Source organism: Pelobates fuscus, chromosome 9 (genome assembly GCF_036172605.1).
Source record: "Pelobates fuscus isolate aPelFus1 chromosome 9, aPelFus1.pri, whole genome shotgun sequence".
Lineage (NCBI taxonomy): Eukaryota > Metazoa > Chordata > Amphibia > Anura > Pelobatidae > Pelobates > Pelobates fuscus.
The window spans coordinates 149568979-149629926 of NC_086325.1; the positions used below are offsets into that span (position 1 = coordinate 149568979).

The following is a 60948-nucleotide window of genomic DNA, read 5'->3' on the forward strand; positions in this document are numbered from 1 at the left end:
ATTTATTTTTTATTTATTAATTGTTTATTTGATGTCTGAATCTACACCATGTTCTGATTGTGATGGGAATGCAGTGGAAGGAAAACCATTATGCATTGACGGTCTTCAGAAGGTAAGCTCTTCAGCATCACCTATACCTGCTCAGCCAAAGGACATGTTGGTAGAGCTTACAAAGGAAGCTGCATGGTATTGTCTGAATCTACACCATATTCTGGTTGTGATGGGAAAGCAGTGGAAAGAAAACCGTTATGCAATGGCTGTCTCCAGAAGGTAGCCGCTTCAGCATCACCTACACCTGCACAGCCACATGACATGCGGGCATGGCTTAGAAAGGAAGTAAGGTATTTTAGAGGCATAAGGGGTAAGAAAAAGAGGCCAAACTTTACCCAGTGGAGGAAGGTACTTCCACCCCCTGGACTACATCACCTTAGGAGGATGCACCGATTTCCAGGGTAGCCTGTGGGACGATGCTACCGCTTGACAACTCTGCTTTTTTTTTTAACGCAATTTATAAACCTGCCGATGCAGGATGTCATCCAGTTGTAGCTTTCACTGCTATTTCTAGAACCATGAAAAGTGTGATTAAAGATCTAAATGCTGTGGAGAGAGATATTAAGAGCCAAGATTGAATATGCAGTCTGAAGTCTTCAGGTTACAACTGACTTCTTCACAGAAGCCAGATGTAACTAGGATATTCTCCCGAACACATGGCTTTATCTATAGCAGCTAGGAAAGCATGGTCTGCCCTCTACATCATTCTATTTGAAGGGGAGTTTTGGATGAATCCATTAAAAAGGCGGTTAAGGGCTGCAATAAATCTACAACCAAGGTAAATACTTTATATTTATTGGTCCAACAAGTCCTTCCTAGCCGTCAGGGACCTCACTTGGGGAGTGCTATCCCAATCAAAATAGCTTTTACATACAAAAAAAGTCAAAATTTAATCTGTTACATTTATCACTTTGAGCGCTCCAACAGCTCATTGATCAGCGTTGACCTGCTAAGTGCGGCCCCAGCAAATAGAGGAGAGGCTCAGGCATTGATTATTTACCTGGGATTCCCTTAACCAAGCTCGCACCGCACTGTAGTTGACTCACTTTGAGTGTATCTGTCACATGGTTATTTAGCAAGTGAGAATTCATAATGAACTTCCAATTTAAGGCCAGAGTACTGAAACTGAACTGAAAGCATAACTTACTTGGATAATTTTTCCAGTTCGACTATTTTGTACTTAAATTTTTAATTCCCTTTGGATTGTCACTTTAGTGAATAATCCTCTCAGTCTAGGGCCACTAAAAATGGACTCCATGGAACATCCTAACGTCTTGAAGGGGTTAATATAAATGAATAAATGTAAAAAAAAAAAAAAAAAAAGCAGGTATGGTAGATAATAGATGGAATTTAAGAGTTGTGAACAGGCTCTATTGAATGCAGACATGGGAGCCCCCCACAGGCTAAGAGACCACCTTCCGGGCACCCAGGAAAACTGATGGAGTGCGCGTGAGACATGAGACACGTAAGCATCATTGTGCTGGTGCCTTCTCCCGCTGTACAGCTGCAACCACAAATTGTAAAGAAGAAATAAAGATACTTTAAAAAAAAAACCACATATTTGTACAGTTTTGGCATTACTTTCTCCCCGTTTATTTGGCTGCTTAAAGGATCACTATAGTGTCAGTAAAACAAACTTTTTTTCCTGACACTATATAACCCTTAGGTCCCCCCACCCTCAGGGCCCCCCTCCCGCTGGGCTCAAGGGGTTAAACCCCTTCAGCCACTTACCTTTATCCAGCGCCAGGCTCCCTCGGCACTGGTGACCTCTCCTCCCCCTCTGACGTTAGTTCCCGAGTGGAGCAGAATGCGCATGCGCAGCTAGAACCATGCGTGCATTAAAAACGCCTATAGGAAAGCATTTCCCAATGTTTCCTATGGACGTTCTGCGCGCTGAATGCGATTTTCACTTTGAGTGTCGCACAGCGGCGTACGTACGGACCCCTGCGACCGGGTACCAGGCCAGCTGCCACATTTTGCGGCCCCGGCCCGCGCTGCAAACCGCCAGGGCCGCATATGGAGGGGTCCATCAGGTGGCCCATGCTGTCAGGGCCACCCGTTGGATATGGATTGTGAGGGGGCCCGGTCTGCGCTGGGCGCTTTAAGAGCGCAACCGGGCCCCCTGTGATTACATCAGAGCTAGGAGGAAGTGGCTGCACGTCACTCCTCCCAGCTATCAGCCTGCGTGGGAGGAAGGAGGAGGAAGAGGAGGGAGTCAGAGTGGGAACTCTGAGTCCCATAAGGCTGAGCCCCCACTGGACCCCATGGAAAGTAACAAGGTAGGAAACATTTTCTATATGTCTGTATGTGTCTGTGTCTCTGTATGTGTATGTGTGTGTCTGTGTCTCTGTGTGTGTCTGTGTCTCTGTATGTGTATGTGTGTGTCTGTGTCTCTGTGTGTATGTGTCTGTGTCTCTGTATGTGTGTGTGTGTCTGTGTCTCTGTGTGTGTGTGTCTCTGTGTGTGTGTGTGTCACTGTGTGTGTCACTGTGTGTGTGTGTGTCACTGTGTGTGTGTGTGTGTCTGTGTCTGCATGTGTGTGTCTCTGTATGTGTGTCTGTGTCTCTCTGTATGTACGTGTGTGTCTCTGGATGGGTGTGTGTGTCTATGTATGCAGTGGCGTACACACAATCCACGGGGCCCCGTAAGTATGTGTGTGTCTATGTGTATGTGTCTGTGTCTCTGTATGTGTCTGTGTCTGTATGAATGTGTTTGGAGCGGGGGGGTCATGGATCAGTTTCGCACCAGGGCCCCATGGATTGTGTGTACGCCACTGGTGTCGCAAAAGAGCCTCTAGCGGCTGTCAGGAAGACAGGAACTAGAGGCTGGGTTAACCCTGCAATGTAAACATAGCAGTTTCTCTGATTTATGATTTACAATCTCTGTCTCTGAATTCAAAGCCTCTAAGTTTCTCTATAAAGATGCAGAATGTGATGGCCTTCGATTTTTAAAGGTCTTAACAAGGAAGTGCCTCTAGTGGCTGTCAGTACGGGACACTCTACGCACCATAAAATCCCATGTTCTTTTACAGGTAATGGTCTCTCTGCATCCATACTCAAAATTGATTATTACTGTAGCAAATTGCAAAAATTGTTTCATTGATACTACTGCCTTGTTTCTTTCAGGTGCCAAATAATTGAATCGCAATTCCTCCTTTACCATGCAAAATTGATTCTAGTTGTGCATTCAGTTTGAGCAAGCTGGGAGGGACACACTCTGTGAGTTCTTACCTCACTCCCAAGCTCAAAAACCTGCAAACCTGTAACTGTTGGAGGATGTATAGGGATAGGGGCATAAATTCTCGGGATGAAAATATAATTTTGCCTCTTTATAAATCGCTGGTAAAACCACACCTTGAATATGCAGTGCAATTTTGGGCACCTGTTCTAAAGAAGGATATCATGGCACTAGAAAAAGTGCAGAGACGAGTTACAAAATTGGTAAAAGGAATGGAGCATTTTAGTTACGAAGAAAGGTAAAAAATTTTAAATTTTTTTAGTTTGGAAAAACGGTGCCTCAGAGGGGATATGATAACATTATACAAATATATTGCAAATGTACAAACCATTATCTGGAAATCTGTTCATAAAGAGCGCTATAAATAGGACACGAGGTCACACATTTAGGCTGGAAGAAAGGAGATTTCATCTAAGGCAAAGAAAAGGTTGGTTTTTTTTTTACAGTAAGAGCAATAAGGATATGGAATTCTCTGCCTGAAGAGGTGGTTTTATAGTCCATACAGATGTTTAAACTGCAGTTGGATAAATACTTGCAAAAACATAACATACAGGGATATAATTTATATTTAATGATTGTAGCTGCTTGATCCAAGGAGACATGTGACTGCTATTTTGGGATCAAGAAGGAATTTTTTCCTAGTTTGTTGCAAAATTGGAAGCGCTTCAGACTGGGTTTTTTGCCTTCTTTTGGATCAACAGCAAAAACATATGTGAGAAAGGCTGAACTTGATGGACGCAAGTCTCTTTTCAGTTATGTTACTATGTAATACTATGTAATGTCTAGCTCCCCATTCCTAGGTCCCCTGTCCTGTATAGGTTGTGTTCATTGATGGATAAATGGATAAAATATATTATTTTGCATTATTACATTAAAGGGACACTCAAAGCACCAGAATAAAATGAATGTATTTGATAGATGCAAGTTGTTTTATAACTCAGATCATTCAGTACTGTCAGTGGCTGAGCTGTGTGCATACATTTGAAAAGGAAGTCTTTTTTTGGAGTGAGGGGGCGTGGCTAAAAAGGACGGCTTATGGTGCAGCATTCTACAAAACATTTACTTATTGTCACAGACTGACCCAACATGCAGAAAATAAACCCACCAGAATAGAGACAGATAAAGTACCTACACTGGTCCTTAGAACGGATAAAATAGGACTGAATAAAAATGAGAAATGAACGTCAGTGCAAGCCAAGGTCAAAGGGAACCAGAAAATAACGATAACCAAAGCCGGGTCAAAGCAGCCAGAAAATAGGATAGTCAGAGAATAAGCTGAGTCAAATACCAATAGGACAAAATACAGAACAATAACACTCTTGGGACACTAGGAACCACAGCAGGGCACTGTGTATGGGAGAAAGTGGATTTTTATATGATTGCACCGCGTCGGCGTCCAGAAGGCTGTCTGAGTGCACAGGAGGCACAGAAGGAGAAACAGCTAATCGGCTGACCGCCAAGATACGTCCAGTTTTTGTTTTACACTTATATCATGCAAAAACAATAAATGTTTGAGCATGCAAAAAAAAATACAACATTTTAATGAGGTCAAAATTATTAAAGTAGTATTGGTGCTCGGAGTCTCCCTTTAAAATTATAATTTATAATATATATTAACGGTAGGTATCTTGACAATGGACTAGATAGGAACCCTCCAGCTGCAGACTATAAAGTGTGGTGGAGATTTTAAAAGAGAGCCATGGGGTAAGGTATTCTTTGACATACCATCTATTGTGGAATATAACTAACAAGATCTTCATTGAGCTTGCAGTGGTCCACGGCATCTGAAGCATCATGGTTAAAGTACTCCACTACAGCAGGCTTTCTGAAGGATCTATAAGTATTGGTAGTATAGAGTAAGGTTATTGCCAGTATGTTGTAAAATAAAACTACAAAGGACATTTTCTAGAAGATAATATTCACAACTTATCATAAACATTTATGCAAATTATCAGGATTCTGTTTCGCTTTTCCTACAAGGATGACTCATTGTCATCCCTCCCTCCCACACCCATATACACACATTTACCCTCACAACAAACTCTGAACTCAATGCTAGACCAATACCTAAGGCTCTTCACTTATCAAAACTATGATTAACTAATTATTTTACAGTTGTCATGCACACCGAGGACACTGTCATCTCTTGAACTTTAGCACAACCTAGTAGCTATAAGTATTGGTAGTAGAGTATGGTTATTGCCAGTATGTTGTAAAATAAAACTACAAAGGGACATTTCCCAGAAAAGAATATTTACAACGTATCATAAAAATGAATGCAAATTATCAGGTTTCTGTTTCATTTTTCCTACAGGTCTGACTCATTCTCGTCCCTCCCTCCAACACCCATATACACACATTTACCCTCACAAGCACACTCGGAACTGTGCTAGACCGAAACCGAAGGATCTTTAAACAAAAAAAACAAATTTCTTGGGCTTTTTTTTTTTTGTTGTTATTTATTGAAGCTGTGATAAACTACCGGTAATTACTTTACAGCAGTGACTCACGGAAAGGAACTTTTTTCCATTTTTGCAAAAAAAAATCTAATATTGAATTTTAATTTACACGGTATGTAAATGAGTTAACTCTTTCAGAGCCGTTCACACGAGGCATGTCCTCGTACAGCATTTCTTTGTTCGATACCTGAGCCCCCAGTATGTGCCCAAAGCAATATGGAGCCGCAAAGACAAAAAATATCTGAGAACCCAGCGGAGGTAAGAAAGCTTGTACCTTACCTATCCTGAGTTATTCACTACAGTAAACACTGAAATAGAATTAACTAGGGTGAAGGAAGCAAGGACTGTCACTTCTCTGCAAGTGATTGTTCTGCTTTAACGCAATACCATAACAACCTATGCTCCTTGCACAGGTTAGAGTGCAATGAGGTCTCCTTTCACCGTATCTCAGCACACAGTGGGTTACCGCTGCAGCAATCTACAAAAATTATTACAGCTATAAGACGTCCCTTTTTCTATAAGATGTCAATTAAAGAAATGTAACTTATGGACTGTCACCAAAGCTTTATTTCTCGTATAAATAAAATACTGGACCCATTTAAAGCAGAACTGTCTCTAAAGAGAATTACGCACTCGCAAAAAGCGAACTAATATATCTAATAAATATTTAAATATTACATAATTCCCAGATTTTACTATTTACATGACGTAAAGTCATGATTTTATTAAAGACACGGAGGCTCATATTATGCATAACTCTTTCTTTATTTCCTCAGCAGCAAAGATAGAGGAATATAAATATTATCAAAATGAAAGAAAAAACTGTATAGGCACACAGGCAACCAATCACATAACAGAGGAAGTAACAATATAAGTCCTGTGTCTCCCACAATCCCCCTCTTTCTTGCGAAACCGAAGACCAGGTAAGATGAACGATATCCCACTTGACCAGAACAGGAAAACGGGAACAATGCGCTAACTTCAAGCTAAAAAAAGGCAGCGAAATATGGTAATTTCCAAACTCGAAACTGCAGACTTACCAAGTACAATCATCGGGAGTCATAGACAAAACTGAACTCTGAAAAATAGAAAAATATAATTAATAATCAATATAAAACTGCATAAAGCCATACTTAATGACACAAAGACAGACTAAATTGCAACACACCTGAAGAGCCCAATAGCATCTCACATCTAAGTCCCACACCGGTAGGTGAGGGAGGGAAATAGAAGTCACGAAAGGTCGATTCTCGAGACCAATCCGCCGCTCGCATAATGTCCTCCTGCCGACATCCGACTGTAGATGCTTTCGAGGCCATAGCACTGCGCATAGAATGAGGTGTAAATACAGAGGTGTCTATACCCGCTGAAGATAGCCAACGCACCCAACGTGCCAGGGTTGGTGTTGAAACAGGCCGGTGAGGCGATTTAAAGGAGATGAACAGGGCATGCAGATCGGATGAACGAACGGATCGTGTAGCGTCCAGGTAAGCTTTAAGGCAGTCCACCGGACAGAGCGCCGGACACCCTGAGAATCTTGGGTACGTAAACGACTTGGATGCAGACTTAGTCCTCCTGAAAATGTTAAAAGTAACACCTTCCGGAGTGAAGGCAATGTCGTCCCAATCCAGGGCCCTGACGTCGGAGACCATCTTACATGAAATCAAACAGAGTAACATCACTAGTTTGGATGACAATTGTTTGAGAGTCAGTTCCTGGTTAGGGTACCACGATGATAGGAACTGCAACATCACGTTGACGTCCCAAAAGGCAGAAAAGCGAGGCCGAGGAGGACGAGCGAGGCGAATACCCTTGAGAAGGCGACATACGAAAGGATGTCTGCCGACAGGTGCACCGTCCAAACCCTTATGACCATCCGAAATAGCCGAGCGGGAAAGGTTGATCGTGCGGTATGCCTTCCCCGAGTCAAACAGGAACGTGAGGAACTCTAGGATCAAATGGAGAGGGGCAGATACGGGATCCATTGCCCATTCCACGCACCAATCAGACCACGGCCTCCATGAAGTTCGATAAGCTGCTTGTGTACCCGGAGCCCAGGCATTATCGAGGAGCAGGAGAGTTGTCCGTGGAACGTCTGGGACAACCCAGGGTCCCCTGAAAGGAACCACGCTACCAGGGGCAACTGGTGCTGCAACACCAGCCCGTGCGAGTTCCCATCCGGTTTCAGAAGGAGGTCCTGGAAGACCGGTATCAATCGAGGGTAGTCTATCGACAACTCCATCAAGCGAGCGAACCGCAGTCGGGATCGCCATAGAGGGGTGACTAGCGCCAGACAGCAGTCGTGGCGAAACAATTTCGAGATTGTGCGTGCGATCATGTTGAATGGGGGAAAGGCATATAGGTGACCCTGCGGCCACTCTTGGAGAAAAGCATCCGTCTGCCAGGTCCGGCCTCCAACTGTAGAACTCCGGCAGTTCAAGATCCATCTTGAACCTCCCCCACAACTTGTCCAGGCTCTGGAACACCGAAGCATGTAAGTGCCAATCCCCAGAGTCTCTTAAGTGTCTGGAATTCCAATCCGCTCCCGAATTGTCCAGACCCGGGATGTGTTCCGCCGTCACCAAGACGTTGTTGTAGAGGCAGAACTGCCAGAAATCTTTTGCCAGAATCGCCAACATCTTGGATTTGGTTCCCCTAGGTGATTTATGTAGCGGACAGCCGACACGTTGTCCATGTTGAGAAGAACGCAGCAATTTGCCCGTCCTGGGGTAAGGCTGCGGATCGCGAAGGCCCCTGCCAGGAGTTCCAAACAGTTGATGTGTAACGACTTCTCCATGTCGGACCATCTGCCTCTGGTGGAAACGTCGCCAAAACGAGCACCCCAGCCGTGTAAGCTGGCATCGGACTCTATCACCATGTCCGGGATGGAACCGAAAATGGCTCTCCCGTTCCACGCCTCCATGTGCGCCAACCACCAACTCGTCCCTGGATTCCGCGTCCAAGCGTATCCGAGATTCGTAGGAGTGACCCGATCGGAGGTGTGAACCCATGAGCCGTTGGAGGGCTCGGTAATGTAGCGGGCCCGGGAATATCGCCTGAATAGAGGCCGCAAGAAGTCCAATAATTCTCGCCAATTGTCTGATGGACAAGTACGAAACTCGAAGAGCCCGCCGAATTTCCTTCTGGATGGCCTTTATCTTGGATCCCGGTAGGAATAGGAATTGCTGGACGGAATCCACTTGGAAGCCCAGAAACTCTATTGACTGGGCAGGGGTCAGGACCGACTTGAGAAACCCCCAGGGATCCCTGAGGCACACTAACGATACAGGTCAACAATAGAGAAGAAAAGCACAATAAGGTAATTGAAAGCAATAGCAAATCAAAGTATATACAATAAAAGTGCAAATAGAAATCAGAATCTAAGAATCAGGAACAAGAGTAAAACACGTATCTGTCTGAGGAAGCAGCAAAGAAAGAGGGGGATTGTGGGAGACACAGGACTTATATAGTTACTTCCTCTGTTATGTGATTGGTTGCCTGTGTGCCTATACAGTTTTTTCTTTCATTTTGATAATATTTATATTCCTCTATCTTTGCTGCTGAGGAAATAAAGAAATAGTTATGCATAATATGAGCCTCCCTGTCTTTAATAAAATTGTCAATTTTGTTCATGCTATTTTTTTTTTAAATCTCATATACGTTTTGTATTTTAATTTATATGCCCGTCTTGTTCCCCGATGCTATGTAAATTAACCCCTGCAGCCACTCCATGGAATTAATCCCTCTGTGTGCATGCGCACGTATAGCAAGTCTCTATAGATGTTAAAGGGAAACTCTAGTGCCAGGAAAACAATCCGTTTTCCTGGCACTGGAGGGTCCCTCTTCCTCCCACCCCCCAATCCCCAGTTGCTGAAGGGGTGAAAACCCCTTCAGTGACTAACCAGAGGCAGCGACATGTCCCACGTCGCTGCTTCCTCCTCCCCCGCCGCTCCTCCTTCTGCTTACGTCGGCCGGTGGGCGAGATTGATCTCGCCCGCCGGCCGAGGAGACCTAATGCGCATGCGCAGCAATGCCGCGCATGCGCATTAGCGCACCCCATAGGAAAGCATTGAAAATGAATTTCAATGCTTCCCTATGGGGAATAGAGCGACGCTGGAGGTCCTCACACAGCGTGAGGACGTCCAGCGACGCTCTAGCACAGAAAACCTGTGCTAGAAACCAGGAAGTTCCCTCTAGTGGCTGTCTAACAGAGAGCCACTAGGGGAGGACTTAACCCTGCAAGGTAATTATTGCAGTTTAAAAAAAACTGCAATAATTACACTTGCAGGGTTAACGGTAGTGGGAGTTGGCACCCAGACCACTCCAATGAGCAGAAGTGGTCTGGGTGCCTGGAGTGTCCCTTTAACGCACACATGAGTATTTCCCAGGCATCATGCGACAGCAGCATCTCCCTGAACACGTAAGTGCAGGACAGGTAAGTATGCATATTCAACTCAGCAAACACTTTAATAAAATGTATTACAGAGAAAATGTATTACAGTGAAAGAAACGGGTTAAATAAACACAAAACAAACAAAGGGAGGGTGGGTGGGACAAACTCGACCAGGTAGGAAGTTAGAATGACTCACCTAAAATGGCTGCTCATTTAAATAGCCAATCCCACTTACCCATAATTCCAACCCTCGCTTACTTCCTCCTAAGCCCGCCTCCTAACCCCTGTCAAGGCCTTTTTCCGCTTAGCTGCGCTCTAGCTACATGGGGCTACATGACAGGTCTATAGTCGCCATTTGGGCAGTCGGAATCCAGGACAAACCACCCCCATAACCTAACCCAATAATACACAGACACTAAGTAGTATGGGGAAATTTGTCCACAGCTTTATTAACCAATAATTATAATAATAATAATAATAATAATAATAATAATATCGATAATAAATTAACAGGTAAACATGGGTCATTGCCCCCCATACTCCGCCCCCTCGCATCCTGTTCCTTCGGCTACCATACAAAAGGCAATGACCCCCATATAATAACACATATATGCATAATTATAACATACACCAACTTTATATCAAAGTGCCAACCACCATTAACCACGGCAGGGGTATACCCGGATACCCCTGCCCCACCAGGTTCTGAGCCACCTCCAGGACTCGAAACCTCTCAACCACCGATGACCACAATCTGTTTATTCCACCTCACGTTCATCCAGGGGAGCCTATTTCCTCTCCTTCAGCTCCCCGTCCCGCCACAAGCTCAGACCTTGACCCCTTAAGCTGTCTGAGCTCCGCCACCCCGAAGAAACAGAGCCATCCTTATACCATCCTGCCAACCCAAGTTGAGCAGGTCCAAACCCACATCCGAGAGGTGAACACCATCCGAGCGGTAGTATCCTGGCAACCCTTCCTCCAACTCCAGGTGCCGTACCACTACACCCCCTACTTTCCGCACAAAGCTTGCCATCAAGCTATTCACCTTCTTCCTGCACCTCTCCATAGCCCCCGGATCCCGAGCGTGCCGCCACCGGCGCCGCGGGACAATCTCAGACCAGACCAACATTACCCCCGGAAGCAGGCCCCTCAACTTATTAATGTCCTGCTTCATCCACTTCACCAGCCGGCGCTGCGGCGTAAGGCCCAGGTCATTTCCCCCCACATGTAATACCAGCACGTCTGGCGAGTACCCTGCTGCCAGCATCCCAAACAGTTTCCCACAAACATCCCCCCAGCAAAAACCCCGATACCCAAACCAACGAACTGCCAACTGGCCTCTCGGAAAACCCAGCTGCTGGCCTTGCGCTCGAGCTGCGGCCCTCCTCTCGGCCCAGAAGACAAACGAATGGCCCACGATCCATGCCACACGCCCTGGGGGGAGAAAACAAATGATGAGGGAAGTCCAACAGAGACCCCTACCCCATCCCCAACCAACACAGCGAAACATCCCAACATAGCCATTAACCCCTCACATCATAACACAAAACCTTTTGAATTTGATGGTTCTACATTTTTTTTTTTTTTTTTTTTTTTGAATTACGAAACAGTCCCATGCCATTAATCCAATAGACCCAACCGGACATAGGAGCGGAATCTTACCGATTCCCACCTCCCAATCCTCTTCACCACCTCGTCCCCCAATCCCAACCGTGCGGCCTCCGTGGCCGCCCCAATACGGAACGAGTGCGTCCCAAATCGTGCAGCTTGAAGCCCCAACCTGCCCAAGCCCAACCGAAAAACTTTCGTGAACTGGAACCGAGAAAGGGACGATCCGTCAGCATGCACCAATAAGGAGCCCCCCACCGCTGGCCTCCGCGCCAGATACTCCACCGCAGCAGCCACCGGGCACAAAGCCGAGCCTGGCAAGGCCCCCAGTGTCACGTCCCGGCCCACGCCGCGGACGTCCGTTTTGGACCTGCCAAGGTGCACCACCACCTTCCTATCCAGGATACGGACCCCCGACAATTGCAGGCCCCCCTGCGCCAGTTTACTAGCACTCACCAATTCCCCTACTCGGAATGCCCCAAAAAAAGCCAAAACAAACGCTACTTTGAACAGTAAAGCCTCAAACCCATCAAAACAAACCTCATGCAATATACCCACCAAGTCCCCCAGCAGCCGCACCGACACCGGGCGCCTGGTATCCGGCGCCCTGCGCCCCTTGCGATAACCCTTCAGGGCTTGCCTGATGACGAAGGTCTTGGTAAAGTCCTCCTTCCCATGCCACCGAAACCAAAACGCCATAGCCGCCATGGATCTGTCCACCACGGCAGGGGACGGCCCTTTTGTCAGCAACTGACAGGTGTACCACAAGAAAGCGTCCCGCAGGGCCTCCCCGCTGTCCATGGCCAACCCCTCCAGTGACCGTTCCCACAAGCCCCAAACCTTACTGTACGAGGCCCAAGTGGCCGGTGCCAGAGAAGCCTTCACGAGTCCTCCAAGCAGGACGCCCCCAGCTGCCAAATCTCGTCCGGGCAAGCCAGCCCTTCCTTCGATGCCCCCGGCGCCGCCAGCCAGAAACGGGACCACTGAAAACGAGATAGAGCATCAGCCACCTCATTCAAATAGCCGGGAACATGGCGCGCGCGAAAAACAACATTTCGGGACATACACAGCAATACCAGTCGCCTAAGCAGCTGAACCACCGGCTTTGAGGCCGCCGACTGGCGATTCACCGCGTGAACCACCGCCATGTTATCCGAGAAAAATACCACTTTCCGATCACGCAGCCTGTCACCCCATAACGCTACTGCAACGACCAACGGGAACAACTCCAAGAAAGCCAAGTTGCGCATAAGAGGGCTCGAACCCCAAGAGTCCGGCCACCGCTCCGCACACCAGGAGCCCCCGAAATATGCCCCAAAGCCTATACTGCCCGAAGCATCCGTAAAAAGCTCCAGCTCGGCCGACGACTGGCCCTCCTGCCGGAACAACACCGTCCCATTAAAATCCCGCAAGAAGGCATCCCAGATGCCCAAGTCCGCTCGCATGGCCGCCGACACCCGTACGAAATGGTGCGGGGATCTAACCCCCGCGGTAGCGGCCGACAAGCTGCGACTAAACACCCTTCCCATCGGGATGACCCGACACGCAAAATTGAGCAACCCAATCAAAGACTGTAGCTGCACCAGAGTCACCTTGCGTGCCCCAGCAACGGCAGCCACCGCCCCCCGAAGCCTTGCCAGCTTATCCTGGGGCAGCCGACACTCTCCCCTCCCAGAGTCAATCTCCAGACCTAGAAAACTCAGACACGTGGTCGGGCCCTCGGTCTTATCCGCCGCCAGCGGAACCCCGAATTGGCCCGCCACCCACTCAACCGTCCGCAGCAGGCGCAGGCAATCCAGGGAACCGGCCGGTCCCACACACAGAAAATCATCTAGATAATGTACAATAAGACGACTCCCCGCTTCCACCCGTATCACCCATTCGAGAAAAGTGCTGAATTTCTCAAAATAGGAGCACGAAATGGAACAGCCCATGGGCAGACACAAGTCCACGAAGTAGGCCCCTTCAAAGAAACACCCCAGCAGGTGATGACAGTCCCGGTGGACCGGTAGCAGCCGGAACGCGGCCTCGATGTCCACCTTAGCCATCAGGGCCCCATGCCCGGCCCGCCGGACCAAATCGACCGCCCGGTCGAAAGATGCATATGACACCGAGCACAATTCCTTATGAATACCGTCATTCACCGACTCCCCTTTCGGGTATGAGAGATGGTGAATGAGTCTAAATTTACCCGGCTCCTTCTTGGGGACCACCCCAAGTGGGGAAACCCGCAGGCCCTCCAGCGGAGGCACTACAAACGGGCCTGCCATGCGGCCCAGTCCGACTTCTTTGCCCAGCTTTTCCCTAACCACATCCGGGAAGTCCGCCACAGACTTCAGGTTGCGCAGCCTCCCTTGACCCCTTCTTCGCTCCTGAAACGGAATAAAGAACCCCACCGCAAACCCCGCCAGGAGCACCGCAGCGTCCGCCCTGTTACCGTAGCGGCCTAGCCACGGCTCCATCGCGCTTAGCTTCACTGGGGTTAGGCCCAGGGGAAGCGGATGCACCCCCTCCCCCCGGCGCGACAGCCGCGCCGGCGCCTCCGGACTTACCCTTCTTAAAGCAGCGGTTGAGCCCATGAGTTCCCCCGCAGCCGGAGCACTCATGCTTGAAACGACAGGAGGCTCCCCATTTGCATTGGCCCTCGTTATAGAGCCAGCATAAGCCCTTTTGTAAGGTGGCCGACGAGGCGGACTGCCCCCTGGCGCCGGCCGAGCTCTGAAAGGGCTGCGCTTTTTGCGCCATCATTAGCTTCATCCAGAGCGGCAGGTCCATTTGGTCCCACCGCATACCCGGGTTAGCCGCCAGCCGCTGCCGAAACTGCTCGTCGTACCTCCACCAGGCCAACCCCCCGTAAGTCCGGTACGCCTCCCAAATGCCATCCAAATAGCAGAACAAAGACGAGCACAACCCCGGCGATTTCTCGCCGAGCACGCTAGCCAGCACACAAAAAGCCCGCAACCAATTACCGAAGGACTTCGGTATCTTGCGGTACCGCTTCCTCTTCTCCTCCTCCTCCTTTTTCTCATCCTTCTTATCCTCCTCCTTGAGGTCAATGAAGTCCTCTAACGGGAGGAGGGAGAAAATCTCACAGAACTCGCCCTTCCAAATCTTATCCTTCACGTCCTGTTTCAAATGGACCCCCAGTGGGCCCGCAAAAGATACGTACGCGTGCTGCCTAGCCGCGTCGGGGATACCCCCGGACAACTCAGCCCTTTCACTCCCAACCTCCCCTACGTCCTGCGGCACCACCAAATCCCCGCCCGAACTAGGCCCCGCGGAATCCCGGATCCGAGAACCTGAAGCCTCTGCACCCGGAGCCCACACCTGACCAACGCCGCTAGTGTCACCCCCCGCCCCCAATGAGTGGAGTAGTGCCTGAAGTGTGGTAACTAGTGCGCTAGAGTGTAGTGACCCACTGGACTCACCGGCCAAGCCCCCCGACACCGGAGCGGTGGGGGCTGCAGTACAGATCGCCTGACGTCCGGGAAGAGGAACTTCCGCCGCCATCTCGCCGACCGGGGAGCCCACCCGGTGCCCAGCCTGTGAGGAAGCAGAACGGCTCCGAAATCTAGGACAAGGAGAAGAAGTCCTGGGTAGGGGGTAACGAACATCCACTCCCCTCCCGTCCCGACCCCGGGAGCGCCTGCTCTGCACCGAAGCCTCCCGCTGACCTCTACCACCACGTGGCACCCGGGAACCCCTGGGGCTACGACTCCTCCCGTCTCTACCAGCAAGCCGCCCCTGCTGTCCATACCGAGGGGCTGCCGCACCTTCCCCTGCTGAGCTATCCGAGGGGGAGCAGTGCCGACCCGACCGCCCCCGAGCATCCCGGGACCCCAGAGATCTAACGGGCGAGGGACTGTCACTACTACTCCTGGAACCCGGGCCCCCCCTGCGCCCCTCCACTACGGAAAGACCCGACTCCCGGCCTACCCTACGCCCTTGCCTAGCTACCTCCGAAACCCCCTCCCCCACCCCCTTACCTCTGACCCCTTGCTTGCCAGACCCCGATGGCCCCGAACTACCCACCACCCCTACGGGAGACCCTCTGTCTGACCTGGCCCCCTCCCGGGAACCCCTACCACCCTTAGCACTTACTCCTTTAGAGCCACATTTTCTCTTCGGGGCCCCAGGGCCCTCCCCCTTTCCCACTAAGGCCTGTGTACCCCCAACCGGCTTACTCCCGCCCCCCCCAGTGGCAGAGCTCCCCCGAACAACCTTCCCGCCAAGAGGGCCCCGACCTGAGCCCTCTGCACTTGCCTGATGCCTGCCATGCGGTCTCCCGGATCCAGCCTCCTCATCGTCTCCGCTGTCCGAAGGGGGGGAAGCCCTCCTGGGCCTCCCCTCCGTGGGTCTCGAAGCACCAGGGGGCCGCCCGGCCGCCTCCGACCTGCTAGCAGCCGCGCCCCCGTCCACGATATCCCTTTGCCGCCTAGTGCACATCCGAGGCTCCGTCCGCACACGGGGAGGCAAGGCCTCGACCACGCGGCTCCCGGGCCTGCTGCCGGTCGTAGCTGGAACTCCACTGCTACCGGGTACCACTTCACCGGGCCCCGCGCCCGGGCTTAGCCTCCTCGGGGGCCTCCGGGCCCGGACCGGTCTCCCGCCATCGCCGTCCCGATCCGCCGCCTCCGCCAGGGCAGGGCCAAGCTGTGCCCGTAGCCAGTCCACACCTTGATGCCGTGCTGCCGACCTGATCCCTTCCAGCAAACGCTCCACGTCGTCCATTGTTCCTGCAGAGGAGACAAAAGAAATCCGACCAAGCAAAGTCCGCGCTCCCCGAGGCGAACACAAACTCGACCAGGTAGGAAGTTAGAATGACTCACCTAAAATGGCTGCTCATTTAAATAGCCAATCCCACTTACCCATAATTCCAACCCTCGCTTACTTCCTCCTAAGCCCGCCTCCTAACCCCTGTCAAGGCCTTTTTCCGCTTAGCTGCGCTCTAGCTACATGGGGCTACAGATTTCTGTTCTTTATGTATCAAGGGACAGCATCGCCTGCTACACAATAGGGATTATTTACTAAAGTGGCATTTATGGAGAACTGGCAAGAGGTTTTGAAACGTCATTCTAAAATAGCAGAGTTAGATCAGATAAAAAAAAAAGATCAACCTGCTGTATTCTCTAAGTATTTTAAAATACCATTTTTACAATGTTTGGCAGAATGTTTACACGTATCCAGGAAGTAGTGAATAACATAAGATTCTATTCTTCCTTTACATGTGATCTTTGTAAAACCGCCCCCTGTGGGTGGCTGATTTCTCGGTGTCATTTAAATACAGCCAGAACATGTTGTAACAGGAACAGATCAGCTGGCAGTAGCAAATCCACTTTGCAGTCTTACTATCAGGTAAGTGATTGCATTACTGTAAGTGATGCGAATTGACATTTGTATCATTTTTACATTCTATGCTAGTGAGAATGTTATTACTATATCTACCAAGAGACCTAGAAATTTAAGGGAAAGTCCCTATGTTTTCATTAACTAGACTTCCGATTGTAGTGAATTGAAATTGGAATGGCAAAATAAAATCTGATTCTCCAAATTAACTATAATTACTGATTAGCAATTATATACTTGAAAGTTTACTCAGAGCATCATAACCACTGCAGCCTGTGGATGCCAGGAGTACATCATGGCATTTAGTGAATGTGCTGTATGTTGTATTAAATGGCCCCAGCAGCACTCTCACAATGTATGCATGTTTACGTGAGTACAGCCTTCCTGGTTTCCTATGTAAATATATTTGGGAGTCTGACCAACTCCCTTGGCTTTACATCCCTCACTGTCACAGGTACCTCATTCAATGGCCCTATTTAATCTTGCAATGCAGAGAGGAGGAAGCATTTTCCAAGTAAATCAGTTTTTTTTTTTAGACTATTAAACTTGTTGAATAACCCTGCCCAAGTTTTGCACAACCTGAGATTATGTTTTAAAGGGAAATTTAAAAAATGTTTCATTTTCTATAAATTGTTCACTTGTTTTAGACTTTTTTTTATCTCCTGCTCTGTAAAGGAGGCTCCTGCTGGACCTAGAAGGCTCTTAACAGAGAAGGACGTGAGAAATTCTAAATAAAACAGAATGTGCAACAAAGGAAGTTTAAACATTAGATATCTTTTTGAAGGAAGTGTTTAGGAAAGCTGTGTAAGTCACATGCAAAATGCAAATTGGCCAGGTATCCACAGATGGCAACAAGGGGGTTCTGACAAATTTACACTAGCAGCTGTTTTTCTGATGTTTACTTGCTACCTACCAATTGTGCATCATCCCATTGTCCAACTGATCATGTTTTAACTTAATTTGATGCCTACCCCACATCCCAGACATCAACACATATTCTGTCCTAACGAACAATAACAATGGACAATACTGTATATTATTTATAACTTTTATTATTATTATTCATGAGGAATTCACTGTTAAGTAGGATGCCTACTCAGTGTCTTCAGGGCTCCTGACATAAGACAGTGCATAGTATTTACTCAGTAAACAATGAACCCTATTAATACTGATTTGCAAAACAACATGCAAATATATGTAACGGGTTAATTTATGAAAGTAGGGGGTTTGATAAACAAAGAGATTGATAAACAAAGGCAAAAAGAAAATCTGTTGATTTCTCCAAAGAAACAAAGACAAATGTTAAAACTTAGCGTTTATTACATTAAGATAAAAAAATGCAGTTTAATAAATCTATTTAGAGTGGAAAATTGATCCCAAAGAAAAAGAGATAGTATGAAAGTTATTACAAAAGACAAAGTGTTGTTATTACATTTGTTAAAGCGGGTGAATGTGAAATTATGTTATTTCCAACATCAATATATCCATATTAAAGACTATGTATTCCTGACCCTATAGTGTTAAAACCACCATCTAGCCCCCCTGACCCTGACTTGCCTACCTAAATATAGCTAAATCTTACCCTTATTCCAGTCTGCTGCTGGCTCTGTCCCAAATAGGCCTGCTTGGCCAGCATCAGCAGAAGTGATGATCTGAGCCAATCACAATGGTTTCCCATAGGAAAGCATTGGATTGGCTGAGACTGTTAAGGAGGCAGATCAGGGGCAGAGCCAGCACAAGCCAAACACAGCCCTGGCCAACCAGCATCTCCTCATAGAGATGTTTTGAATCAATGCATCTCTATGAGGAAAGTTCAGAACACCCCTTTAGGCATATGGTATCCCCACAAACAACATGTCCCCTGATAGCCCCGATCTTTTGTGACCGGCTAACCGTGAGGTGGCTGCCCAAAATAGTTCCATGAGTTTGGGTAGTTTTGCCGGTCTATTTCGTTAAGTGGCAAAAACCGAATAGTTTCCACGAATGGTTTCCCCTGGCTCTTAGCAGCGATTGTTCCTCTCATTCGAATGAACAAAAGTACCGAACAGCGCTCTTCTAGCTGTTCGGTAAATAAAGATCCAACGTTCGCTTGTTGAGACCGGTGTTCGGGAAGTCGAGTGTCCGATTTTAGTTCCAGACACTCGACGACCAAGTCCCGCTGCCTTTGTTCGCATAAAAAAAGATGGCCGCTGTTTTCTCAGCCACGTGGCGTTCGGTAGTACAGGTAGACGGTTCAATTGAGGCATTCTTTGAAGTTTAACGAGCCACAGGGGGTGGTCTCTGTTCGGTAGTTACATCTACTGAATGAATAGGGAAGAAAATATTAAACATAAACGAGGGATTTCTTCACAGATATCAGTTGTCAGCATGATGGAAAATAATTATAACACAACTTGTTTAGCCATTCCTGTCGCGTTTCGCCAGGACACGGTAAAGCTTTATTTAATGCTGACCACGTCAAGCTAGCAGCATCACAAAAGGAAAAAAAAATAAAAACCTCACTGTTACAGGAAAAGAGCACCAGTGCAAACGATCAAAACAGCAACATCCCTATGGCACTTGATAAATGGTGTCTAAACTCAAACATGCAATATTGTCTGTGTTTACCAACGTGAAACCTTTACTTTGAAAAGATAGGTTTTTTTTAAGTCCACCTCCGATTTTAGCAACCTAGTGTAGGATCTAAAATTAACCTGGGGTTGGGAGGGGCGGCATTTAAATATCCCTGCTGCCTATCCCTTCACCCAGTATGCAAGGCAAAGGCCAAAGTTGAGTATATATTCCTCCTCTGGCAATATGTGCCCTGGTGTGCCAGGACTGAACTGGATTGGGAATGCATTTGCTATGTCTTATAATAAACATTTGAAAGAAAATAGATGAACGTATGAAAAAAAGGTTATTATAACACGTTATAGGTGATTTTCAATGTTTTATTCAATAGTGTAATTTCAAGATATCTGATTGTTGCATTTTAATAAAACCCCATGAAATGACATTAATCTTAGAACAATGCTACCAGAACTTCGGATCTTTCACTAACAGTGTCGCTATGATACCACTATTTCTCATTTCAGATTGACAATATGGCCAATTCCGTAAAAACCTTTGTGTTTTTGGACTTGGAAGCAACAGGCCTTAATAATGAGAATCCAAAAATAACGGAGATCTGTTTAGTAGCTATCCATGTCTCCTCCTTGGAGAACTCGGTTACCAATAGTTCTGGACATCCACAGCTTCCTCGCATCCTGGACAAGCTGAGTCTTTGTGTTGACCCAGGGAAGCCCATCAATGGTATTGCTTCCCAAATAACAGGTCTCAGTAACACAAATCTTGGAAACAATGAGAAGCAACACTTCAACTCTTGCCTCTTTAACATCGTAAGTGAATTCTTAATTCGCCAAGCTCAACCTGTATGTCTTGTAGCTCACAATGGCTTTAACTACGACTATCCCCTCCTGAAGAGTGAACTGCAACAACAAAATATAGATCTTCCCAGTTCTTTGCTGTGCATGGACTCTCTCAAAGTGTTCCAAAACCTGGACAATCAAGGGAGTAACGTGGAAAGAAAAAGCTACGCTCTTCCAAAAATCTACGAACGTTTTTTCGGAGAGGAACCTGTAAATTCTCATTATGCAGAAGGAGATGTATTGACTCTCATTATGGTCTTCCTGTCAAAAACAAATCAAATACTGGAGACTGTCTCCACCCAATTTAAGAATTGGGGAGAAATAAAGTCGATGTATTGACAATTGGGATAAAATAGCATAAATAGTATAGTGACAGCAAACTCTATACACCGAATATAAAACAGATAAAATGTATAAAACATACCATATACCATATATCTTGAATGTCCTAAAAATATAAAATAAAGAACATAGTATAGCCTGTGTAAAATCAACAAAATAAAATAAATATAAAATTGCCCACTCACGTGGTGCTGAGCCGTAAACAGTGGCTCAGACTATAGGCGCCTTATGAAAATATTCCTGGAGACCACAATGCTGGAAAAGCAGGTTTAGTTGATCAATTTATTTTATTTTGTTTATTTTACACAGGCTATACTATGTTCTTTATTTTATATTTTTAGGACATTCAAGATATATGGTAACATTGCCTGTTTTATACATTTTATCTGTTTTATATTCGGTGTATAGAGTTTGCTCTCACTATACTATTTATGCTATTTTATTATATATTTTCTGTGTGATTTGGAGTGATTCACACTTGGTGATTTGAGCACTTTTATCAATATTCTTCCTTTCTATTATTGTGTTTTATATGGATTGACAATCCTGTTCTTCTGTCTTCACAGAAGGGCTGCTGTAATTTTAACAAATTGGCACACCGTAGGGGTGGGCTGCATATTCTGTATAATCTTTTTGATAGATCTATATATATATATATATATATATATATATATATATATATATATATATATATATATATATATATATATATATGTTTTAATTGTAGATTAGTGAGAACATCTGTTGTTTTTAGATTTTTTTGTTTGTTTGTTTGTTTTTGTTTTATTTATTTTTTTAACAATTCTCACTTTTTAATGAAGGGTCAGAAGGAGATTCTACAATCACGCATTGGTCAATGTGCTGTATTTTCTCTGGTGAAAATTCCTGCATTGTTTTTTTTTAATATATATATACAGTTTTGTATACATTTCATTTAGTATACTTTTTTTTTTGATATACAAATTAATTTATACCGGTTTAGTAAATAAATTATATAGTCGGTTTAGTAAATAAATTATCTCGGTGATGTTATTGTGGTGGTGCTATAAGGTTATAGTCAATGCCCACTGGTGTTCTGTCAAAACATTTGAAGGGGAATGACAATAAGTAAGGGCCCACTATCTCTACATGTACACACTTATAATGTGAATGTCACACAGCCACACCATGAAATACATTTTTAAAAGTTTGTCTAAACATGTGTTTAGTAAGCTACTCAGTCCAGTTCTTGGTAGTAGAATTTGAAACCTCACAAAGCTCGATGAGACAAGGATGAGGCTGTATGAGTGAAAAAATAAACATGACACAGGAAAAAAAAGAAAGTATATCAAAGGAGAATCGTTTTAAAATATGACAAGGTAATTCACTAAATTGAGAATTGCCAGGAATCCAAGATTGATTAATTTTTTTTAGGCTAAAGAAGGCAAACTGGAAGCATAACTGACTTTTGACCTTCAATGAACACTATAGGTTCAGAATTACAAATGTGTATTCCTGACCCTATAGTGTTAAAAATACTATTTAGGTGGCTGCCTTGCCCCCATTAAATAAGGAAAAAAGTACCTTTAGACCAGCGCTGCCCGAGCACAGAGGCGCTGCCTTCCACTCCCAACCTCTCCTTGGCTGACATCATCAGAATTGATTATTTCAGCCAATCCAGTGCTTTCTGATGCCACGCCGGCCAATCAGTATCTCCTCATAGAGATGCTTTGAATCTATGCATCTCTATGAGGAATTCTCAACGTTTCCATGCAGAGAGTGTCAACACTGAATGTCAGTGCTGAACATTGTGCAGCACTGACCCAGGAACCATCTATTATTGCCACTGGGGGTGTCCCCTGCAAGGTAATGATTGCAATTTTACTCAATGTCTGCAATAAGTACAACTGCAGGGTTCATCAATGAGATGAAGTGGTCTGGGTGACTGTAGTGTCCCTTTAAGATGAACCTGATATTCTAAATAACACACTAGCATTAGGAATCCATGTTTGTATACGTGGCACTAGATTGTCCTTTTAATTTGCTGCATATAATCTCATTTTATTGTGCTGTGGAATATGTTGATTCTGTATAAATAAAATGAAAATAATTGTTTTCAGCTAATACCATAATCCCTTTCTAAGATTGTTAATATTATGAAAACTTGTGCTTGTATTAAACAAATACATCTTTGTGGCATGTGAAAAATGGAATTTAGACGTAGTAATCCTAACCTTTTTATACTGTAACTGAGCTTGATATAATATTCCAGTTTATTCTAAGAATTTTATTTTTTTTATAAAATCTAGCATGATTTGTTATGTATTCTGTCAACTGTGATATAGTTACACTGTGATTCGTTTGTTTAACATTTTGAGATGATAATACAATCTTCCTAATCTATAGTTTATGTTGTCATATTTTTCATATTACATTTAAAAATCTTTATCCTAATTTCTGAATTTCAAATGTTTGTAGTTTTAGTACTCGTCTATTTAATTTGAATGCAATAAAATGTCCAGAATGAGTGTTGAACGTACATGTCGGTGAGACAATTGGTTTCTTAACTAAAACAGACGAAAATTTTATGCAAATTGCAGTCAATATTTCGCTCTTCTGAGGTTTTCACAATACCAGTCCGCGATGCTTGCAAATCCAGAAGCTCTCAGAGGACCACTGGCATTGGAGACCTGTTTCAGATACAAGAGTAAGAAACTTTGGAAACAAGCAAAAATATCTAAGGTGATGAGTACAGTCTGGACTGGCTGATTCAAGGAAGCCTGTAATACAGCGTCACCTAGTGGCCAGTTTGAAAAATACAGCAGAGCGCAAGTGAAAGAGCAGAAGGCTAGATTTTTACATAAGATAATGTGGTCTCTTGCAGGTTGAACGTCTGCTTTTCTCTTAACTTCTATGAGGAAAAAAGAAACATACTCATTATAGAGATAAACTTACCTCATCTAAAAGAATTTCGCTGAAAATCTGATTTTTATTTATTTACTTTTTTATTTATTTTTTGATAACAGGTTCAATGATCATAAATAAAGAAACAAAATTCAAGATATATTATATTAATAAAATATTATATTAGATACATTTGAAAGAGGAGAACTGAATTTTCCAAAGAGGCCTCTCAAGCAGTAAATACCTAAAACAAGATTTAAGAGCATACTTAAAAACAGAAATCCATTTATTAAAAAAATAAATATTTACTCCATAAATTATACAGATTTGGGTTTACAATTTTTATTCAGAGGAACAGGGACATGTAATATTGTATAATAAGTCTATGTGGGGGAGACATATATGCATATTGTGGCCCATATTTTAGGTGGCATGGACATTCCATTTTGGATTTATAAATATGGTTTGGAATATCTTTAAAAAAAAAAAAAAAAAGCAAAACATTTGCTTTGTTTTCAAATTTCAGCTTGGCTGAAAGGCTGAAATTCGCAAATTATTGATTCGAAACAAACTGAAATTCCCAAAAATGTGGGTCATTATTCCAAAGGATACCAAATAAGGGTGCTGTTTAGCAGATAGGGTTCTAATTTGGTACCCTAAAATGGTAATCCCCTATAAGGGTACCAAACAAGTTAGCTATATGCTAAATAGCCAAAAGCTCAAAATTAATAAAATGACTTTTTTTTCTTAATGATGAGCTTTCAGATGTTTAGCAGATAACTTCCTAATTTGCTATCCTTACTTGGGATTGCATATTTAAGGGTTCCAAATAAGGGTGCTATGTGCTAAACAGCGCCCTAATTTAATATCTTTAAATATGGCAATCCAACATTAGGATACCAATTAGGGAGCTACCTACTAACCAGCGGAACGACCAAACTTAAGAAAAGCCCTTTTCATTATTTTGCAATTTCAGTTGCGTAGTAGATAAGTCCCTAATTTGGTATACTTATTTATGACACTCCCACATAAGGATACCAAAATATGGACCTATCTATTAAACTAAAGTAGCTAAATTGTCTTAATTTTACTGTTTCAGCTGCTTAATAGATAAGTCTCTTATTTGCCACATTTGTGGAAATGAATGGATTCTAAATAATTCATTCTGAATTCAATAGTTTTTTGGTTTGTAAAGAATTCAGAAATTCAGATGATTCCAAATGGCCAAATTTGGCTGAATTTGATGAAAATTGATTTGGAACAAAGGGAATTGCACATGACTAAAAGAACACAATCTGTACGAAAGGAAAAAATAAAACAAATAAACTGGACAAGGCATAAAGGTATCCTACGCTGTCTTAAAAAAATCAGAGAATGAATTAAATAGACTCGAAAAGCAAGAGGAGACAAAACTACACTCACCCAATGATCGATGAGACGCCAGGCAAGGAGGATGCGATCCCAGGATCCACAAAGTACAGGACACAAAAAAAAAACAGAACGCCAAAGCAAGTGCTCATTCGAACAATGAGAAGTTTATGTAGCACTAAAAACAAAAACGATACCGGGGAGAGTCAAAAGAAAAATCGTAAATCGTAACACGTTTTGGACCTTCAGGTTCTGAAATATAGGAGTATTCCAAATACATGCATAATTCTTTAACATTATAATTTTAAAAATGACAGCTATGTGACAGCTATATCCACATCCTAGTGGCTGTTGTAAAATATGCTAGAAAATATATATTTTTTAAAAGATACATTGTATCTTTTGTTTGTAAAGTCATTTGTCGGTGTTGGCAGATGGCACAAAACTAGGTAAGAAAATACAGTCTTTAAGAGGGATTTGGATACATTGAGGGTCTGGACAGGCAAGTGGCAGATGAGATTCAACACAGATAAATGTAAAGTCATGCATTTTGGAATAAGGAAACCAGAAACCACTTATACATTAAATGGGAATGAGTTAGGGATAACATTAAATAAATAGGACTTGGGAACAATTAGGCAGCAGTTTTCAATGCCAGGCTGCCATTGCAAAGGCCAGTAAGGTTCTTTTGTGTACAAAAAGGAGTTTGTTTGGATTTACACAATCAAAATATAATTTTGCCTCTTTACAAATCAATGGTAAGACCCCACCTTGAATATGCAGTGCAATTTAAAGAAGGATATTGCAGAACTAGAAAAGGTGCAGAGGTGAGTTTCAAAATTAGTTCGTGGGTGGAAAACATTAATTACGAGGAAAGGCTTATAAATACAAAATAGTTTTCTTTAGAAAAAAGGCACTTAACCCCTTAAGGGCGGCGGGTGGACTATACCGTCCTCAGGACCTGACTCTAAACGCTGACGGGCGGCATTGCACATCCCCACTGTCCTATGTACTTACCCGCTCGCTTTTTTAGAAGCCACTTTTTTAGAAGCCACAAAATTGGTGTTCAAATTAGTTTTTTGCATTTTTCACACACAAACAAATATTAACACTAACTTTGGCCAGTGTTTGTGACCAAGTGGCTACTAAAAAAAGACTGGACATACCCCATTTGCAATACTTTGGGTTGTCTACTACTTCAAATGGTATGCCATCATGGGGGTAATTCTCATTCCTGGGCTACCATATGGTCTCAAAGGCAACGTAACCAATCTGACAAATTTCAATGTGAAAAAACTGAAAAATTTAACATACTATATTTGACCCTGTAACTTCCCAAACACCATAAAACCTGTACATGGGGGGTACTGTTTTACACGTTAGACATCGCTGAATACAACTATGTGTATTTTATTGCAGTAAAAGCAAACAGTATTTTGACATTCACAGTTAAAATGTCACGTAGAGCTAAAAAAAATAAAAACAATTCTTATTTTCTCCCATTTTTTTTATATATTATTCATATTAAATTATGTTTCATAGTTAAATATTTGATGTTAAATTAAAGCCCTGTTTCCCCTGAATAAAATGATATATAATAAGTATGGGTGCACTTAATATGAAAGAGGTGAATTACGGTTGAACAGACATATAGCGTAAATGCCAGGTTTTGTTTACGTTTTGTTTTGATCACAACGTGTACATTTGGCTCAGTCCTTAAGGGGTTAAAGAGGGAATATGATAGCACTATACAAATATACACAGGGTGTGTACAAACCGCTATGTGCTAACTCTTTCATTAGCAGGAATAGACAACAGACAAGAGGTCACCCTTGCGACTGGAAGAAAAGAGTTTTCACTTACAGCAGAGGAAAGGCGGTCTTTACAGTAAGAACAAAAAGTTGTGGAAATATTTGCCTAAAGAGGTTGTGTTACAAAATTCTATAGAAAATGTAGAAAAGGCTTAGATGCTTTTTTTGCATAGACAGAATATTAAAGAATATAATTGATATGTATGTAAACAGGTTGTTGATCCAAGGAGAAATCCGAGTGCCAATATCAAGAAGGATTTTTCCCTTTTTGTGGTCTAATTGTAAATGGTGACAGCTGGGTTTTTTGGCCTTCTTTTGGATCAACAGCAGCAATGAATGGGCTTCAGGGTTGAACTTGATGGGCTATACAGCCTTTTTTAATTCTAGACAATTATGTAACTATGTATCAAGATAAGGATACATAGGAGAGAACCAAAGGAAGGGATGAGAAAAAAGAAAAAAAAATGTATATATCCATCTGATCCGGATTAATTCCCAAATGTGAATACCCAAAAATATATGTTTATGATGGGAACTATAGGCCAAAAGCAGGGAATTCCCTGCCGTGGGTTTCCTATAATCAATGGCGTACACACAATCCATGGGGCTCCGGTGCAAAACTGATCCGTGGGACCCCCCCAGAGACATATATACAGACACACACAGGGATGTGTCATCCGCAAGGCAAACAAGGCATTTGCCTTGGGCGGCAATTTCCAGGGGGCGGCAAAAAACGCCATTAGGTGGAGCTGGTACCACCATCCTGACCACTATTTTGGCTTCCCAGGTTCTGATCCAATTGACTTTGGACAGAAAAAGGGAATCTATTCGCTGCTCTACCTGTAAATACCTTGTTTGCCTCATTTTATGGGAACCCAAGAGCTGGCCGGCTGGCCACCTTTGGGCTCCCCCGTGCGGGCAGGCGGCGAGGGAGCACTTTCCCCTGAACTCTCTCTGCTCAGCTCCCTCGCGCGACCCACAGTAATGCTGGGAACCTGACTATGATGTGATATTCCTGCTCCCGGCATCACTCTGCGGCACGTGAGGGAGCTGAGCAGAGAGAGTTCACGAGAAAGTGCTCCCTCGCACGTCCAGCCGCCTCCCTGCGCAGCAGCCCAACTGGACCCCCGGTGAACTATCCACCCAGCTATCCCAAAGGTAGGGAGGCTGGGTGGATTTCAATTTTAAAAAAATAATAATAATAATAATAATTGTGAGTGGGGGAAATGTGTGTGTGCGTCAGTGAATGTGAGTGTGTGTCAGTGAATGTGAGTGTGTGTCAGTGAATGTGGGTGAGTGTGTGTCAGTGAATGTGAGTGTGTGTCAGTGAATGTGAGTGTGTGTGTCAGTGAATGTGAGTGAGTGTGTGTGTCTGTTAGTTAATGTGAGTGTGTGTGTCAGTGAATGTGAGTGTGTGGGTCAGTGAATTTGAGTGAGTGTGTGTGTCTGTCAGTGAGTGTGTGTGTTTCAGTGAGTGTGTGTGTCAGTGAATTTGAGTGAGTGTGTGTGTATGTCAGTGAACGTGTGTGTGTGTCGGTCAGTGAATGTGTGTGTGTGTGTGTCGGTCAGTGAGTGCGTGCGTCTGTCAGTGAGTGCGTGTGTCTGTCAGTGAGAGTGTGCGTCTGTCAGTGAGTGTGTGTCCTAATAAGTGTATGTCTGTCTATCAGTGTGTCAAATCAGTGAGTGTGTGTATGTCATTGTTTGTCAGTGTATATGAGAGTGTGTGTCTGTCAATGAGTGTATGCAACAAGGCATGTGCCTTGGGTGGCAATTTCCAGGGAGCGGCAAAAAACGCCGCCCCCAAATACCCAGGCAAATAACTTGTTTGCCTCGTTTTATGGGAGCCCAGGAACTGGCCGGCTGGCCACCTTTGGACTCCCCCGTGTGGGCAGGCGGCAAGGGAGCACTTTCCCCTGAGCTCTCTCTGCTCAGCTCCCTCGTGTGACCCGCAGAAATGCTGGGAGCCTGAATATGACATCATATTCCGGCTCCCGGCATCACTCTGCGGCACGCGAGGGAGCTGAGCAGAGAGAGCTCAGGGGAAAGTGTTCCCTTGCCGCCCGGCCGCACATCCGGCAGCCTCCTTGCGCGGCAGCCCCACTGGACCTCAGGTGAAATATCCACCCACCTATCCCAAAAGTAGGGAGGCTGGGTGGATTTCAATAAAAAAAAAAAATAATAATAATAATAATTGTGAGTGGGGGAAATGTGTGTGTGCGTCAGTGAATGTGAGTGAGTGTGTGTCAGTGAATGTGAGTGTGTGTCAGTGAATGTGAGTGAGTGTGTGTCAGTGAATGTGAGTGTGTGTCAGTGAATGTGAGTGAGTGTGTGTCAGTGAATGTGAGTGTGTTGGGCGGCAATTTCCAGGGAGCGGCAAAAAACGCTGCCCCCACATGCCCAGGCAAATAACTTATTTGCCTCATTTTATGTGAGCCCAAGACCTGGCCGGCTGGCCACCTTTGGGCTCCCACAGGCGGGTGGCAAGGGAGCACTTTCTCCTGAGCTCTCTCTGCTCAGCTCCCTCGCGCGACCCACAGTAATGTCGGGAGCCAGAATATGACTTCATTTTCCTTCTCCCGGCATCACTCTGCGGCGCGCGAGGGAGCTGAGCAGAGAGAGCTCAGGGGAAAGGGCATGCATCTTTCAGTGAGAGTGTGCGTCTGTCAGTGAGCCTGTCAGTGAGTGTGTGTCTGAGTAAGTGTATGTCTGTCTATCAGTGTGTCAAATCAGTGAGTGTGTGTATGTCATTGTTTGTCAGTGTATATGAGAGTGTGTGTCTGTCAATGAGTGTATGCATCTATCAGTGAGAGTGTGCGTCTGTCAGTGAGTGTGCGTCTGTCAGTGAGTGAGTGTCTGTCAGTCGAAGTGTGGCCTTGACAGAAAGGGGTGGGGAAAATTTAAATTGGGCGGGGGTGGTGGTGCCCGAGCACTGTCCTGCCTAGGGCAGCACAAATCCTAATTACACCACTGGACATACATACAGACACACAGACACATACATACATACAGACACATACACACATACAGAGATACATACACACAGACAGACACGCACATACAGACACACACATACAGACACACACATACACACAGACACGCACATACACGCACACCCCCGACAGACATACACACAGACACATACATACACACACACACACATAAACACAGACACAAACATACAGACACACATACATACAGACACACATACACACAGACACATACAAACAAACACACACATATACAAATTGTTTAAGTCACCCTCCTGTTTCCTACCTTTTGCAGGAGGGTGACTTTCCCTGGGGTCCAGTGAGGGCTCAAGCTGGTGGGAGTCAGAGTTCCCACTCTAACTCCCTTCTCCTTCCTCCCGCGAAGGATCTGTGTGATTGCTGGGAGGAGTGACCGGGGCAGTGACTTCCTCCCAGCGTGTAATGTTATCGCAGGGGGCCCAGTCGCGCTGTTAAAGCGCCGCAGCGCTTACCGGGCCCCTGACAATCCATACCCATCGGGTGGCCTTAACAGCTTCGGCCACCCGATGGGCCCCTTCATGTGCGGCCCAGCCCGCGCGGCAAAACATGGCGGTGGGTAGCCAGTCGAGGGGGTCCACAGGCGGCCGGGCCCGGAAGCAGCTGCAACCACAGTATGTACGTCAGTGCCTATAATTTTCAGTTTCAATGCTTCTTGCTTGCAAAATCGACAGGCATATATAAAAAAATATCATCTGAGAGTGATGCTTAGTTTTCATTCTCCTGAACATGTGTACTATAGAAGTTTGTTTTTATTATCCCTTTGTGTGTGTGTGTGTGTGTGTGTATATATATATATACAAAGTCCTGTGACTGCACCTTCCTTGAGATATATGTCGTAAATCTACGACATGTAGATTTACTACAAACATTTGTAGCAGCTAAAACTGTTGGACAAACAACATATGCTTTAGACTTGAGAAAGGGAGGTTCTCCGGAAAGCTTGTCATTACAAAATTCTGTTAGTCCAATAAAAAATGTATTACAGGATATGAATTGTATCTGTTTTTTTACAGTGCAGTGGGACAGCAGGAGCATGATTTATACATCAAAACTGCTTCATTAAGTTGTTTTGGTGACTATAGTGCCCTTTTAATGCTACATTCACTACATCCACCTTTTTCTCTGACTGCATACCAGGAGCTTCTGCCGGCTAGTGAGAAAGGAAGGAGAGGAGTGGAGAAGTGAGTGCTGGGGGACACCAGGGAGTTGTCCCCAGAAAGCATAGAGTGAGCGAATCATTAGACAGCTTTGCACCAAGCTCAGGGTGTTGAAACAGCGCTGTCTGCCTAGTCCGCCCTTAGTTGGCTGGCCTGCATTGTTGGCATGCATTCACACCAAGCTGTCGTCCATTTCTTCTGGCAGACCTGCTCCCTTTTTCCAGGCGAGTTCACCATTTTGGACAGTGCCAGTGACGAGATTTGCTTTACTGACCCACCATCTTTTACAGCACCCACCGACATCCCACTTCACTGGATGCCGTGGTGTATGGATCAGGTTAAGAGATAAAAACAAGTGATTAGCATAGGGTAAACCACAGGGCCCGGTGCAAATATTTTCCTGTGGCCTCTCCATGCGTCTCATTCACCCACCCCCAGCTCCTCCATGGAGGAGTTGGGAGAGACACATGGAGGAGTTGGGAGAGACACATGGAGGGGTTGGGGGGTGGGAGAGATACTTGGGGTATGGGGGAGACACATGGAGGGGCTGGGGGGTGGGAGAGACACATGGGTTGAAAGATAAACATGAAGGGGTTGAGAGAGACACATGCGGGGTTGGAGAGACACATGGAGGGGCTGGGGGTGGGAGAGACACCTGGGGTTAAAGATAAACATGAAGGGGTTGGGAGAGACATATGCGGTGTTGGAGAGACACATGGAGGGGCTAGCGGGGGGGAATAAAACACGTGGGGGGGAATAAAACACGTGGAGGGGCTGGGGTGGGAATGAGACACATAGAGGGGCTAGCAGGGGGAATGAGACACGTGGAGGGGCTGGTGAGGGGGAATAAGACATGTGGAGGGGCTGGCGTGGGGGGGGGGATGAGACACATGGGGGGCCCCAGGGCAATTTTCACACCGGAGCCCAGTGGTTTCTAGTTCTGCCTCTGCCCCCAGCCCCTTCATGTGTCACATTCTCTCCTTAGCTCTTCCATGTGTCTCATTCTCTCCCGCCTCTCCATGTGTTTCTCCCCTCCCCCCCCCCCAGAACCTGCTCACCTCAACTTGTTGCTCTCAGACCGTGATCCACTCGATCACTCTACATGCAGTGGTAGTGCCGTGCACTCCCTTCCTGCCGGTCAACTGGCGACTATGGGCCCTTGCCGGTGTGGATGTGTACCGGCTCTGAAATTTTGAGAGCTCACCGGAATGACAGAGCAGCTGGGCCCCCTAGAGTGATGGGCCTGGTCACAGCAGTGAACCCTGAAAATCTGGTAGTCCCACCACTGGCACTACCTCCACCATATATGATGCATGAAACATTCTACGTAGGACAGAAACATTCTACATAGGACAATAACACCTCAGTCCCATTCAAAGTCGGCACCTCGGGACCTCACAAAGTTCTCCCAGCATCTCTTCCAGTGTTCAAAAAACTCCTTTGTTGGAATCATCATAAGCTACCTCGTCGTATTTACTTGAATCTCATTGACGGTCTGAAATCTCTTCCATGTATTTTATTCAGCGTCTCGACGCTCTGAATGGAGACGCTCGTCATTTCCCATAGAGATGCATTTATTAAAGGCTAGTGCAGTGTTTTGCCGTGTAGCACAATAGCGTCCTAATGCTTTCCTATGGTAAAGCATTGGATTGGCTGAGATCATCGGTTTTGGGTGTGGAGCCAGCGCTGGCAGACCCTCGCGGCGCTGAAATATTGGTGAGTAAACTCACCTTTTACATTGGTGACAGGGGAACCGGGTGGCTAAATAGTGTTTGTGTGTTTGTATTCCTGTCACCATAGTGTCCATTTAAGTTATCTATGCTTTATGTTTAGATACTTTTGACTACAATTTAAAATTCACTTTAAATTCACTTTGAATTTCTTTAGTGAATAACCCTGACAGTTCTCGACAAGTCACGGCTTAGTGAATAACAGTTTAGGAGTCAGTGGACTTTTGGAGAGGGTTCTATTAACAACTTGGGATTGGAGACATGGAGTGCCTCGGGCACCACTAAGCTAGCCTTAACCAACAAACATGGACAGAGACAGAGGCCGGAGATCGCACTATCCGTGATATCACAAATGGACTTCAAACAGGCTTCCTAATGTGGTATCAATGTGACAGAGACTGACTGCTATTTACAAGTAAACCATTCTCTGAGTCAAGCCAAGTCTTTGCTATGACACCTTCTAGTGTTTTTTATTCTGCCTCTCAAAAAGGTTCTTATAGTGCCTCGCTCTAGATTCTGTAGCATGTTTTTTAAACTTTTTTTTTTACTAATCCTGTACCCAAAATAACAATCCATTCTAGGCTTGTATGCCAAAACGGTTCTCTAGACCCATGGTCTAGTTATACTCTGTAACACCAGCCTGATACCCATTTACGACATATAGATTTACTCCTAACATTTCTAGCAGCTAAAACTGTTGGACAAACAACATGTTCAACGACTAATGGTTATCTGAGTGTTTATCGTACTTATCATACGTTCCTCTTACTATTCCCCTAGGGCCTAGATATGTAAGGCGCTACCTGTTCTAACACCTTCTTATAGGGTACAAGCTTACAATAGTCACTCACAGTTCGTCCGCATTTAGCCTCATCATTCGAACAATCGACACATTTATAATTCCTTTATTGATCTTTTTTTTTTTTTTGCTTCTTTTAATATTTCGTATTTAGAGTAATACTGGGTATCTACTAATAATACACGTTTTCTCGCACTGTTTTTTTGTGTTCTCTGCTGTGTTGCTCACTGTACAATTCTAAAAACCGTGCTGTATTTTTTACATTTTAAATTTTTGCTGTTCCGCTACCTCCACCACTAACGATATGCCTCCACCTGACTGTTAATATCCCTGCGCTACAAAAATAAAGAAAGGGGGGAAAAAATAGCTGTAAGGCTCATCTGTTGATAAATACAGAAGTGATGTGTTTAAAAGTGTCATTTTTTTTCCCTCCTCTCCGAGTTGTGAAACTTCCTACACCAATGAGAGCTACCAGTGACTCTGTTAAGCCACCCCTCCCTTCTCTGCAAGCAAATTATAGTGTCCTAGGCTCCTAGCCTCACTTCATGTTCGTCCTCAGTGCAGGGCAACAGGTAAGTGCATTTACACCCCCAAAGTATATATCATACGGTCTAGATACACTTTTAGATGCATTTACGAAACAAGAAATTGTGGGTAAGTACCTGGGAATTGCAAATTGTAGAAATATTTGCCAGCTGTAAAAATATAGGTTGAGTTACATAATTTTTCTAAATGATTTAAATTTCTGTGTTATTATAAAATGTATGGAAGCACCTGCTATTTAAAGTGGTATATAAGGGTCCATTCAATTAATAGCAAATTATGTCGACTTCAGATTTAAGTTGGAATCTTGACGCTAGTATAGACGAGTTAGATAAATTGTTCTATTGAATCAAGTTGCCAACATTTTTCCAGCTCTTTTATTTTTAGCTTTAATTTCTGGCAGCGACGCCAAAAGACTAAAGTTATACTTCAAGCACCATAACCACTTAAATACTTGCCAGATATTTACGTAAACATGTCAGGTAGACGATTTTTGTCATTATAATCTTTATGCATGCTTCCCAAAAAAAAGCATGTTTCAAAAGTAGGGGTTGATGATCCATAATTTTTCCCAGGACACACATCTTTCCTTCAGGAAAAGTGCTACCCCACAGTATGACACATATACGCTGCAATATTTCACATCGATGATGTTGGTAAACATTAATCGCAGTTGGAAGCATGGTATTTAGACAAACCCCTGAGATAATGTTTATCTTGACCACAAATAATTACATTCTTGGATCCTTTGCATCATTTATTACGTAGAAAAAAAGTTTCACATCTAATGAAATACGTTTGATGTTATTATATTGAGCCTCTTTTTTTTTTTTTACACCTGAATGTTATTTACTACTTAACTTTACATTGTCTGCAGTGTTATAAAGGATTCAACTCCCATCATCCTAAACTAGTACACACTTCAAAGTTAAAGTTCTAAAGAATCTGGGAGTCAGCTGTTGTTGTACGGAGGTTCCGTATTATAAAAAAAGCAGCAATTATCTTCCGATGTCCAGATACGATACGGGAGGTTTATTTTCGAATTCACGATCGGTGAATTCACGATCGATTTGCAATAGAAAAAAAAAAAGCTCTTGGCTACTATGTTTTTTAGTTTTCAACTCACCAAAACTCAGTTTTAGATGCATCCCTTGATAACGGAAAATTACTTAACATATTTAACCCCTTAAGGACCAAACTTCTGGAATAAAAGGGAATCATGACATGTCACACATGTCATGTGTCCTTAAGGGGTTAAAACATCATCAGTAAACGTATGTTTCTTGACTATATCCCCCTCGGTTCTAAAGTTAGTTATAGTTGTCAGTAGAGATGGACGATAACCACTGTCATGGCTAAATCATCTTCTTAAAGCACTTTAACCCCAGTTTATAAAATTGACGATTTTAATCCAGCCTGCCCTCGTTTTTAAATGCATTTTATTTACAATGCATTAAATATTTCACACAGGATCCAAAACATTTGTTTAACCCCTTAAGAACCAAACTTCTGGAATAAAAGGGAATCATGACGTGTCAGACTGTCATGTGTCCTTAAGGGGTTAAGGTGTCACAAGTTAGATCCTGTGCAGGTTATAGAAACTGCTATTGAAAATCAGTACAAAAATGCTTTTTCAGCAAGAATTTCTCAAATATTTAAATAGGTGTGTAGAACGTGCCTTCGTTTCCAAATGTATTTTATCATGATTTATTTTAAAATGTTCTTAATTTGTTTTACTGGTGCATTTTATAGTGACCTGGAAGCTAAATTCTAGTTATCAGTGTTTATTTTCTCATTCTAATACAGAGATCTACAAATAGATTGTTAGCTTTTGGAGGTAGAATCCACTGATGGCTTAGTCGCATAATAATAGAGGGGCTTATTCACTAAACATCAATTTGAAACTGAATTGAAAACCAAGCTGCAACATTTAAGTTAAAAAAAATCATGATTTTGGAAAATAAAATACAACTTGTATATTTTAGCCTTTAGTGGTTAAATATTACAAAGGATTATGGGTCAATTGTTCAGAATTCAAAGTAAATATAATCTTTTTTGGCTAAAATTGCTGATTTTTTAAATTGACTTTGAATTTCGAGCAATTCAGTTTATATTGGGAATAATTACACGAGTGAGTCGGATTTGAACATTTTCGAACCAGTTTCATTTATAAATGTTGTTCTGCTTGTTACAATTTGAAGTATATGTATTTTCTCATTTTTTGGATTCCTCAGCAGAATTCTGAGACATTCTATCTGTCTTCGGACAGTTTTTCTTATCAGTCTTAACTCACAGACTGATATAGACCTTTTTTTTAACTGGGACATTGAAATCATCTCATCCCAGACACCAACTGAGCAATGTAAACATTTTTTCTTGTCACAAATGTCCAATTAATAGGATAAAAGCTACTGGTATTTTTTTTCCATTATATGTTCCTTCTAAAAAAAATATTTAGAAAAAAATAATTTTATATAAATAATCCATAGTTGGCACTTTGAATCAGGACAAAACCTTTTATGGGCAGTTGTGAGAAAAGGGAATTAAAAAAATAAATAAATACAATACGTTTTTTTTTTTGTTACATATAAATAAACGAAAACAAAATAATTTTCTGTCATTCAGCCTATGCAATTGTAAATGCAAAATATATAACACCCGAGTGCTACTCAGTGCTAATGTATAAAAAACCAAAAAAGGAATGGATCATGGGATTTGACGGGTTGAAGCGTCAATCTTATGATTGCGGCTTAATACATTTGATATGATTGTTGGCAAATCCCAGTCAGTGTTCGCTTCCTTTTTTCGTGTGTGTGTGTGTGTGTGTGTGTGTGTGTTTATATACTAAATATCATTTTCTTCAAGCTTTTATTTTTGTTGTTAGTTTATAATGGAACTTTCACTTCTCTGGAAATCACACAGTTGAATAAAACAAGATTTTTAGAACTTGTGTTAACCCCTAAAGCTCTGTTTTTCTTTTAAAATGTGTTTTAAAGATGTAGCAACTGACATTACAATCCAGTTGAGTCCAGGCACAACCAGGGCACACAATGCAAACAAGGAGGAAAACAGAAACATTGTGTCAGGTTGCCCTCTTCCACTAACTTGTTCAATGATGAAAAAATACAAGAATTCTGGGAATGATTGACAGTGGGCTAAGATGGAGGAACAATTTGCAGGATAAAGAATTGTGGATTTTTACATTTAATTTTATTTTTAGGACCTCACAAATACATATTTGCTAAATATAGAGAATAGGTAAACATTATCTGAAAATTCCTGTGAAGTGACAGCTCCACTTTAATTGATTAATGTGTCTCAGGCTAATGACCGTATAAATCAGGGGTATAATTGGCTTATAAATAGAATAGTAAGTGGGAGTAGTATACATTTTATATTATTATTATTATTATTATTATTATTATAGCATGGTAATTATACAAAGATAAGAAGAGTTTAAAATCCCAAAATGTTCGTCTTCGAAAATCAGAAAATAAACCCTACAGAATTTATAAAATGTATTGTTTGTTTTCATTCATTTCGATAATTATCAAACATTTATTGATGTGTTATGCTATTTAATCTGCCGTTGTGTTGTAAGTGTAGGTTAAAAGGCACCCAGTGATGAAGTGGTGTTTAGACTTCGCCAGTGTTATGATGTAATGTATCTATTACGGAGAACAAATGTTAAAGGGCGATGTAAAAAAATAAAATAAATAAGGCGTTCCCAACCCAGTCCTCAGGTACCCCCTAACAGTCCAGGATTTAAGTATGAATCAATTGTATCTAAGGTGTATTTGGGGAAAAAAAACAAAAAACACTTTAGACACAACAGGGTAATCCCTAAATTCTGGACTGGTTGGGGGAACCCGAGGATTGGGTTGGGAACCCCTGCTTTAGGAAATCAAGCTGTATACAAAACTTCTGACTATGTATTGTGCGAGGGCCATTTTGTAAGATATTTTGACCAGTGATTCTAGAAGCTAGTAGGTCGTCTCAAAAGCACAATATGGAGTGTGCGATATGACCAGTCTCTCCTGGGTGTGCCTCGAAAAGTTCATCATTAGAGGGACAGAGATAACAGTGAGCCTCATTATCTCCCAATACACACTCTGTCCTAGGACATAGCGCTGACTCCAACTCTTAGCTAGCTTTACCCAACCCTGCCAAATTCTTTCAAACACTGGTATTTGGCCAAATTATATCATTTTTTTTATTTATTTTTTAAATAAGGTTCACTGTTGCCATGTTAAAAATCTTTCCTTCATTTGATTCAGATATGACAACGTGTGTGTTAGAACCATTGGGTAGAAAATAAAGGGGGAAATCTAAAATTTCGCTAACATACCCTTAGCATTTAGGTCTGCTCACCACTGAAGCAGACTTGACACTAGTGGTGTAGTCCATCCTAAAACCAGTTATTTCCCGTTTTTGGGACAGACATGTTCAGTGTAAGAAGTTGGGTAAACCCTAAATATGGGACATTAACAGCCCCAGAAGAGGGGTGCCCAACAGGTAGATCCCGAGCTTCCATCATGCTTCATCATTCCAAAGGCATTCTAAAGGCATGCAAAGCATCAACGGAATTGTAGTTCTATAAGAGCTGGGGATCTACCTTTCGGCATACCAGCCCTAGAACATTGTAGTGTACTTTGCATATCTATGTGGCAGTAGATTTAAAAATCAGGGTTCCATGTAATACTATCGTCTGATTATCCAGAAGATAATGTCATTTAGAAATGGTTTATCTGTCAGGATAAAAAGATGTAACAGGAGTTCGTAGAAAGTAGGAATATACGGACGTTGATAGGAAAACCCATACATTTGTGGAATATTTAATGTGGTGTTCAAGAGAAAAAACAAAGTGCATTTTCTGTAGGAAAACAAAAATTAGAGCTGCGAGAATATTTTTTTTCTGTTTTAGTGAGAAACTATTAAATTTATTAAATACATAATAAAATGTTATGTTACTAACTGGAAGCAGAATCACACAATATAACCAATTTTTTTCAAACTTTTATGTTTTAACCTAAATTTTGCAATTGAATTGTTAATTCATTTCACTTATGGTCCAAATTCCTGTTCTATAATTCTTGCTTTAAAGGATCTTGTATTCTGCAATCCCTTCACTAAATCCACTGTCCCCTAATCCTGCAATCCCTGCATTAAATCCACTGTCCCCTAATCCTGCAATCCCTGCATTAAATCCACTGTCCCCTAATCCTGCAATGACTGCATTAAATCCAGTGTCCCCTAATCCTGCAATCCCTGCATTAATTCAGCTGTCCCCCTAATCCTGCAATCCCTGCATTAATTCCACAGTCCCCTAATTCTGTAATCGCTGCATTAAAACCACTTTCCCCTAATCCTGCAATGCCTGCATTAAATCTAGTGCCCCCCTAATCCTGCAATGCCTGCATTAATTCAGCTGTCCCCCTAATCTGTCAATCAATGCATTAAGTCCACAGTCCATTAATCCTGCAATCCCTGCATTAAATCCACTGCCCCCCTAATTCTGCAATCCCTGCATTAAATCCACTGTCCCCCATATCACGTAATCCCTGCATTAAATCCATTGCCCCCCTAATCCTGCATCCCTGCATTAATTCCACAGTTCCCCTAATCCTGCAATCCCTGCATTAAATCCACTGCCCCCCCCCTAATCCTGCAATCCCTGCATTACATCCACAGTTCCCCTAATCCTGCAATCCCTGCATTAAATCTACTGTCCCCTAATCCTGCAATCCCTACATTAAATCCACAGTCCCCTAATCCTGCAATCTCTGCATTAAATCCTCAATCCCCTAATCCTGAAATCCCTGCATTAAATCCACAGTTACCCTAATCCTGCAATCCCTGCATTAAATCCACAGTCCCCTAATCCTGCAATCTCTGCATTAAATCCTCAATCCCCTAATCCTGCAATCCCTGAATTAAATCAACAGTCCCCTAATCGTGAAATCCTGCATTAAATCCACTTCCCCCCTAATCCTGCAATCCTTGCATTAAATCCACAGTTCCCCTAATCCTGCAATCCCTGCATTAAATCCACTGTCCCCTAATCCTGCAATCTCTGCATTAAATCCACTGTCCCCTAATCTGGCAATCTCTGCATTAAATGCACTGTCCCCTAATCCTGCAACCCCTGCATTAAATCCACAGTCCCCCTAATCCTGCAATCCCTGCATTAAATCCACTGTCCCCATATCACGTAATCCCTGCATTAAATCCATTGCCCCCCTAATCCTGCATCCCTGCATTAATTCCACAGTTCCCCTAATCCTGCAATCCCTGCATTAAATCCACTGCCCCCCCTAATCCTGCAATCCCTGCATTAAATCCACAATTCCCCTAATCCTGCAATCCCTGCATTAAATCTACAGTCCCCATAATCCTACAATCCCTGCATTACATCCACAGTTCCCCTAATCCTGCAATCCCTGCATTAAATCTACTGTCCCCTAATCCTGCAATCCCTACATTAAATCCACAGTCCCCTAATCCTGCAATCTCTGCATTAAATCCTCAATCCCCTAATCCTGAAATCCCTGCATTAAATCCACAGTTCCCCTAATCCTGCAATCCCTGCATTAAATCCACAGTCCCCTAATCCTGCAATCTCTGCATTAAATCCTCAATCCCCTAATCCTGCAATCCCTGAATTAAATCAACAGTCACCTAATCGTGAAATCCTGCATTAAATCCACTTCCCCCCTAAATCCTGCAATCCCTGCATTAAATCCACTGTCCCCTAATCCTGCAATCTCTGCATTAAATCCACTGTCCCCTAATCTGGCAATCTCTGCATTAAATGCACTGTCCCCTAATCCTGCAATCCCTGCATTAAATCCACAGTCCCCCTAATCCTGCAATCCCTGCATTAAATCCACTGTCCCCCATATCACGTAATCCCTGCATTAAATCCATTGCCCCCCTAATCCTGCATCCCTGCATTAATTCCACAGTTCCCCTAATCCTGCAATCCCTGCATTAAATCCACTGCCCCCCCTAATCCTGCAATCCCTGCATTAAATCCACAATTCCCCTAATCCTGCAATCCCTGCATTAAATCTACAGTCCCCATAATCCTGCAATCCCTGAATTAAATCCACTGCCCCCCTAATCCTGCAATCCCTGCATTAAATCCACAATTCCCTAATTCTGCAATCCTTGCATTAAATCCACAGTTCCCCTAATTCTGCAATCCCTGCATTAAATCCACTGCCCCCTTAATCCTGCAATCCCTGCATTAAATCCACTGTCCCCTAATCCTGCAATCCCTGCATTAAATCCACAGTCCCCTAATCCTGCAATGACTGCATTAAATCCACTGCCCCCTAATCCTGCAATCCTTGCATTAAATCCACTGTCCCCTAATCCTGCAATCCCTGCATTAAATCCACTGTCCCCTAATCCTGCAATCCCTGCATTAAATCCACAGTCCCCTAATCCTGCAATCCCTGCATTAAATCCACAGTCCCCTAATCCTGCAATCCCTGCATTAAATCCACTGTCCCCTAATCCTGCAATCCCTGCATTAAATCCAGTCCCCTAATCCTGCAATCTCTGCATTAAATCCTCAATCCCCTAATCCTGCAATCCCTGAATTAAATCAACAGTCCCCTAATCGTGAAATCCTGCATTAAATCCACTCCCCCCGTAATCCTGCAATCCCTGCATTAAATCCACAGTCCCCCTAATCCTGCAAACCCTGCATTAAATCCACAGTCCCCATAATCCTACAATCCCTGCATTAAATCCACAGTTCCCCTAATCCTGCAATCCCTGCATTAAATCCACTGCCCCCCCTAATCCTGCAATCCATGCATTAAATCGACAGTCCCCCTAATCCTGCAATCCATGCATTAAATCCACTGTCCCCTAATCCTACAATCTCTGCATTAAATCCACTGTCCCCTAATCCTGCAATCTCTGCATTAAATCCACAGTCCCCCTAATCCTGCAATCTCTGCATTAAATCCACAGTCCCCTAATCCTGCAATCCCTGCATTAAATCCACAGTCCCCTAATCCTGCAAACCCTGCATTAAATCTACAATTCCCTAATTCTGCAATCCTTGCATTAAATCCACAGTCCCCATAATCCTACAATCCCTGCATTAAATCCACAGTTCCTCTAATCCTGCAATCCCTGCATTAAATCCATTGCCCGCCTTAATCCTGAAATCCATGCATTAAATCCACTGCCCCCTTAATCCTGCAATCCCTGCATTAAATCCTCAATCCCCTAATCCTGCAATCCCTGAATTAAATCAACAGTCCCCTAATCGTGAAATCCTGCATTAAATCCACTCCCCCCCTAATCCTGCAATCCTTGCATTAAATCCACAGTCCCCCTAATCCTGCAAACCCTGCATTAAATCCACAGTCCCCATAATCCTACAATCCCTGCATTAAATCCACAGTTCCCCTAATCCTGCAATCCCTGCATTAAATCCACTGCCCCCCCCTAATCCTGCAATCCAGGCATTAAATCGACAGTCCCCCTAATCCTGCAATCCCTGCATTAAATCCAGTCCCCTAATCCTGCAATCCCTGCATTAAATCCACAGTCCCCTAATCCTGCAATCCCTGCATTAAATCCACAGTCCCCCTACTACTGCAAACCCTGCATTAAATCCACAGTCCCCATAATCCTACAATCCCTGCATTAAATCCACAGTCCCCTAATCCTGCAATCTCTGCATTAAATCCTCAGTCCCCTAATCCTGCAATCCCTGCATTAAATCAACAGTCCCCTAATCGTGAAATCCTGCATTAAATCCACTTCCCCCTAATCCTGCAATCCTTGCATTAAATCCACAGTTCCCCTAATCCTGCAATCCATGCATTAAATCCACTGTCCCCTAATCCTGCAATCCTTGCATTAAATCCACTGCCCCCCTGATCCTGCAATCCCTGCATTAAATCCACAGTCCCCTAATCCTGCAATCTCTGCATTAAATCCACTGTCCCCTAATCCTGCAATCTCTGCATTAAATCCACAGTCCCCTAATCCTGCAATCTCTGCATTAAATCCACTGCCCCCCTAATCCTGCAATCCCTGCATTAAATCCACAGTCCCCTAATCCTGCAATCCCTGCATTAAATCCACAGTCCCCTAATCCTGCAATCCCTGCATTAAATCCACAGTCCCCTAATCCTGCAATCCCTGCATTAAATCCACAGTCCCCTAATCCTGCAATCTCTGCATTAAATCCACTGCCCCCCTAATCCTGCAATCCCTGCATTAAATCCACAGTTTCCTAATCCTGAAATCCCTGCATTAAATCCACATTTCCCAAATCCTGCAATCCCTGCATTAAATCCACAGTCCCCTAATCCTGCAATCTCTGCATTAAATCCACTGCCCCCTAATCCTGCAAACCCTGCATTAAATCCTCAGTCCCCTAATCCTGCAATACCTGCATTAAATCAACAGTCCCCTAATCGTGAAATCATGCATTAAATCCACTTCCCCCCTAATCCTGCAATCCCTGCATTAAATCCACAGTCCCCTAATCCTGCAATCCCTGCATTAAATCCACTTCCCCCTAATCCTGCAATCCCTGCATTAAATCCACAGTCCCCTAATCCCGCAATCCCTGCATTAAATCCTCAGTCCCCTAATCCTGCAATCCCTGCATTAAATCAACAGTCCCCTAATCGTGAAATCATGCATTAAATCCACTTCCCCCCTAATCCTGCAATCCCTGCATTAAATCCACAGTCCCCTAATCCTGCAATCCCTGCATTAAATCCACTTCCCCCTAATCCTGCAATCCCTGCATTAAATCCACAGTTCCCCTAATCCTGCAATCCCTGCATTAAATCCACAGTCCCCTAATGCTGCAATCCCTGCATTAAATCCACTTCCCCACTAATCCTGCAAACCATGCATTAAATCCATAGTCCCCTAATTGTGAAATTCTGCATTAAATATAGTCCCCCTAATCCTGCAATCCCTGCATTAAATCTACTTCTCCCTAATCCTGCAAACCCTGCATTAAATCCACAGTCCCCATAATCCTACAATCCATGCATTAAATCCACCGTTTCCCTAATCCTGCAATCCCTGCATTAAATCCACTGCCCCCTTATCCTGCAATCCCTGCATTAAATCCACTGTCCACTAATCCTGCAATCTCTGCATTAAATCCACGTTCCCCCTAATCCTGCAATCCCTGCATTAAATCCACAGTCCCCTAATCCTGCAATCTCTGCATTAAATCCACGTTCCCCCTAATCCTGCAATCCCTGCATTAAATCCACAGTCCCCATAATCCTGCAATCCCTGCATTAAATCCACAGTCCCCATAATCCTGCAATCCCTGCAGTAAATCCACAGTATCCTAATCCTGCAATCCTTGCATTAAATCCACAGTCCCCTAATCCTGCAATCCCTGCATTAAATGCACAGTCCCCATATTCCTGCAATCCCTGCATTAAATCCACTGCCCCCTAATCCTGCAATCCCTGCAGTAAATCCACAGTATCCTAATCCTGCAATCCTTGCATTAAATCCACAGTCCCCATAATCCTGCAATCCCTGCATTAACTACACAGTCCTCATAATCCTGCAATCCCTGCATTAAATCCACTGCCCCCTAATCCTGCAATCCTTGCATTAAATCCACAGTCCCCATAATCCTGCAATCCCTGCATTAAATCCACAGTCCCCCTAATCCTAAAATCCATGAATTAAATCCATTGCCCCCCTAATCCTGCAATGCCTGCAGTAAATCCACAGTCCCCCCGAGAACCATTACATTAATCTGTAGAGGGTTCTGGTGACTATAGTGTCCCTTTAATGTGAGGTAAATTAGAGATTAGTGCCACTAATAATATATTGGATTGCCTACTTACCATCAGATGAGGACAAGAGGATTACGATGGTCTCAGGCTGCAGTCTGGCTCCACTGTTCTGGTGTTAAAACAGGCTTTCTGGAGGCAGTGCTCACAAAAACAACAAACAGGAAGCAGCTCCATTTTTTGGGGCCCCTTACACAGATCACGGTCTGGACCCCCAGGGTCTGACCGTGAGTATGCCTACAAGGCCTGCCCATATGACTGATGCCTACAAGCCATGAATTCGCTCACAGGGAGTGTAGTGTATGTGTGTAGGGGATGTGTTATGTGTTATTGTAGAGGATGTAATGTATGTGTGGTCTTATGGAATGTAGTGTATAGGGATACCAATTTGTGTAAGGGATGTAGTGTGTGTGTATAGGGGATGCAGTGTGTGTTTGTGTGTAAGGAATGCATTGTGTGTTTCTGGGTGTGGGTGTGTGTAAGGGATGCAAGGTGTGTTTCTGTGTATGTAATGTAATGCAATGTGTGTGCCTTTAAGGGGTGTGTTGAGTGTGTGTAAGCGATGCATTAAGAGAAGCAGTGTGTGTGTGTGTAAGGGATGCATTGTGTGCTTCTGTGTATGTGTGCAAGGGCTGCATTGTGTGTGTGTGTGTGTGTTTGTAAGGTATACATTTTGTGTGTTTAAGGGATGCATTGTGTGTGTTTATGTGTGTGTGTGTAATGGATGCATTATGTGTGTGTAAGGGAAGTATGGTGTATGTGTGTAGTGTAAAAGAGAGGGTTTGTGGGGTAAGATAGGAGTTGAGAGGGGAGCAGCTCTTTATTTATTTTATTATATTTATTTTGTTAATGTAATTTTTTTTGTATATTTTTTCTTTACGTTTTGTGTCTTACACTCCCCTTTAGTGTATCTCTTATAACCCCCTTGTGTGTTTGTTATCCCCCTCTTCGTATGTCTCTCCTAAATCCTCCCAGCCTCTTTGTGTGTCTTTCTCCCCCAAGGCCCTTTGTGTTTTACTCTTCCCAGCTCTTTGGTGTGTCTATTTTCCCCCCAGGCCCCTCGGTGTGTCTCCCTCACAAGCGACTGTGTGTCTCTCTCCTGAGCCCCTCTGTGTGTCTCTGTCTCCCCTACCAGCCCTTCTGTGCTTCTTTTTCACCCCTTCCTCAGCCTCTCTGTGTGTCTTACACTCCCCCTGTCCCTTAATGATCTCTTCCACTTTCCCTGTCCCTTAGTAGTCTCATATCCACTTCTCCCATCCTGTCCCTTAGAACTCTCCCCTCGTGTCCCTTAGTGTTGTCCCTTAGTGCTCTCCCCCCCACTCCTGTCCCTTAGTTCTCTCCAATCCCCTCCTGTCTCTTAGTTCTCTCCCATCCCTTCCTGTCCCTTAGTCTTCTCCTATACCTTGGTGATCTCCCCTCCCCACCTGTTCCTTAGTGATCTCCCCTGTCCCCCCTGTCCCTTCGTGCTCTTCCCTACTCCCCTGTCTCTTAGTTCTCTCCACTGCCCTCCTGTCCCTTAGTGATCTCCCCTCCTATCCCTTAGTGCTCTCCCCTGCCCCCCCTTATCATAGTGCTCTCCCTCCCCTGTCCCTTAGAGTTCTCCCCCCCCCTTTCTCTGAGTGGTCTCTGCTCTTCCTCCCTCCCCACCCCACCCACCCCTCATCCTTTCCTTAGTGGCCTTTCCTCTCACCCCATCTTTCCCTTAGTGGTCTCTCCTCCCCTCCTCCGCAGTGTCCTCCCCCTCCCCACCTTTCCCTTAGTGGTCTCTCCTCCCTCCCCCCCCAGTGTCCCTTAGTGGTGCCCCCCCCAGTGTCGCTTAGTGGTCTTTCCTCCCCCCCCCCCCAGTGTCCCTTAGTGGTATCACCTCCCCCCCAGTGTCCCTTAGTGCCATTTCCCATCCCTTCCCTGTTGTGCCTCCTACCTCTTCCTTTCAGTCCAGCTGGATACAGGAAGCTCCTGTACCGCGCGGCTGTGCTCTTCACTCCTGTCTGGTCGCTTGAATCTTGCGCCCCCCGGGCCAGTGCGACCTAGGAGACTGCCTAAGTCACCTATAGGACGCGCCGGCCCTGCCTCCAGTCCTGTAACTTCTACATTAAATCAGTTTTAAATCCACCTGTGCTCGGACAAAATTTATTGTGTGAGACCATCAGCTGATATGGCTATACCTATTGACAAACGGTAATGACTGCTTTAAGGGAACACTATAGTGTTAGAAATACAAACTCTAACGCTATACTGTCCTTATTTCTTTCTGTTCACCTCCCCCCTTCACACTCACACACACCAGTGAATAAAGGGTTAAAACCCATTTACTTACATCATTCCAGGGCATTTTCAGCGCTGGCTAGTTCTACTCCTCCTGCAACATCACGCCAATGGAGGGACCTAATGCACATGCACAGCCTGAACAGCTATGAAATTACAGTGTTTTTTCGTTGTAGGGTTAAAGGGACAGGGACACCACACTCAGACCACTTTAAATAATGAAGAAATGGAGGCCAGACTGGATATGGTCATGGGACCTAGATTGGTTACAAACAGTTAAAAAACGGTTTGATTAGTTACTGGGGGATGGCGCCACTAGTGGTTATGGTGCCGCAACTGCCCCATGAACAAATGATAAACTCACACAAAAACTCTTATAGTAAGGTTCCATTTTACAGCAGTTACATTATGTAGACGTGAGGTCAATTTAATGAAATTTAAACAAACTTTGTGTGTGGACAGATATTTGCTCGTGTCTATTTAGTTTTTAACATACCGAGTGCCAGGGACTTTCATTGTGCCGCGCTGTAACTTACAGAAAACCAAAATGTTGTAACACGTATTGAACACAGAGATACATTGCAGGGCCGTCCGTGATCTCTTCCCTATTGCTGTCTGAATGTAGTGAAATCGCAAGACATTTCTCAATGCTTTAATCTCTAGCTAAAGGGAAGTTTGGGGTCTAATACTTTGCTCCATCCACATTATAGAACAAACTGGGCACTAATAGTGACATTCGCTGCTTCCTCCATCCAAATTCTCTGTAACTGTCACTTCTATTAGGAAACACAAGGGACGTTTCCTGCTCAATATCTTACTCAATGACAATGTACATGGGGCCGCCTAGCCCACATTATTCACTGTATCAGTGTTGGCTAGGTTTGACACTTCAGATGGTGTGGACTATGACATGACACTCAGCTGAAGAGGTGACTACATTTTCCATCCTCCTCCTCGAATATCTAAAACAGGGGTCCCCAAAAGGTAGATCCCCACATGTTTTAAAACTACAGCTTCCATGATGCTCTGTCATTCTAAAGGCATGCAAAGCATCATGTGAGTTGTAGTTCTACAACACCTGGGGATCGACCGTTCGTGCACCCCTTGATCTAGAACCTCATTAGCATAACACCATTGTCCACAACTCCCTGTTAAGTGAATGATCCCCTTAGTAATATGGTACCAACTTAGAACCTTATGAATCATTTTGCATTTCACTAATGAGAGAGCAACATTGCTTTGTAGATATGGATCACAGATATAGACACCCTCTAAACAGTATTTAAAAGTATGCATCATGCATGTATCGTGTGAGAGGTCCTGAAATGATTTTTAGACCTTTTTTTTTCACTATGTCTATAATTCTGTTAACATTTTCCCATGACATTCTCTTCCATACAGATACCCTAACGTGTGAACATGGCTTCTTTCATTAAGTGCTGTCCCTTTTACACACGGGACCCCACTGTGTTCCTGCGGGTTGCCCGTCCCTTGCTCATGCGCAGTGCCGAACACTGCCCTGTCATGGTGACCCGCAGCCTATCCACCTCTGCAGGACTACAGCAACGATCTAAGGACGCTGTGCCGCCTACTGGAGGTGAGACTAAGAACTAGCAGTTATTTAGTCTTTTTTTTCTACTGATCAAAGTGTATATGTACCAGATGTTTTGGACTACATCTCCCCTGATGCTTTGCCAGCATTATGGCTCTTAAAGCATTATGGGAGATGTAGTCTACAACATCTGGAGTGCCCGAAGGTTGTCTACTCCTGTGTTACGTTAATCTGTCATGAAGCAGATAATATTGATATTGGTACTAAACAGAAATGCTAAAATACAATTGGTGTAAAATCTAAAAAATTACATCAGTAGTTATCAATATTATAATATCAGTTTTTGGGATGCTTCAGAATTTTCTCAATGTGACATCTGTCGTTTTTAGTTTCCACTGGAGCCACCAACAGGCGCACACTCGCTCAAGCTGCCCCGCAGGCTGCGAGTGCCAATGCTAAGTGTCCATTTATTGAGACAGAGATGGACAAGGAACAGAGTGTATTTGTACAAAGAGCTGGACCGGAGGTGCAGGAGGATTTAAAGACTTTCAAAGCAGGTATTCCCTATACCGGCGTTTATAGCCTGCTGAGAAAGTATTAGAAATGTTATGTCACCTAGAGGCCACAAATATTTCTTTTTCTTTTTTAAATTACTTGTGATCCCTTTGGGTTCGTAAACTTGCTGGTTCTTTGCTGGCATTTCTTTATTTCAGCCTCAGTTCTTCTTGCCACCACCTGGATTAGAGCTAAGCAGGACAACTACTTCAGAAGGACCTTCCTGATGATATATTCAGACAAAGAGTCAAACTTTCTGCCACGCAAAAACAATATATCCAAATATGACTGAGAGTTTGAAATGCGTAGAATAATATCAAAAAAAGAAAAGAACTATGTATTATTTTATTATTATTTGTCTAAATTTTCAGGCAATCGTTTTCTTCAAAACACCAGGAAGTAGGTAGACAATTACATTTAGAGATGTTAGCTTACCTAAAGGGTATGAGTCAAACAAACCCATATGATAAATCTCTGTCCTATCTATAGATGCTCTAAGCTCCCTGTTCATCGAAGTTCAGACAAGCCTGAAGAACAAATTCCTTGGATCTCCTAAAAAAGTAAATCTTGGAACTGGTGCTCCATTCACGCCAACTCATCTGCTTAAAGAAAACCTGTCAGGTACCTACGGATAAATCTGTCCTTTTCCATTCTCTAAAACCAGGTGTGGTTCCTTAACCTGCATTCTTACGTGTAGGTGGAGCTGCCTTTGGCTATGATGAGTTCTTTAGCCGGAGGATTGAGGAGAAGAAACAGGACCACACGTACCGGGTGTTCAAAACTGTGAACCGCAAGGCCGATGCTTACCCGTTCGCTGAAGATTTCTCTGACCTCCAGGGCGATAAGAAGGAAGTGTCTGTATGGTGCAGCAATGACTACCTGGGCATGAGCAGGCACCCAAGGGTGCTCCAAGCAATTTCGTGAGTAGACCTTTTGGTACATAAATGTTTTTTAACGCTAGATAGGTTACAATTATTAACTATTATGTTTAATAGCATGCTCATCCAAAGGGAAATCCAATTGATCTATGATTCAAGAAGGAATTTTTTGTAGAAGGACTATGCATCCCTAACATGTTACTCTCAATCCCACCCAATAGGGAGACCCTGAGAGAGCATGGTGCTGGGGCAGGAGGTACAAGAAACATCTCTGGAACTAGCAAATACCATGTGGACCTTGAAAATGAACTGGCCGACTTACACTACAAGGATGCCGCTCTGCTCTTCTCCTCTTGCTTTGTGGCAAATGATTCCACTCTCTTCACTTTGGCAAAGATGTTACCAGGCATGTATTATTATATATTGATGACCTGCACTTACCTTGTCATAGTGTAGATAAAATGTATTAATAGTCATGGGGTAATCTGCGTAACAGTAGGCTGAAAATACACAAAAATAATTTTTACTCTACATCTTATAGTGTAATGATGCTTAAGGGGAACGTAGAGCTAACAAAAGATAGTTTAACGTGAAATATTTGTTTATTCACAAATATATGTGTGACTCTTTTAATAACACAGGAGAAGATATTTGTGATTAAATTACTGTTTTGCATCAGCTGGGTAAGCGCAATTATATCTTACATGCATATTTTCAGGTTTAGAGGGGTTTCCCAGTGCCTCTTCTAATTTTTAACTGGGTGCCTGCCTGGTCCGTTAATTCTGATTGGTGGGCTTGCTAACCATTTACCCTCTTATTTTCTCCAGGTTGTGAGATATACTCGGATGCTGGGAATCATGCATCTATGATCCAGGGCATCCGAAACAGTGGTGTCGCGAAATATGTTTTCCGCCACAATGATCCAGCTCATCTGGAGGAGATTCTTCAAAAATCTGATCCAAAGAGGCCCAAAATCGTAGCATTCGAGACTGTCCACTCTATGGATGGTAAAGTCATTTCTGTTTGTTTTGTGTGTGTGGCTTTTCATGTCCTATCTGTCTTTACCCTGCATTAGAATATGTCCTAAAACATCAGTTTCATGATCTTAGAAGACATGAGTTACAGAAGTAAGAAGTAGCTTTAGACATATCGCTTAAGGATATAACCACACGGTGGGGCCAGAAGGTTTGTTAATTACTTGTATTCAGCCATTAATATGACCTAAAAAGACAATCTCCCCCAAAGTAGTCGTCGATTTTTGTTCAATCAGAAAATCTTTTACTGGGAAAGAAATATTGAGTTTTCTCACATCTGTATCTTTTAGCGTACTTATACCAAATACAATGTTAGACATGGACAATGAGACTAACACAGTACAGTTATACATTAAAGATTGAATACTGCTGGATGAAGATATTTTCAGGGACTTCACACTTGTGCAGATTTGATATTTTCTGACAGGTTATTATATTTATATTTTTTTACGGTCGATGGTGGGGAAAAAAACCTACGCCTAATCAACTCTATTAAGAATGTTCAAGTGGATTTGAAAAATATGGCTGTCCTATTTTTTTTAATTTAAAGGTGTGTATGTTGCCATATTATGCTTTTGCTATTTACGGGTGCTGCAGTTGCTTTGTAGTGTTATATTTGTGCGTATGTGGGCGGTTATATTGTATATGTTTATGAGTAGTTTGTGGTATTGTGTATGGTAACTATGAATGTGGGCTGTGTATGGGGGCTGCTTATGGAATTGTTTGTTTATGTGTGTATTTGTAGGGCTGCTCGTGGGGTTGTGTGAGTGTACGTGGATTGTCAGTGGTGTTGTGTTTGTGGGGACTGTGTGTGGGCTGCTTTTTATTTTTGTGTGAGGGGGAGACTTATTCTGCAGCTCTGTGTATATCTAGCAGTGTGGGTGGCTTCCCTGAGGTCCATTGGGGACCGGGCTAGCCAGGTACAGGTCAAGGACAGGAGCTGAGATAGGTGCTGAAGAATGCTCTCTCATGCAGCGTGGATTCCAGTTCACAAGTGGTTGGATGAATTGATCTGAGATCACATCTTCTATGTGCTGCAATGCGTAAATTGAGGATTGTCCCTCACCACCTGCAATCACCCCTCTGTTTGCTCTAGTAGATATCTGAAGTTCCACTGGGACTCCTGATAGACCAGAGTGTGTTTGTCTCTAGCAGCCTTGAGCGCTGTGCAAAGAGTGCTATAGTTTGCTGACCCCGGTTATAGGGGTCACTGCATTTGTTGGATAATTTTGCACTAAAGTCAGAACAAATGAGCGAGAGAGAGAGAGTGTGTGTGTTGTATGTTTGTTTCATCTGATGTTTCTGTTACCAGGACTTTACTAGGAAATGCAAGGCACATTTTAAGTGAAAGAAATTCACGAACATAAAAGGTCTTCACAAACGTCTCATTACCATCGTTGTTATTCACTAAAATATGAATTGTTTGAAATTGACTGTTACATTTCCAATTTAAGGCCAAACCCATTGATCTGGATTAGCTGCCGAGTAGGAGATTTTTTTTTTTAACTTTGGCTACTTTGCCCTAAAACTTGAATCTGTGATGTTTATTTCCCTGAGCTCATTTCTAGTGCAAGCTTGTATTCATAAATGTTATTTTCTCTTTAATTCTCCTACAGGTGCAATTTGCCCCCTGGAGGAGATGTGTGATGTGGCACACAAGTACGGGGCCCTTACGTTTGTGGATGAGGTTCATGCTGTGGGATTGTACGGGGCCCGGGGAGCAGGCGTTGGAGAGAGAGATGGAATCATGCATAAGATGGACATTATCTCAGGAACACTAGGTAAGCAAATTAACATGTAGTAAAAACCAAAGAAAAACAAGTTACCTGCGCTCTCTCCTTAATCCCTATGTATTTTTAAACAAATTGAGTTTTTTTAGTTACCTCCAATGGCCATGAGAGGATGAGCCCACCTGCCAACGTCAAGGCAGACCCCTCTAGGTGGGTCCTAACTCTAACCATTCACCTTGCTTCCTTGAGCCTCTGGCAAAAATCTCTACTGAGACAGAAAGGGGTATTTTTTATATACACCCCTATACATGATTAACCCTTAACGGGGAACACATGGGATGGGCGGCTGCATTGTAACAAGGCTGAGTGATAAAAAAAATTGATACAAATGCAGAAAGATAAGTCCTGCACTCACTCCCATCACTGAGCGGCTGCAAGTGACTACAGTACACATCAGCCCCAATATATAGTAAAAACCAAAGAAAAACAAGTTACCTGCGCTCTCTCCTTAATCCCTATGTATTTTTAAACAAATGGAGGTTTTTTTAGTTACCTCCAATGGCCATGAGAGGATGAGCCCACCTGCCAACGTCAAGGCAGACCCCCTAGGTGGGTCCTAACTCTAACCATTCACCTTGCTTCCTTGAGCCTCTGGCAAAAATCTCTACTGAGACAGAAAGGGGTATTTTTTATATACACCCCTATACATTATTAACCCTTAATGGGGAACACATGGGATGGGCGGCTGCATTGTAACAAGGCTGAGTGATACAAAAAATTGATACAAATGCAGAAAGATAAGTCCTGCACTCACTCCCATCACTGGGCGGCTGCAAATGACTACAGTACACATCAGCCCCAATATATAGTAAAAACCAAAGAAAAACAAGTTACCTGCGCTCTCTCCTTAATCCCTATGTATTTTTAAACAAATGGAGTTTTTTTTAGTTACCTCCAATGGCCATGAGAGGATGAGCCCACCTGCCGTCAAGGCAGACCCCCCTAGGTGGGTCCTAACTCTAACCATCCATCTTGCTTCCTTGAGCCTCTGGCAAAAATCTCTACTGAGACAGAAAGGGGTATTTTTTATATACACCCCTATACTTTATTAACCCTTAATGGGGAAGACATGGCCCATCCCATGAACATTGTAAAAAGTTAAAAAAAAAAAAAAAAGTATTTTAGAATGTTTGTGTCAATGCAATAGGTTAGAAACTAGGAGTTTCAAAAATTGTTTTGATAGACACGGATTATCTCAAAATAATTTTATTCAAAAGGTGTTCCAGTAACAAAATCTAGATTAATAAATATTCCTTAACAAGTTTCGAACAGAGTCGATGGTCAACAAGTGTTAGCCAGAAAAAATACAAACAAGAAATTTTCACTTTATTAGGCCTATTCTCACCCAAACCTATTAAATTACACACAAGTATATCTTATTAATCATTCTCTCTCAGAAATACACATCTAGACATGTATAGCTAGCCACTCCGTACTACCCATCTTCTCTCCCAGTGCAGACAGTTTCTTCTAATTAAAGGGACACTACGTTACATAACCACTGTAGCTGTCTGGAGTAGTTATATTGCCAAGAGTATGCTGGTGCTGTCCCTAATTTTAAAGTGAAACCATTGCTTTTCCTGAGACCCACCTTGGTCATCTTGATTTTTTGGGGGGGAATTATTCCACATTATGAATGGCAATTTCATCCAATCTGGACACAAATCTTGAGCTAACCTGCCTCAAGCTCTACCAACCAATCACTGCCACACGGGTTGGATTGAATTGACAATGATGACGCATTAGTGTTAATTCCACATTATCAATGCAGTCATGGTGGAGGAGTGTTCCAGGAGTTACCATAACTTATGACATTCCATTCTTAGAATGTTTCAAACTCAGGTGGGCATGACTAGCATATTGTGCTGGTCACATGGTGTAAACTATTTACAGCAGTCAACTGTGATGATCAATTATCATTAATAATCATATAGATTTTGTTTGTCTCTAGGGAAGGCATTTGGCTGTGTGGGAGGTTATGTGGCAAGTGCAGCTTCTCTCATAGATACAGTGCGCTCCTACGCAGCTGGTTTCATTTTCACCACATCCCTCCCACCAATGGTGCTCGCTGGTGCTTTGGAGTCCGTGCGGGTTCTTAAGAGTGAAGAAGGACAATCACTCCGTCGTGCTCATCAGCGAAACGTGAAGCACATGCGTCAGCTGCTGATGGACGCAGGGCTACCTGTCATCAACTGCCCAAGCCATATCATCCCTATTAGGGTAAGTAGCAGGTTACTGTGAGCACTTACTGGTTTTACCAAGTGTAGCTTTCTTCAGTCTTGAATCCTAACCTGTAGGAGCAAAATGTCCTTAAAAATAGGAAATCTATGTAGTGTTTACCATAGTTTTCTTCTACTGGCTATTCTCCATGACAGGTTATGGGTTTGATCCATCCTCAACTGTCAAGAAAAGGCAAAAAGAAAATTCTAATTAAAGCATAAAAGGGTCCCCCTCCTCCAGGTCTGGCAGTGTAATTGCAAAGTGAAGTCAAACTTGATTAAGAAAAAAAACAGTATATTAAAAAATGTGGAACCGAGAGCTTACCTTAGGAAGGAAGCCTTGTAATGGATATAAATACAACTTTATTTTAATCAACAATTGTCTACATCTCTTATACTCAACGGCTAGAGATTATTTTAAGATATCACTTCTGGGTGGTTACAGAAAACGTCCTTGCTTATATTTGAAGAACGGGCCACTGACGCAGAAGTAGAAGCCTTCCTAGATCTGAGTATCCACCACTGCTTCATAGATACAAAAGTTTAGGAAAAACCTAATTTCAAGGCCGGTAATTCAGTGCTTGTGGTGCCGGATATACAGGAGCTCCTTGTATTAGCAGACCTAGAATATTGGTCAGTTCCGATTGATCTTCCAAAGAAGAAGAAGAAGAACTAGGGGAACCTGGGCCACAGAAGAAGAAAAAAACTTCCAAAATTCCCAACGGTATGAAGGGAGGGACCAGAACCTATCTTCAAAAGTATGGAGGCCAAATCACATCCACTCTGTTACTCACAGCCATGAGATTCTCCATTCTCAAATCCAGAAAATGGAAAAAGTAAGGGATTGGTAGAGCACAGCAATACGAGTAGTAAGGAAAATGTTATCAAGTTCTGGTTCCAGAACTTGGAGAATCAACAGGATCAGTAGTAATATATTCACTATGTGAAAATTCCACTTCTGCAACAGAGCATCCCATGCTATTGCTTGATTGTATGTCTGGGCTCCTGTAGGAAAAAAAGGCACAAGACTTCTTGAAACCTAGATTCTGGATTTGAGGAAGGTCTCGACTCTCAAGCGACCCATGTGTCTGATGCACCATGTTCTATCTTTCTTTAATGCATACCACGTGACTGGATTTTTTATAATTCTTTATTTTTGTAGTGCACGCATATAGTACAGACAGGCTCGAGGTACCCCAAAGGCAAATTTTTTTTGATATCAGGCTTAACAAACATATATAAGTAAGTTATCGCTTTACACAAGTATAAGTAACATGCTAAAACAAAGTAGCTTATGTCCCCGTAGGAGGTACAATCATAGTGTGTACATTAGCAAATTAGGCACGTGTTAAGGAGGCCGATACATGACAGGTAAGCTGGCATATCTTTAGTTATCAGCATACAAGTAAGTTATCGCTTTATATGAGTATAGGTAACTTTAAAGATGATTGAGGAGTACGTTTAACGTCTTAATTTCTGATAGCCATCTTAGCTGAAAAAGTAATGTAATGTTACAATACAGGAACCAGGGTTTAAAAGAATAAAAGCATATCATAACATGTTTTCAACATAAGAGTCCCTAGCTCATCTGTATAAGAAGAAAAAAAAAAAAAAAATCCTTGACAGTCCAGGGTTATGCCCGAGTGGCCATGTAACTAAATACTAACACGTTGAACAGGAATGAGAGGTTGCAGTGAGTTACTACCGTATGGTGGATGCTTGAGCATACTTATCAGTGGGAACAATCAGGCAGGAGCATCACACCGGGAGAGACCTGGCTTGTAGATGGTAAAATGATTAAGCCTAACCTCATGCCATATCTTTTATAGTGCATAACACTTACTTAAACAGTGCAAATATCTCTCGGTAAGGCAATTAAAGTTAAGACAAACCTTAGTACAGAGCATTATGTGTTAAGGTTAATTAAGTTTATGCTTTCCCTAGGTGGGGTGAACTGTTAAACAACAACTTAACATGACATTAGGTCGACTTTGCACTGAGACTACACAGTTTAAAGATTTTCACTGTATATCAAAACTTAACATATTAACTCTGTAAAACAAAGTAGGTAGATCCCTGCGTGTGGGTTGAGACAAAGAAAATAAAACTTAGTAATAATAGAACATATACAATTTCGGAGTCACATATGCTGGGGTAGGTACACGTTTGGCATGCCTATTATAGGTGGAGAGCACGGTGTATGTACTTAGGGCAGACAATATCAGGATAGACTCTATAGTATGCTTTTTATCTGACTATTACATCGGTATACTAATAGGGGAGAGATAGTCCGTGGAGGGATAGCTCTCTAGATCCGGAGGATCGGGCTATGTTGTCAGGTCCCGTGGGTAGGATATCGAGAGCCGACCATAGCCTTGCGGGTGAAGTGATGTCGTCTGGTGAGCATAGGGAGTAAGCCATTGTGGCCTGGTACATGCTGTCCAGTTAGCCTTGGTAATTAGAGTCCGGGGGCAACTGACTAAGCCGCCAGTGTGTTTCAGGGAGAGTCAGTCATCCCGGAAAGAATGGTTGCCACGTAGACTGGCCGTATTGGTGGGTGCGGGTCGCTGCAGTCCAGGGGTGCAAATAATGTGTGGGCTACCTTTCAGGTTAAATGTCTCGGCAGGGATCATCGGGGTAACTTACATGCAGTGTCCATGGGGTGTATAGTTCCTGGGGTGCCATCTTCAGGTGGTGACCGCCGCGTAGGATTCCGGGGTTAAACCTCTCGGAACAAAGGGGTTGATATTGGCCGGGTCCCAGGCCTGTGCTGGGGTGGTTGGTTGGAGAGGTCGTTCCCCGATGAGCAAGGTCTGTGGTATGCCCAGTGTCCGCAGGAGGTCAGGGGCTTCCTCTATGCCATGCACCAAATGAGATGCCGTACCCCTCTGCACACTAAGAGCTCTGGAGTTCCGCCAGCGGTATGACACTCCGTGCTGTTGGAGCAGTGTGGTGAGCGGCTGAAGTGTCCTGCGCCAGGCCAGGGTGCTGCCGGACAGGTCAGCGAAAAAAGTCAGACCCCTGTTTTCAAACTGCAAAGGGGTCTTACCTCGGAGGGCCGAGAGAATCGTCGCTTTTTCTTTGACACTTCGGAAGGTGATTACAGTGTCTCTCGTAGCCGTTGGTGGGGCCTTGGGAGGTTTCTGGGTTCGAAATAGGTCAGCCGGGGTGATGGTCCTGGCCTGGTCGTTTGGCAGTATGGCGGCTATCATACGCCGTACCACCTGCGGTAGGTCAGTCTCGGGTATCTCGTCTGGAAGCCCTCTGACCTTTAGATTCTGCCTTCTCCTGCCGTCTTCTTGGGCAGCATAACGGCGTTCATGTATCTGGTTCTGTTTTTGTAGGTCCAGTACTGCCTGTTGCAGGGTCTTTAGGTCCTCCTGGTGCCCCTGAGACGTTGTCTCTAAAGTGTTAATGCGGCCTGTCAGGCCCTGCAATTCTCCCCTGAGGGCTGTTACATCTGCCAGAATATTTTTCTGTAGGTCAGCCAATAGTGCCTTCATGACCCCTGTGGTTACCAACTCCCCGTCGGAACCCGCTGGTTTGGCCCTTCTTGTGATGGCCGGAGTTGTTATGTATTCGTCCTCAGCGTCTCCAGACAAGTCGTCCGAGAAATCGGAACAGCCGCCGTGGAGGGCCGCCATGTTAGGCTCCAACGTGCCTCGTGCTTGCCTCCACATATCGCCGATCGTCCGCTCAGAGGTATGTTTGTCTGGTCCCGGTTTTTTTATTTTTTTCCCCATAGTGCTGTGCTGTAGAGGGATCTCTGTCGTCGTTGTTTGGGGGTCCGTGGGTAGTTTTTGGGGGATTTTTTGTCTATTTGTCGTCGTTTGAGGCGAGGAGCTCAAGGTTTCTGCAACCGTTGTCCTCGGCAGTTCAGCCACGCCCCCCCCCCACGTGACTGGATTTTAACACATAGACCTAGTTCTCAAAGATAAACGGTGTAACCATTGAAAAACAATGCTCTTTAGCTTAAATTACACCAGATCCTAAGTCAATCTTTCTAAATTACTTGAATCTTTAAAAACATGAGTACGGAAGGGACCTGGAGATTTTGAAGCTGTTATTCTTTCTACCTGCAGGTTGGGAATGCAGCTCTAAATACCAGGATTTGTGATGTCCTCTTGTCCGAATACAACATCTACGTACAGGCTATCAATTACCCGACTGTCCCCCGTGGGGAAGAGCTGCTGCGACTGGCTCCCTCTCCACACCACACTCCAGTAATGATGAGCTACTTTGTGGGTAAGCACACAAATGTTTTCTTTTCCTTTTTTCACATTCCATTACGATATTTAAGAGGCAATAAAATAAAACCACAGAATGCTCTGCTTTAGCATATAGTGCGTTTGCCAGATTAACAACACAGACTGCTATTTTAAAACAAACTGACCACCCTCTATTTGTTATAGAGAGCCTGTTGAAAACATGGAAAGAGGTTGGCATGCCTACCCAGCTGCCCTCTGCCGCAGAATGCAACTTTTGCCACCGTCCCCTGCACTTTGATCTGATGAGCGAATGGGAGCGCACCTACTTTGGGAACATGGAACCAAAGTACATCACCATGTATGCGTAAACCAAACTTCATTCCTTCACAAAGTCCAGAAAATAGCCATGCAACCTCCGCAAACTATCCTATCAGATACGCGTGATTTATATATATATATACATTTCCTATCCCAGCGAGCACCAGCTTATTCCTTACACCTACACCTCACATAATATGGGGGGTCAGGTTACCCTTTAATGGGAGCCTGTTTACAAAAACTGTGTCCTACAGAGCAGCATTGATTTAGATGCAGTGTTACACTATGTCAATTCAATTACCATCTGTTTTATAGAAGGGCATCCGACATTGCAGTGGTAACCCAACCAGTCATCAAGCCACATCAACAATCAGACCTTCCCTAGTTCTGTTCCAACTAGGTGTGCCTAGATGACAAATACTAACAGCTGACATATTGGAATCTGGTGATCTACCAAGGTTCCAACACCCTCCAACCCCCACCAGCACTATTCTATATATTGTGGCATAGTGCAAATGTTACCTGCTCCCATACCTTGCCTCCTATACATATATAACATATAAAGCTAGTTTCCTTAGTCACAAATAGGGCATTAATTTAAACATATTTACATTAAATACATATTTATATGCACAAGTATATTTTCAAGTTCACTTAGTAATGTCTTAAAGGACATATTTCACCTCAAAAACTATATCAATATAATTACCTTTTCATCAAGTTTTGAAAGGATATATATATATATTAGTTTTCAGGTGACCGTTAAAGAAATAATGCCCATTGTGTTCATTATTTTTCGTTTTGTTACAGTCAGTCTATAAATAAGCACATTTAAATATTGCAGCCTCTGTTTCCAGGTGTTGAGGGGTCCATGGCTTCACAAGGACTTTTGAAGTTTAAAGTGTTCACACAAAGAAAACTGACAATAAACCTATTACTGGTGTGATCTCTATTTTTTCATTTTTTTTTGAAGACCTGTATTTTTAATTAAACTTGCCTATATTATCTGCAAATGTTCTGCTACGTACATTAAATCACACTTCTTGTGACACTAAGGAGCACTAAGGTCACCCAGATAACTTCATCTCAATGAGGTGGTTTGGGTGCAATGTTTATAATGAAGAATTAAAGGAACACTATAGTCACCAGAAAAACAAC

The 60948-nt window shown here is 43.6% G+C and overlaps 2 protein-coding genes across 5 annotated transcripts; both read left to right on the top strand.

Annotated features, from left to right (window-relative positions):
* Positions 1 to 5840: 5840 nt before the first annotated feature.
* On the top strand, positions 5841 to 20843 carry LOC134572498 (three prime repair exonuclease 2-like). 4 transcript variants are annotated; one of them, XM_063431496.1, is made up of 5 exons: positions 5841 to 6005; positions 9471 to 9541; positions 10121 to 10167; positions 17040 to 17103; positions 20169 to 20843. In XM_063431496.1, exons 3-5 carry the CDS (start codon positions 10121 to 10123, stop codon positions 20838 to 20840), a joined length of 783 nt encoding a protein of 260 aa, XP_063287566.1. In that variant the 5' UTR covers positions 5841 to 6005; positions 9471 to 9541; the 3' UTR covers positions 20841 to 20843. The 4 variants fall into 4 exon arrangements, with proteins under 4 accessions (XP_063287566.1, XP_063287567.1, XP_063287564.1 ...); XM_063431494.1 differs by lacking the exon at positions 5841 to 6005 and having other exon boundaries at positions 9423 to 9541; XM_063431497.1 differs by lacking the exons at positions 9471 to 9541; positions 10121 to 10167 and having other exon boundaries at positions 5843 to 6005.
* Positions 20844 to 34096: 13253 nt separating this feature from the next.
* Positions 34097 to 60742, top strand: ALAS2 (5'-aminolevulinate synthase 2). The gene is made up of 11 exons (XM_063432712.1): positions 34097 to 34189; positions 48638 to 48833; positions 49178 to 49345; positions 49833 to 49964; positions 50041 to 50263; positions 50443 to 50627; positions 51049 to 51228; positions 52872 to 53036; positions 54997 to 55265; positions 59347 to 59509; positions 59677 to 60742. The coding sequence occupies exons 2-11, from the start codon at positions 48656 to 48658 to the stop codon at positions 59838 to 59840; spliced, it is 1827 nt and encodes a 608-aa protein (XP_063288782.1). The 5' UTR covers positions 34097 to 34189; positions 48638 to 48655; the 3' UTR covers positions 59841 to 60742.
* Positions 60743 to 60948: the final 206 nt, after the last annotated feature.

Coding starts and splice junctions, on each gene's coding strand:
- LOC134572498 (XM_063431493.1), top strand. CDS start 16,906: ATGTTTGGCAGAATGTTTACACGTATCCAGGAAGTAGTGAATAACATA. Junction 17,104..20,168: donor CTTTGCAGTCTTACTATCAG/GTAAGTGATTGC, acceptor TTCTCATTTCAG/ATTGACAATATGGCCAATTC.
- ALAS2 (XM_063432712.1), top strand. CDS start 48,656: ATGGCTTCTTTCATTAAGTGCTGTCCCTTTTACACACGGGACCCCACT. Junction 49,965..50,040: donor GCTTAAAGAAAACCTGTCAG/GTACCTACGGAT, acceptor TCTTACGTGTAG/GTGGAGCTGCCTTTGGCTAT. Junction 51,229..52,871: donor GACTGTCCACTCTATGGATG/GTAAAGTCATTT, acceptor ATTCTCCTACAG/GTGCAATTTGCCCCCTGGAG.